Source organism: Gavia stellata, chromosome 2 (genome assembly GCF_030936135.1).
Source record: "Gavia stellata isolate bGavSte3 chromosome 2, bGavSte3.hap2, whole genome shotgun sequence".
Lineage (NCBI taxonomy): Eukaryota > Metazoa > Chordata > Aves > Gaviiformes > Gaviidae > Gavia > Gavia stellata.
In genome coordinates this window covers 50,230,648-50,302,736 of record NC_082595.1, presented here as the reverse complement: position 1 = coordinate 50,302,736, position 72,089 = coordinate 50,230,648, and the positions used below count along the sequence as shown (strand labels likewise).

Genomic DNA, 72,089 nt, shown 5'->3' with positions numbered 1-72,089 from the left:
GCAAGGCTGTTGTCACTCTCCCCCATCCACTTTCTCTAGCTGGAGCTGCAGGTGTATGGAGGGAGCAGGACCGAAGCCGTCCCAGGGTCTTAGCGTGCATCTGATTTTTACACATCTATTTTGGGTGGATCAGATACCAGGGCGGGTGAGCGGGTCAGCGTCCTCTCTGCTGCCTACAACACAGCTTGCTTCTGTCAGATCATGGTGTGGGCACTGGTAGCCCAACATACAGCCTGAGCTATAACCAGTTGCATAGATAGATGGTATTTAAGTTCACTTTTATGTATGTTCTTCATGCTGCATTATAGACTAGCCAGCGTTGGTTAGCTCTCTGCGAAGTGCCCTTGGACTGCCAGCAGTTCCAAGATGTCAGTCTGGCAGTCACCGGCCTGACTCAAATTAATTTCTGTGTAAAGTGAGTATATTGCTGCTCTGCAAAGCAGGTGGGCGAGATCCAAGTGACTGGCCTTTAAAAGATGAGCATTGATTCTCAGAGCGAGCATTCATTATACTTCCCTCTCCCTCTCTGTTCTTCCTCCCTACCAACCCCCACATTTTGACTAGTTTATACGGAATCTGTTGATCTGCTAAGTCATGGTACTTTTTGGTATATCTAGTCTTCTTGGATTTCAAAGAGAGAGAAAAGGAGTGCATGTATTTCTGTATTAAATAATGTAGTAATCAGAATTTGGCATTTCTGAATCTTCAGGAATGTCTTGGGATAGGGTAAATACTATTTTTGAATGAAAGAAGATAACCTAAGATTATACGTGCAAGTATTTTTACTTAATCCAATAGTTTCTTAGAGCCTTATCCTAAAATTGAACTGGATTTTGAGCCATAAAATGAGTGTTGGTTCTTCAAGTGCAGCACATGCAATCACAATGAGAAGGAGCTCTGTTTCTTTCTTTCTCCCTTGGTCTATTTTTTGCTCTGTCATATCACATTACAGCAGTACACAGGACAACCAATTCCTGCTTCTTTGACCTCTTGGATACTCCAAATATATTTTACCATTGGTGAGACTGAATAGTAAAAGTATTTGGTTCCACCTACTTTGCACTTCAAATCCAGTTGAATAGAGTCCTAGAAGAATGCAGACATAAAAAAATTTGTCCATTTAGATCCAAATGCCCTATTCTGAGATTTATAAATGAATCACTTTTTTCCTTAAATATTTTTAAGTGTAAGTTCTTGGCTAGATATTTCACAATCTGTTCAGATGCATTTTAAGTACCATCAGTCAGTCTATGTACTCGGTAAGCATTGAACTAACACCGTGCAGTTAGTATGCTGTGCTAGTATTTAACATGCCAAAAATCACCTCTTTGCCATCCTACTAGATCCTGATCAGCCATTAAGGGAAAAAAAACCCAAACATGTAGGAAACAAGAACAGAATGAACAAAAGAAATCCATATAAAAAGAGACCACATGCAATTAAGTAATTGCAGGTTTGCTTTCTGTTTTCTAACATCTGCATCTTCCACACATTACACACATGTGTGTTAAAACTGTTTTAATATTTCAAACTTGGTCTCCTCTTTTTCTGTTAAGATAGCCTTAGAGAGTGATTCTGTGCTTCAGCTCTCTCCACACACAGCTTAGTCTGAGCACCAGTCATCATGGTCCTCCTCTGGGAACAGAAGTCAGAGGATCCAGATGACAAGTAGGGAAAGAGACTCCTCCATAAGCAGCATCTGGCTCTTTGGCAGATTTGTCAAGCACTTCTGCTAATGGGTTTGGATTTGCCCAGAGGTCTTTTATGTGGTTACACTGCAGATGGTCTGTCTGTTCTATCTTCTCCTTTTGAATGCTTTTATTTAAAAAAAAAAAAAAAGAAGCAAAAAACTTTCATCTGATCCTCAGAATTTACACACTCCTTTCCAGCTGATAAGGTTCTTTATGGGTCTCATAAGGTGCCTGTGCAGGCTCCTTTCTGTTAGAAATCGCAAAGCTTTCCATATATCCAAACGTGTGTCTTGAGTTTTGTTGGCAATTCTGGACTTAGTTCTCCAGTTTAGCTGCCAAGTGATATAATTTACTGTGATCTGAGTCCATATTATTGTCAAATTTCTTTGGGAATTACTTTATGTCATTTGTAGAGCAGAGGTAACTTAACCTCCCCTTGAAGCATGAAATATACTTGCCTTCCACTAGCTGTCCACCTTTGAAAACCAAAGTTCAAATCTGGATTTGTTTAAATGTGAAAATTAGTGTGATGGTCTCAGTCTAATTCATAGGGGATTCTTGTCTGCCATTTAAGAGAGGCCCAGGACTGAAGCAGCAAGTCTGTGGGAAGGTATGTTTGGCAGGTCTATGGAGAAAGGCATGCACAGTGCCCAAAGAAATAAAGCAATTCCACGGATCGACTTTTTAGCAGAATTATTTATCGTGTGGCATGAGTGCAGAAGAGGGCAGAGAGGGAGAACATCCTGTTTGGTGAATTTCATTTTAGTTCTGTTTCAATTTACAACTGAATCTCTGTCACTTTAATTTTTAAGGGTTTGGGGAATTTTATTTGCTTTTCAGTGTAGAAGTAATTGGCAGGTGACTAGATATAAGATCATGTTGTATTCCTATGTTATTTCAGGCTTATGTCTTATTTTCCTTCTAATTATGTAGATTAAATTAAATAGAAAAAACCCACTGTGCTCTCAAAGATGCGGTGCTTTTCATTACTTTCTCAAAATAGTGCTAGAGAATGATATTCATCCCCCTTAGCGTTTCATCATCATACCGTGTTTCAGAACAGTAATATTTTAAAATTTGCTGAGAAACAAAAATAATTTAATTATAAAAAGCAATCATGTTATCATTAACATCTCCTACCATAGTGCCCTGTCTTGCAAACTAGATTCTTGAGCACTGGGGAACCTGTGCTAAATGCAGTAAAGTTACAGTCTTAAGTCTGCAATATAGATATGCGTGAACTTAAAAATCGACAACACTTCAGGGTTTGTTTGCTCCTGCCCTGCTTTTTCCTCAGGACTTTGACAGAAGTGGATACTTAATGATTTTTGAAGGCTAGGCAGTCTGTCAGAAGTCATAGCGAGGTCAAACCATCTGCTGTAAGCCAGGCTTTTAGCAGAGGGAGCTATAAAGGACAGTTTCCACCAGCGGGGCTGGTTTCCAGTGCTGCGGTGTGTGGCAGGGGGGGCAGCGAGGGGCTGGAGCTGTGCCTCTGCCCGTGCCCCGCTCCCGGGCCTCTGCCCGGGCAGGCAGGTATCCCCCCGCTGCGGCTGGGGTGTCGGCATGCAGGCTGAGCTGGAACTGGAAGTGTTACAGATTTGCAGCTGGTACCTGCCCCTTTTTGTGGCTCAAGGGGATAATTTGGGGAGGATTGTGCCCTAGAGTCCTCAGCGACACCTATTTATTGACTCTTAGAAAAATCACCTACTTCACCCCAAATTAAAAAGGTACATAAAAACTGTGTGTATGCTTTAAGTCTCAAATTATAAAATTACTTGGGGAAATCAAACAGTCAAGCAAAATGAAATGTAATCATTTGATATCAGTTGTAAAGGTCGGCCAGCATGAGTACATTTATCAGGGCATCATTCGCTCTCTTGCTCAGAATAATATAAATTGTTTTGAATGTATTTAGTTATTAAAAGTAAATGCAATAATCTCCCTGTTCTTTCAGGTGTACAGGTAATAAGGTGTCCTGGACAAAATGAAAAGGGATGTGTGCAACACATCTAACGTACCTTGCCATCCAGAATGGTTATGCCCAGTTACACCTTATTACTTAACAGGAATGATCAGATGCTGAAGCAGTTAAAGCATCAGGCAGTCAGAAGGGCGCATATATTTATTTTGTATTCTAAACCTAGCTCGTTGTTCTGACTGCGATTAGAGAACAGAAATAATTGCTTTTGACACAAACTGTTTTGGAGCCAAACATAATGTGCTCCACATGAGGTAAACTACAGAATATTTGTCTTGGGAGCCAAGGTAAAGATCAGGTTTAACTTTTAAGGGCAGCTTCACTGTTAAAAGCAAGATGCGTTAATGTTTCCCATGTTAAGACTGCTTGCCAATAAGTCTCTGTATTGTATATTAAAAAAAACCCCAAACCCACAGAAGATTCAGAATGTTTGCATTAAAACGTGAAATTTGAATGGAACATGAAAACTACAAGTTTTTGGCAACTCTTGTATTCTGCCCAGTCTGTCATCGTAACTCATCCTTTCTGGAGACGGATGAAGTTCTTGCAGGCCCCTGTACTGGTGGCTAAAGAAATTACATTGAAATGAGGTATGATCACTCTAATACAGCACACCTGAAAGAGCTTCTTTTCCCTTGGGTGATCCCTGACAAAGAAGAACCATGTTTCAGTAACTAGTTTGAAATTTAACAGACGTTTCAGTTCAGGGTAAGTCAGACACAACCCACCCTCTGCTCTCTTGTTATGAAAATGTGAATTCATACTTACATCATGCAGTCCAGGCTCCATTGAAGCCAACAGCAAAATTCCCAGCCTTTCATCCTTGATTTCCCAGTTTTCGATTTCCTTTAATATTGTCTTACATGAATGAAGTTGACGTTATTATATTGCAATTAATAACGTTATTACTATATTGAAATTAATAAATGCAGATATGGATCAGGCACCAATATCTGGACCCAGGTATCCCATCTCCACTGGTGGTAGTGTTTATGTGGCAGGTCAAGGGAATGAAGTACGTTCCCTCTTGCTGAAAGTGTACCCCCAGCTACTGCACAGACAAGCCCAGAATGAAGGGTACTTGAGAGGTACATCAGATCTAAATGGAAGAGCTATCTCATTGCAAAAACAGGTCTCCAGCACCCTAGGAAAGGGTATGAGGAATTACATCACTTTCTCTTTGAAAAAGGTAGTTGGAAGATAACATAGTGATGAAGTTATCTCTAGAAATTCCTCTTTCTCATGTGTGCGTACCAGGGATTTGGAGGACCTTCTGGACTTTGACGCTTCTTTCCTTCTCAGTCTGCCATTAACATGGTTTGGAAGAGGGCATTTCCGCTCATTAAACAGCGAAGGTGCTAGAGCACCCCCATACTCATTGTCTGTAGGAAACCAGGGCTTCAAACAGCCCTTTCCAAACTCCTCTCATTGTTCCACTTAAAATCAGAGCGTCATGCCATGAGGAACACTGCCTTGTAATTTCCCTGAAATGTTCTGAAATTCTCTGCAGTAAGCAGTGTGGCTTCGGAGGCTACGTCTTACAAAGGACAGATTAGCAACAGGCTAGTAATTGGCAGAGCTGATCATCTCCATGTTCCTCTGTATATATGAGAAATAGTCTTTGTTGCTCAAATTAGACTTCAAAACACCAAAGAAAGACTTAGTGAGATCCTACGGTCATGGGGTTTGTTGCCTGTTCCTTACCTCCGACCAGGTCACCTGTCAGAGATGCAGAAAGGACTCTGAAATTTCCAGCTGATTTTTCAGATGAGACTCTGAACAGTTATTCTGCAGAAGTCATGGTGTAGGAGGGAAGGCCGCAGGCTTGCTGTTTGCGTTTCAGCCATCTCCAAAGAAGTGTTTGTTATTTGTTTATGACACAGCTCATCATGTTGTAAGAACCATAGGATTTGCAAGTGCTGATCACATCTGGAAGTGATCAGAAGTGGAAACGGGAGCTGTTGGGTAAACTACTCTTTTGAAAATGTGGCCCTCTGATCCAAAGACTTGCATTTAGATCTTACATATCTGTAAACCGGTAGTCTGTATTTCATGTAAGTTGGATACTTGACAGCTCCCTGTGGAACTGCAGTGTCATTATCACTTTTGATTTATTTAAATGCTCACATAATGACTTCAAAACCTACTTTAGTCACCTTTTTTTAAGTAGCAGGTTAAACATAAGTTTAACCTCCTCTGTACCTTAGCATATTTTCTGTTCGCACCGGGACTAGCAACTGTATAATGCAGCCTGCGGACTGCGGGCTGCGTGGCTGAGCTTGTGGCGGTGTGTGAAACATGCCCCTGCCTGCGCCCGAGCTGTGGCAGGGGATCAGTCGTGGCTGCTTTTGGGCAGCGGGTTTGGTGCGTGTCAGCTGGCGCTCAGGCATGCTCCGGTACAGTCCGGGTTCAGGATGGACCAGCCTGTACATGGACTAAGAGAATTGAGCTCCTTATGGTTCTCTTTGCTATTCCATCAGTCCCTGGTCCTCACCGGTTATTAGCTTAGACGTTCTCTGTCTGGCTCCTGGAGTGGCTTTCTCCAACCAGCTGCCTTTTTCTTTGAGAAGACGGGAAAAATCTGCTCAGACACCACATTACCTCTTTCCAGATACTTCCTCCAGTGCCTGGAGCATAGACACTGAGCTAAAACCGTATCACATCAAACCTGTGGCTGTCACATTCGGGTAGCCCAAAAAAGAGATCTCAAAGGCTGGGATCCGGCTGTCCAGAACGTATTACTTCGCTACACTTTGCTTTTTGTGTAAAAATCAGTTTATTACACCAGAATATAATAGTTTCCCATATAAAACTATCATTTGCCTACAGCAAATCAAACCAATCCCAAACTGCAGGGTGGGGAGGTGAGGTGGAAGGGGAGCCATATGGGAAAAAAGGCTTCCCGTTATCTACCTTTTTAGTCACAGCCTGCCCGTTCCACTAGTGTAGACCTGTGTTTTGTAACTGAAGAAATCTCCTGAGCATAGAGAGGTTGAACTGGAAGTTTATGTTGAGGTAAATAATTTAGTAAGTTCCCTGCCCCTGACTTGTCTTGATTTTAATCTATTCATTTAAATACTTGTTGGCTTTGAACAAATGGACTACATGTGCAACAGGAGAAACCAGAAATGGTTCCTAGAAATTATTTTATGTTTTATCCACAAGTGTGGAAATCCAAATTAATTTTACATTGTCTTTTAATTGTGTCGGGAAAATGACATTCATTCCCAATAAAAGTCAGAAAGCAGTGAGAAAATAACTTAATGTGAATTTGAGGCCAGCTGAACTGCACTAGAATAGACAGTTTTTTGTGGTTTTCTGTAAACCACATTAAATGAATTAAACTGAAGTAAAATGTCTCAGTCAATCAGAAACCAGGGAAACCATACAGTTACTGACTTTTAAGCAAATAATAGTTTTCAGCAATTATACAGCATGACAATCCAAGCTTTCTGAATTTATTGCTGTGTTTAGTCATCAACAGAGCAAACCTAATCTTTTCACTTTCATTTTATTCCTCAGGCAGGAAAAGAAAGTGTCAGGTTTTCTGTTCTAACAAAAATAAACTTGAATTTATAAGCAATTATTTTTCACAGTATTTAGTCATAGTTTCTCACTAGGCCCACAAAGAAGAAATCCATATATCCCTTTCAGTAAAGCAATATCTGATTATTACTATAGCAAAAGCTGTATGCTAGATTAACAAAAGCTAGGCCTTTGGTGTTTGCTCATGCAGTGAGAAAAGAGGGAAGCATAGATTTAATTAAGACAAAAAATATCTTGACACCTAGTTGTCAGGAAGCACAAAGAATCTCAGGGCAGCACAGGGTCAAAAAGAGAGGGAGACAGCAAAAGTTTAACTGGGGCCGTGGGAAGGGGGGTTGGGGAAGAAGCTGCAGTTGTAAGAAACATCCTTTTTCTCTAGCTGTCAATGGCGTAAGGAGGCATGCAGCAGTGCTGGCCTTTCACTGAACCTGCTTGCCCACGTTCTCAGCTGAGCCCTCTGCACCGAGTGCATCCTGAGCACTGACACTGGCTGCCTGTCAGACAGCTCCTGTAAAGTAATACTGTCTGCATGAGGGTTTTTTCTTCTGGATTAGAGCTTGAATAGCCGAGAGAAAGACAATAGGCATGAAAGCAAAACTGAGATACAATCACAACCAGTGCTACTTTTTGTCTCAAAGGATCACCTAAGAGATCCCATCCTCTGAAAGATAAGCAGTATTGCTGAGATCTAAAAAGCTATTAAACAAAATCGGGCAGTTCTGAGTTTTCCTCAGATTATTTTTGCTTTGTACTGGAAGGATCCTCTCCACAGTGCGGTTATTGCAGTCCCTGCATAGAGGCTATTTCCCCGTGAGGTTAAACTCATGCACTGGGAAACTGCATGATAATATTCCGGCTTGTAATCAATCATCCATATTCATAAGGACTCTACTGCAGTCCTTACTGTACAGTTCTACAAAGGTGAACTTCATATTTTTATTATTTATCAACTCTCTGGTATTTATAAACATGGCAGAAAACTCTAATGTTGCAATTCTTCGTTTCAATAAGGTTTTCTCCCAGTGATACCCTCTATCTGACATTGGTTGTAGATTGACAGAGGAGAAGTATTTTTTTGGAATATCAATGTGGCATTAGTTTTGCTTCTTTCTCTTACTTTTTAATATGAACGTTGACACCCTTCTTATAAAACCATGATAAACAGAAATTATGTAGCTAGAATCCACCTTCTCATAAATGGTTGCAAGAAGTTTAGCACTTGTTTTCTAGATTGTTAAAAAAAAGCAATAAAATAAAACTCTGAAGAGCATTTGCTGGTTTTATCCCTATAACATGACATTTTTTACTGCTTCTTAGCACTGTATCAGATCACTTTACAAGTTAAGAAATGAGGCCTCAAGGAGAGTGGAAAGGAGGTCTTGCTAGTGTCCAGCAGTATTATTTGTTTTGAACTCTCTGGCAGGCTCCCAGAATTCTCATGATGGAGGGGGGTATGCGTTTGCGAGGTTGTGCCTAGAATAGCAAAAGATTTGCTATTTTGGCCATCTATTAAGCTTGAGAAGATACACAGCAGGGGTTGATGAGCCTGGGAAAACAAGAGAGGCAGTCATCTCAAAAGAGCAAATTTATCTCATCGGTTTTGCTGTTTCTTCATTATCTTTTACAGTGGCAAAAAAATTACAAAGCACCTGGGAAAGAAAACATTATTACCCTGTATTTTAGGGTTAGTATAATGATTGGAAATGTTACCCATTTGAGGAGTGTTCTTAGGCTGTATGTTGTGTTACACTATTTGTGGAAGTCTTTGGTGGAAAGATGTTGGAAAGTTTTTGATTTTGTATTTATACACTTATATATAAGTGTGTGTGGATATTTAGCACCAAAGAGTTATTAAAAGTTTGCACATAACTGTGTGTTAACGTACATGTAGTGTGTATTCCCTTGAAACCTGTCCGTCATCCAGAATCCCTCTCTCTCCACCTTCTTTCTTACTGCCCACTGTGGTCTTTGAGGACTGTTAAAGGGTTGGTGTAACTTCTTTTTAATAGCATTATTTACAGTTTGTGTAGGTGCAAGTAAACATGAAAAATCCCTGGCATAACTGTGAATGTAATGTGTAAAATACAGTTTTCTAAAAAAAAACTAGAAAAAAACCTCTATAAGTATGATGCATCTATTGTTATTGTTTTATACTTTGTTGCAGATTTTATGTAATTTTATTGGACTAATGACATTTGTGTATGTGCATCCATTCTGATTTTTTTGTCGGAGTGAAAGGCTTGTATGAGCTAGTTCAGACTGCATGTGGAAGAGAGGTGGGCTCAATAGTCATGTCCAGAACATGTCTGAAAGATCTGGCTAAAAAAATTTCTGTGGGAAATGGAAAAAAAAACCACCCCACTTTTCTTCAAAACTGTGTAGTCGGTCAGAGAGCTGAGCTGACAGTAGTAGAATTTATCTGAGTCTGAACAGATCTGTTACCCAATTTTCATATTGCTCTAAAAATTAATTTTAAATAAGGGGAAATTCCCAGTTTGTTTAATTTCAGAAGCTCCAAGGTAGCTGACATCTTAATTGGACAAGGCTCCAGGTTTCTGTGAGAAAGTTTGGGATATGTAAGAACAGGGGTTACAACAGAAGGGATGGAAGACAAGCAAGGGAAAACTAACTGACACCCCCCGCCCCCCCCAATGTGGATTTTTGCCACAGTGACGTTTAGTGAAGATTCTGCTAAAGAAAATTGGGTAGATAATTTCCTTTTAAAGGATTTTAAAAAGAAAAATCCGATTAAATACTTGTAAAGAATTTTGTTCTGATTAATTTATAAACTTCATGAAATTATTCAATTTTAAATAGCCTTCAGCTAATCCTTCTTTCAGTTCTCTTTTGTTTTGGATTTGCTGCAAATGCTGCACAATGAGGAATTAGTATTTGTAAAATGTTCTGTCTAGACTAGGATTTAAAGTACTTTGTTTTTGCATTAGAATATTTATTCTTCTATAAATCTTTGATAAATGATTTCATATTTTCAAACTTGTTAGTAAAACAGTTGGAAATATGGTAAAAGTAGATTAGGTAGCAAAAAGTTTACATTTTAAAACATGATCTCTTTAAAAAAGAGAATTTCCTGAATATGATCTAATTGTAGAATTCATTAAAAATCAATGGAGTTTTGAGTTGTAGAAGGACCCAGCTCTTAGTCCACTTTTATAATATTTTAATTGGAAATACAAATGGATAACAGAGTTACAACAAGTCAGAGTTTCTGGAAATAGATTTTAATTATGCCGAAGAAAAGCAGCGCACAAATGGATGTATGATTCTAATGAGAGAAAAAAAAATACAGGAATTTAAAAAACACAACCCTAGAAGCAAGGCTTGAACTTTTTACTTTTAAAATAGTACAAATGAAAGCTATATAGAAATACAATGATGCAGTTGTCAAATTGGGCAACCATAACTAGCCATACTTAAATATTCCTACGCAAACTTGGGTTATGATGTTGGGCTGTGCACTCCGGTGATCTGGGGTGCATCACAAGTTCTGTTTGGCTGCCGTAGTAAAGACAGGGGAGAAAATTTCTCTCTTTGGATGCTGCTCCTTAAGCCATTTCTGAACATAGGTTAACCCTTGAAAAGATGTCACTTCAAGCCAGGGAACAAAATGTGAAAGGCCCAGGATTCACGCACAGCCATCTTTTTGATACAAACCTGTTTCAATTTGTTGGGGTTGTCCACGTCCGGGTTGGAGTTGAAGCCTACGGGGATCTGGGAGGCTGTTCTGTGCAAATGGGATGTTTTAGAGGCTTTTCCAGTAAGCCTCTAAAATGATCCACTAAGCATGTGCAAATACCAATTTGCAAAGACTTAAAGCGTAGCCAAAGCAGAATAAAAGGCAAATCCATCTTGCCAGTTTTCAGATTTTCACTCAGGAGCTTGGAATCACGCTAACGTTCTTCAAACAAACAGTCAAGAGAAAAGTAAAACATCTTCTTACCAAGTAATCTGTTTCCTCTCAAAATTTATCTTTTGATACAGTTTAACATTTTTCTTAATTACTCTGAAAAGTAGTCTGAGACAATGCAAGAGGGGGAAAAGTAAAGCTCAAACATTTACGTGCCTGGCAAGGAAATAAAAAATGGAAAATAAAATTGTATTATGTAGTTTTTTAAGCAGCTTTAACAATAGACTTTATTCTGTCTAAATTGAAACACACTGCATTTACTAGAAAACAGTCTTTAGTAACTGCATAAACTTAGAAGTATTAATTGGTCCTTCGGAGGTCACTCTTTTTTACTTTCTTTAGTGCAGGAAAACACATACTGAACCCGGACCTGCTTCTGATTAAGTCAGTGAAAGCAGGACTCTGATAAACATTTAGTTTGACAAAATGAATTCAAGATGTTGGAATTATTTCATCCATTTTTTTAAGCATTTTTCCTGAATCCTCCATTCACTGAAACTGTAAGATTTTAGTAGGTCTGTTACATCTTCCTGAGAATTTTTTAGGCTAAAGGTAAACTAATGCATCCAGAAAGGTGAATTGAATGACATCTGTTACACAGAAGGTAACATGTGCACTTGAATAAATAAATTACATAGGGATATATTAAAATAATCCCCTTACTTGTTCACACAGGATAGAGCACCCAGGATAAGTATAATGTATACACATGGTTTTGTGAAACTTTTCACTGGTTTGGCTATCCTTTTTACCCTTAATAGACTACCAATAAGTGCAAGATGTCTTTTACTCATGCAGAGAAAATGTCTATTTATAAATGTTCTACTTTTAAAAGAATTAGTTAATTAACTTGCCATGTCTGTGGACTGGGGTGCCATTTACTATAGAAAACAAATATAAGGTGAATAAAATACTTTACTGCACAAAAGGTTTCATACTGGTATGGAACAAAAACTATTCCTTTTACAAAGTCCGATTGTTTATATACTTTACCAAGCAAATGAAAATCAGTGGTCTTAGTTTTCTGATTAGGAAAATCTGGTTCTATGAAGAAAATCTGATTCATTTGAGTGTGAAAAGTGCTTAACATGGATACTTCTTAAATACACTAGCTAGGTAAATCAATGATTTTGCTTACGAAATATTGCTGAAGCATTTGCATCTCTGGCCATGATATATGCCTGTCTAAAAATAAATTATTGTAATTTTCATGCTAAACAAGAAAAAAGCACGTGTGAACTTTCTAGTCTAGAACTGCCCATTAGGGATCTCTGGGCTGATCATACTGGAACAGGAAATCGTGACACTTAAACTGCTAAGTGAACACGTGGGGTGTATTACACTGTATATGCAATGAAACACACATTGTTTATTCTGTGTAGTATTCTCCTGCTCCCTTAAATATGTACAAGATGGAAACTCACAGACTTTTTTTAACCTTTAGCTGCTATCCTTGTACAGAAACTGCTAAACAAAAACTGACAGACTGGTAAACCACTTGAGTTCATTTTATTTCATCTAACACTGATCACATTTCCAGTAGAAAATAAATACAATGCGCCGCTGACAGATCTGTAGACATGTATTTACAATTAGATTAAGAAATCTGGGTCAAGGCAATTCAAATCTCAGTTTATATCTTTGCATTTCCTTGAATATGGATATAAAATTCTTACCTCCTGATGCATGGCCTCCTGCAATATCAGTTTTCCCCTGCTCATCCAGACTGCTGCTGGGGAGGCTGCCCTGCCAGTGGAGTATTGGCGCATCTCAGGCTTAATTCGAGCATTTACTGCAGTAAAAGAGATTCTTTGCCTGGGCTTCATGTGCCTTTGGGTAAGGCCTTGGTGCATTTTCCCAGTTGAGATGTAGTATTTCCTACATTTCCTGGAAGATACTCAAGACAGGAGAGCTCTAAATCTGTGTCTTGGGTCAAACAAATGCAATGAGAGGCAAGCTAAAGCATCCAGGAGATCAATGGAATTAGGAGCACAAAATGGGAGACAATTTCATTCTGTGGGGTTTTTTCTTTTCCTTATCTTGGAGAAAAAAAATAGATTCAGATAGGAAACCCATATTTGATGGAAAGATGGTGGGGTTTTGTTTGTTTTTGTTTTTCCCTAGAGGAGGAGATGTGGAGCAGAAAGGATAGACAATTTCAAAGTGAAACTTGCAATAAATACTTAAGATGCTGGGTGCTGCCGTAACAATTTGCCACTGCTCTTCCTGCCCAGAATATCAATACAGGAGCAGTTATTCTTACTGAACTATCATCTCAAGTGTTCATCTCTTTCCTAGCCATTTCAGCCTTCTACAATGCAGTTGGGCTTTTACGGCTCTGTAAGACAATCTTTCTGTTGGCCTTTGTAGTATTCATATGGTAAATGGTTCTCCGGTCACAGATGGGCTGGCAACTTTGCTTATACATAGCAAAAATGTTTCTTTTGGGAAAAAAATCTGTGTAATTAGTTTATAAATGAAGCAAGGAAAAAGCGAGCACACACTGCAAATTGGATTGCAATTACCGGTCTAACAAGAAATGCTCCTTGTCTGCTTTGTCTGCTTTGTCTGAGAAAGGCAGATCTGTTGTCACTGAATGAAAGCCATCCACAGTCCCCCAGTATAACTGTGACACTGAAGTCCATTTTGATCTAAATCCACCTGAAACTTTACAAGTTTCCTAGAAATGACTCAGGAAAAAAAAAAAAATCAAGTGAGCTAGTAAGAATATATGCATTTGTAAGAGTGAAGAATCTTCCAGATGTATGTGAAAGTTCTGTTCATTCACCTGAATGGTCTGTTCCTATGATGTAGTGTGGATGCAATGACTGCTGGGGGTTGGAATACAGATAATGGGAGGCAGAAGTTCCTATTCTGTCTTTTTGTGTAATGACTGAATTTTCACCTAATCTCTCTGTTTTGTTCTAAGAAATACCTATATACATGCATTTATCCATTTATCCCTCCATCTGTCCATCCATATATATGCACTCCTTCATGCACATCTTTTATAAGCTCTTTGAGCAGTTTCATAAGCCTGTGTCATTTACTTCATAATACCTAAAGGAAAAGTGAAAAATACTGGCCTTGTTGCTGTTCACTTCAAATTATTAGCTACTTTCTTCGATTTGGTAGAAAGCAAGCAAGACCTTAAAGGAACCTGTATTGATTTGTTAATTTGGCTGCATTACAAACTCTCCATGTAAAAAACATTGTTATAGAAAAAGCAGATTATTATAGGTAGTATCACAATGCAATTAAATACTGTCACCTTCTTCTTTAACAGGTCTATGGAAATGCAGGATCTAGCCAGTCCTCATAATCTTGTTGGAACTAGTGACGCACCGGGTAGTTCCAAACTGGATAAACCTAATCTCAGTAGCACATCAGTTACAACAAATGGAACAGGAGGTAAGTATAAGACACTGCTGGTACATAGAAAGTTTTGGCTAGTTTTTTAGTCATATGCATTTTTAGCATAATTTCAAGGATGAGCATAAACCCATTTATAAACTCAGCAAGAATTATGAAAAAATGGCAGTCATACCAGTGTAAATGTAATTCAAACAGCACTTCTTTAATTTGCACCAGTTGAAGTAAGAGGCAGAACTGTGCAAAGGTGAAACAAGGAAAATCTTGGAGCGGTTGATTTGAACAAAGTGTTAAAGGTTTGGTTATACCTGTTGGTATCTTGAAATTGGTTGCATTTTCTGCGTCATACTTCATTGCTGAGTGATAATTTACTCTTATACCCTGAGCTACACACATTTAAGTTAATTTAAAATCTCTGTCAAAAGAAGTGCATCAAAATTAGGCTTAGGTAATTTTTTTACATGATGAACATGCTAATTCCATTTCTTGGCAGGTAATGAAAGTTTGTCATAAAGAGATTTTTAGATTTTCCTCAAAAGTAACTGGTTATTACAACTGTATCTATTACTGTAGGGACAGCACTACCATGCAGCTACAACACGGATGTTCCAATGTTTTCAGATAATGGATTCTGCCATAGGTGAATTGGAGCAGTGGGAGGCAGGGTACCACATTCTGAGGTGGAGTCCTGTTTCCATTAGTATCCATGAGAGTGACACCATGGATATGAGTCAAGCTAGAATTTCAGCCCTCTTTTTTGGAGTTTATATGTTGCTGCTATTTTAATAGTTGGCACAAAGAAATTTTTTTTAGTTTGTTCTTTCTGGCCACAATGTAAAGTATTTTATTCACTTATGCCTATTTAAAAAAAAAAAATCTGTCAATGTCAATAAAAATGTATGTGCATGTGAGGGTAACAGAGCTGTGCAAAGAAGGGCTCAACCGTTACGGTTCAACCTATTTATATTTTTAAATAGAATCCTTATTTTGGTGTAAAGAGAAGGGAAAACTTCAAGCATACCATTAAAGAACACTAATAACTAGATGCCTCTATATTATACTTGCATAAATAAACCAGTAAAAATAATACTGATAAAAGCAATGCAGTGCAGTTAAAAGACTTGGCTCAAAGTGCGAAACCACTTACTTGCCTTGAAGACTGTTCACGTACCCTGAACAGACATTGAGACAATGAACCGTTATACCATTCCTGTTCTCAGGAGACAACATGACTGTGTTAAATACTGCAGACTGGTTGCTGAGTTGCAGTACTCCCTCTTCTGCAACAAGTATGAGAGACCCTGGTACAGTGCATGTGTGTGGTGGTGTGTCTCTGTGACTGCTGTGTAATATCTCTCTTCGTTTGCTCTGTTCTTTTGTTATGCGGTTTGAACATTTTCATTGGGTTTCCTCCCCACCCCTTTCTTTCCACTCCTTCTCAGACTGAGAGGTCTTTCCCACAGCCAGAAAACTGACAGGAAGTTGCAATAAACAGTTATCTTACCATGCTTTGAAAGTCGTTTGATGAGCAAGGACAATTTAACCCACTTAAAATTAGCTTAACTCTCTACATGCTCTGAGAGACTGGGAGAGCCCTGTGGTGATCAACATTGCTGGGAACTGTCAGTAGTTAGCATTGCTGGAAGTCAGACCAATGGATTTTCCACAGAATGCCCATTTGTTTTTCTTTTATTTTTAGGTGCAACATTGCATGATTACCTGAGCACAAATCAAGGTTGACATTATTGTTACTACTCCTACTACTACTTTGATTATTAATTAAAGCTTAAATCTAGTGTGCTACTGCATGTAACTTGCCACTTTACAAACATTTGGCCAAATTTTCCAAGGTGTTGTTTTCATTTATGAGTTTCCTCTCATGTATTATTGTTACAAGCTACAATGATTATTAATAATTATATTATATTATTGTGCATACCCCAACCCTGGAAGTGTTCAAGGCCAGGTTGGATGGGGCTTTGAGCAACCTGGTGTAGTGGAAGATGTCCCTGGCCATGGCAGGGGGGTTGGAACTAGATGATCTTTAAGGTCTCTTCCAACCCAGACCATTCTATGATTCTGTGATTCTATGATATATGTGACACTGTTGCAGTACATATGGGATTAATCATAGGTGTAAACATGCATCATCATGACTCTCTACAAGCCATTACACAGGTACTTAATCTGTGCAGGTTTGGACTAAAGTTATGAAGATCTCAAAAAGTTTCCTTTTAAAAAAAGGAATTAGAATTAGCTTGCCATTTATTAGCCACATATCCAGAGAGAATTTGCTCAAAAAAAAGTTCAGACCTGAGCACAGAAGATCGTTTGAACTGAAATAACTGATTCCATGTGAATGCTCCTGCCTAGGTACAAGAGTTTAGGTTTAAGGAAGGACTGAGCTAACGTAGTCTGTCACCTCAGTTAACTGTTCAGCACTGTTCAGCATTTTCAGATAAATGTGGAAGGTAATAATTACTGGTAGTGAGGAAATGTAATGTGAAGGTCCTTGCATTACTTGCATTAAATCTGATTTAACGTAGGCAGTAGAATGTATAGATGTGTGCTTCTAGTTGAATATATTCCTAGGGAAACCCTTAAAAGCTAAAAGAAAGAGGAAAATCATTCCTACCACAAGCTGTGTGCTTTATTGTTTTATGTAAGCTTTTAGTCAGACTTGTTTGCTCTAGTAGCTATTGCACTTGCTTGTCCTGCTTCCTGCGTAGTAGTAGCATCTCTTGCCCCTAAAACTCTGTGTTCATTTTCAGTCCTTAACATAGAGAGGTTCTTTAGGAAAAAAAAGAGGTTGGCAGAGTAGTAGTCATGTTGGTCTGCTAAGTCCTTTCATCAAGTGAAGAACTTACGTTGTAGAAGCTGTTGCCTGTTGGGAGCTATATTCTGAGTTTGTCTTAGAATAATTAAGTTTGGAACGGATCCCTGAAGGTCAGCTGGGCCAACCACTGCTCAGAGCAGGGCCAACTTTGCTGTCAGATCACGTTGCTCAAGGCAGTGTGTTAGTTGAGTGTTGAATACCTCCAAGGTAGAGGTGCCACAGCCTTTCTGAGCACCTGGGTCCCAGGGCCTGACTACTCTCATGGCGAAGAATTTTCCTCTTACATCTAATTGGATTTTTCCCGTGCTGCAGCTTGTGTCTGTTGCCTCCTGTCATTTCACAGGGCACCTTTTGAGAAGAGCGTGCCTTTGTTCTTTGTCATCGTTGCACCTTCCCATTAGATAGCTGCAGGCAGCAATTAGCTCTCCCCTCAGCCTTCTCTTCCAGAACAAGCCCAGCTGCTTCTGTCTGTCCTTGTACATCATATGCCCCAGCCCCTGACCATCGTGGTAGCTCTACTCTGTTAGCATGTGCAGTCTTCACTGATAGCAACACTTAACTGTATTTCCAGCTTGAGATTGCTTTTCATTTTATTTTTATTCTTCTCAATACATAAAAAAACCCATTAAAATTAATCCACACTTTAAAAAATAGAATGTTAAATGTATAGTCTTTAAAGTATTCATCCAAAATGCTGGCTCAAACTCAGTCTTTGCATTACGTCCAGAGCAGTTGCCATAGTAGTATCAGAACCACGTTTTATCTTGCATGTGGGAAACATAGGGATGATTCTTTGTCTTTAATTGGTGTCAGCTTTTATTTTGACTTCAGCATTAAATGTTTCTGGGTTTTTGATCTGATGTTAGAATTCTTTTTTTTTTAGTTAGCTTTGTGCTTTTTCCCCTCTTGGTTTAATGGCATGCAACATAAAGAAAGGTAATAGTCCGAATGTCTAGCTACACTGAGGAAAGACCTTGATGAATTCCTTACTGTGATAAAATCTGAATGTAACATGGTAGAACTGTTTAAAGTCAAGCACATATAAAAGTACTTTCTACATGTATTTTTCAACAAAACACAGTGCCAATATGATGTTTTTCCTCAAATTAAGTACATGAGAGAGTTTCGTTTGGTTTAGATCCTTTTCTGCTTGACAGGGAGAGAAAAAGATGGTGACTATTGGTGCTGCTGAAGTGCACTGCAGCTGGCATTAACCAGAACTAGACACAACTCTAAAGTAAACATTTCAATTAATTACTGAAGTTTTTGTTAAATAAGGCAGTTAGGCACATACTGGAGTGTCTTTCTGGATGCAATACTGAACATAGGTTTGTAGCTCGATACGGGCTTCTTGAATAGAAATAGATAAAGGTACTAGAAAGTAGGGGTTTTCGCGTAGGTAAACATCCATACTCTGCAGAGAAAAGAGACATGCATCTTATAAAGTAAAATATGACCAAAGATCTTCAGAGGGGAGAATCAGGTCTTTCCAACTTAGTATGATTTTTCATTCTCCTACTGAAGTACATGCAGACATCTGTATATAGTAATCAGAAAACAAATTAATTTAGTTACTTTTCATGCTTCAGGCAACAATACATGTTCCACATGACTGAGAGGCCTGAGGTTCAGTGGAGGCAATTGTTTTGTGACAAATGACCCTTAAGCTTTTTCTTGATGTATATTTTATTGATCTGATGAAAATAAAATCACATCTTTCTCATCTAAATAGAGAAATGGGAATGGTTGATTGCTCTTATGAATGACTTTGTTCATCTTGTGTAATTTTTGTCACAGCCTTTTTTTTTTAAATCAGAAGATAATAGCCTGCAAAATGGCAAGGAGTGCACAGCAGCTTGAAAAAATGTGGCTAAAATTCTTCCATGATGATTTCATATTGAATTAATATCCTGCTGCTTGCAGGGAGAATATATGGGTGGGGCAATTTTATTAAAAGGAAATTATAATGAAAAGAAGTCGACATTTAAAAGACACACATTCAAATATTTTTCCGTCTCGCACAGGAAATGGAAAGATACAACTGTATAACTTGTGTAAGAAAGTGGTACTTGGTTTCCTTAACACTGGGGCACCGGCTGCACTGCAGGGTGCTCTCCCTGTCACAGAGACATATACATCCCAATTTCTCAAATGTTCCCAACTTGACAGGTGTCCCTTTGAATTCAGTGTAGGCCAGTTGTGCAATTGTAGACATCTGCAGCATCCTGTAGTACTTAACGGAAGTAAAATCCCTTAGGCAGTGTGACTGGAAATCAGGTGTGATATCATAGGAGAGGTAACTCACGCAGGGCCCGTCACAGGTGGGTGTATTGATAGCTGTGCAGTTCCCGGCGAGCTCCTCGTTGTGCTCGCAGACACAGGGAGGAATAGCAGCATGGTTCTGTAGGTGTTGTTTTCCCATGAGAAAACCAAATCCTTTATGATGTAGCTCATCCACTACCTTTCCGTCTACAGACTGTAAGAGGGATGGTGAACTCAAGGGCAGCTCAGGCTGTGTGTTTGGACTGAATCGTCCTCTGGAAGTACCTCTCTTTCTCAGCTGGACATAAAGGGAGATTAGTATGCACTTAATTTGTATGCTTAAGTTAGGTGACTTGAATCTGAGCCATAGTTTGTAAGTACATTGCCAGCTTAGAACATGAAACTCCCCTCCTCCCCTTTCTATTGCCAGTCAAATCAAACATCGATGCAGTGATGTTGACAGACAAGAACTTTGGTCAGCTTAGCTGATGTCCCTCAGAGGCGTCAGGTAACTAGCTGGCAGAAAATGCCTTTGCTTTGCATATGTTGGACCTTCTGGGGGGGTCTCTGCCAGCCCGGCTGTTACAGCAAAGGCTTCTCCACAAATCCTGGACTGTGTCCTTGGAATTTCCATACCTGGCATTCGACCATGGTAGTGGCCCATGCAGGTTCTCATTCCCACTTTGCCCTGCGCCCCCAGGCAGCGAGTGGTCCTGTGGTATCTAGAAGCAAGTTGCTGATATATATGTGATAAATGCTCACACACACCCCCTAACTGACCTTCACAAAGTAATTGTGATAATACGGTGATGGTTTCCACATTTGCCCATCAAACATCTAATAAAAGCTGCAGAGTATTCTGTACTGCTGTTTCTTACCACATCAATTAGAAGGGTGATTCCCAAACTCCATTACACAAGTCCATGCCAGATGGTCTGTTTAGGTAACATACTAAACTATAACATCTAGATTGCCTCTGTGGTGCTTTCAGTTATAGCTTGGATGGTAGGAGCGCATGATGATCCATAAGAAATAATTTGAGTTTAGAGTGGACCCAAATGTTTGGTAACCTGAGTTAGAAGCTGACTTGTTGTGGCTGTCGTTTGTGTCCTACTCTAGTTCTTTGCTTTTTTTTCTTTTAAACGTCTCTCTTCATTTATGGAAAATTGCTTGCTGGTGACCTAGCTCAAAAAGCCCCCCACAGGCTCTGTAAAAGGGGAAGGGGAAAGGCAGAATGCTGGCACTGTGAAAGTAATTTGCTTCTATATGAGCATGAAACCATATTATTATTATTGTTTCACTTGTCAGGCAGAACTGTTTTTGTTACGTGCTACATCCCTTGACAGCTAATGTTTCCTTCCTCTCTGCTACTCCTAGGGAATTGTTAGAATCAATGAGATTTAGGTTGAAATCTCCCCAGAAGATATTCCAGTTGCTAAACCCAATAGATAGACGAATGCACGGAAAAAAACCTATGTAGATGCATGGCCATTCCAGACGGAGCAAGTGTAGATTGTCTCAATACGGTGGTAGAGCGAAGGTCGAAGCTGTTGCACCGCATGCTTGTTCTAGCTGGACTACCGCTAATGGGACTGACATGAAGACTCCGATATAAGTTTAGAAGTAAAATCTCATGTCTACTTATTCTTCTATGTAGTGTCTCTTCTTGCAGTCAAAACAGAGCCCATGAACAGCAGCGAAACAACAACAACGACTGGAGATGGATCACTTGACACTTTTACTGGGTCAGGTAAAGCCATAATAAGATCACATATCATTAGATGTACATTAATATAGCATATAATATCCTTCACTAATGAACATTTCACTGCATGGACGCAATCTTCAAAAAACTACAATGAAGTAACATTTTAACACTAAATATTAACAATAATAATGATAGCTTTTTCATTTTGCAAATGAAAATCTACAGTTTTCATGACCTATGATCTTAAGGTTTAATGACGCCTAAGATGATTATTGTATGCAAAAATCTTATAGTAATAATGTTATTATTGTACTGTAGATTTTTCTCAATGTTAGTCTTGTATGATCTTAGGAAGACAAAGATGGGTTGTATTTGTAACAGCCATTCTAATTTGTAAAATTTAAAATCTCAAGGGTTATATTTCAGTGCTAATATTTTTATTCCAGTGAGCAGTGTGTTAGTTTAAACACTGACCAGATTGCCATAAGCTACTTTCTTTCCATGAAAATATAGTCTATATTTTACTTTAAATAATCTTAAGTTTCAGTTAAAGTTCTTCTTAAAAAATTCAAACAAACAGGAATTTTAAAGTAGATTCCTATAAATTATTAAAAGGTGATGAACTGTGGAAAAGTACAGATAATCTGCCTTCTAATCATTAAGCTGAATCCTGCTAGTAATAATATGAGCAATGAGAGGGGGGAGAATAAATTTTGCATCTGAAAATAGCAGTTCAGTGATGGCCTGACTGAAATGTCACTGAAGCCAGGTATCGCCACTCCACACTGATACTACTATTACTTTGCTAGACTTAGGCCCTATTTGCTAAATGCAAGCCCTATTTAAAATATTTTGGAAATCACAATGTTTCTGTGTAGTGAAAATGTTTTAAAAATAGAGTTTATGTTTCTGGAATTGTTTCTTAAGCATCAGTAAATGCAGATGTACTCCGAAGTTGATTATTCAGAAAAGTTTTTATAACAAATTTAGTGCCTGAAAAAAAGGTTTTTTTGTGAGATGTAAAGCAAACATATACTATTTCTGATTAGAAAAAATGAAAACATTGTCCTCATTATAATTATACTGAAAGGAACCCCATCAACAGGTCTTACAAGTTGCATAAAAAAATTAATAGTCTTGGCTAAAAATTAGCTTTCTTTTTTCACTCTGTTGTTACTGTGTCTTAAAATTGTATTAGTAATGATTACAGATTGTAAAATGTCCAACCATATATATAATTTTGTCATTGTTGGTGAAATTTTATCAGGTTCTGTCATGTATTTAAGACATCTGAGTTGGATTCCATGTGTAAAACACAGCTAAGGCAACATTTTCGTGAAGGGGTGCCAAAAATTGCAGCCTCCAGTTCAGGTTTAGATAGCTAAGTAACGACTTGATTTCCCCAGGTGCCACTCACCTGTTAGCTTCCACTGACTTCAAAAGAAGTGTTGAGATCTCTACACTTCAGAGATTTGGAAACAATCGGTGCCTCCAAAAAAAGGCAGGAATTCGAGCCTTACACAGTATTTTTTGTCTGTTAGCCACCTGCATACTCAAAAGAAATACGAACCTGATTCTCAGGTTCTTTAGGCTGATTCTTTAGGCTACAAACTCACGTATTAAAAGAGTATGGTCATTCACAGTGGGAAATCAATAGTCTGCCTGTCTGGGTGATGTGCAGTCTTCATCATCAGAGTGAGACGCAGAGCTGCCTTGATAACACACGGAGCCTTTCATACAGAGTAAATCCATTACTTTCACGCTTGCCTTTTACTGGTACTTGCAAATTTGACAATTTGGTTGGCTCAGTTTTGTGGAAGAAATGCTAAAGAACAATAAAAACTCACAAAAAAAGTATTTCTCTGACTTTTTAACGTAACTGGTTATTTGGGAAGTCTAATGGATTGCCAAAGGCAATAAATACTGACTAGCAGAAAGACGTCATTTCAGACAAAGCAGCTGCAATTGAAAATAATGCATAACAAAGCCCAACACTGAACAATTTGTTTTTCCCTAATAACCAGTTACATAGGTGTGTTATTCCCAACTGTGACAAGGTGATAATGCTAGTACTTTCGTGCAGCTTTCAGAGCACCTGTGAGGTCGTTTTTTGAGGATGCCTAGACATATAGGCCACTAACAGAGATATCACCTACTCTGTCTTATACAAGCATAGGTCAGAAGGACTCAAGCATCCTTTGTTGAGTAGGGAAGGATTTAGGTATGTTATTAAATATTTTATGAAATGAGACATGGGTGAAAAGAGAAGTCCTTGTGCTGAGACCCATTTGAGAGTCTGCCATGCAGAAATCCTCTCCTTCAAATATTCTACCCATTAAAATTGATTTCCGTGCTCCAAGGGCAATCAAAACCCGTAACGTGTCCTGGAGCCTAGCAGAAGGCTGAACGAGCCCTGTGGGGTGTAAAGTAGCCAGCTCTGTCCCTAATGACCGGCTGTTACAGAAAGTGATGGTCAAACAGAATGTGCGAGGTATAGGGCAGGAGTGAGAGATTAGGCTTCACAAGTAACTGTTATGAACCCAAAGTTTTGATTGAAAAGTTGAAAAATAAATCACATGGATCTCTTGAATTTAGAGTGACCGTTGCCACAGTGGCTTTGCCCAGGCCATTGGGCAAGCTCCTGCTCAGCGCTGCAGCTCATGTGTGGCAGCTCACACTCAGGGCTCCGGTTCCTCCGTCCTGCAGAGATGACTGACCCTGGGAGAAACTGTGCCTCTGAGCAAGGGTTAGCCAGGTGGAGAGTCACGTTGCACACCCCTTTTCCTCTTCCTTTTTCTTCAAAGAATGACAGTTGGTAATTAATATCGGTATACTCGATTTGAAGCTCTGTGGTCCTGCAGCAGACTCCCATTGGGGTGGGTATTCACAGGATGTGGAGAGCTGAACAGCCTTGAACTGAGCATTTTCAGACTGTCAATTTGCTGCAGCTGCTGTCCTGTGAGTGCATGCATTCTTTTGTTTATATTGCTTACAATACTGGATTAATTTGAGAACTGTTTATCATTTTAATGGAGCAAAGAGAGAGACATTTGAAGTTCTCATCATCCTTTTTACTTAGTATTTATTACACACTAAAAGGATATAGAAAACAATTTCCTAAGGCTATAAAGGTGAAGTTAGGAAACGCCACTGCTGTATAACCTACGTTTGATCCCCTTGTGTGTAGACATTGTGATTTGTTATTTAAATAAGTTCCTTTTAACCTAACCTCTTTGCACAGAATTTTCCAGATGCGTAATGAAGAAATACACAATTCCAGCCTGTGTTAATATGTTAAACCTAACACATGCTATCAGAACGGTTTATGGTCGTTTAAATTTCTTTACTGAGAGAGTGGTCAAACATTGGAACAGGCTGTGCAGAGAGGTGGTGGAGTCACCATCACTGGAGGTGTTAAAAAAAACCTGTAGAGGTGGCACTTTGGGACATGGTTTAGTGGGCATGGTGGTGTTGGTTGATGGTGGGACTTGGTGATCTTACAGGTCTTTTCCAACCTTAATGATTCTGTGATTCTGTGAAATTCTCCACAGCCACCTTGGCCAGTTGAGCTAACAGGGTAACTGGTAAGAGCTGGCTGTCAGCTTCTTGTCCCTTCTGTGAATTAATGTTAGTGGGGACTGGAATATGCCCTCAGTGCTGTAGTGAGACTTGAGAAATCAAGGGTCTTACACCTGCCCTGAAGAGCATTCATCTCGTAAATTCAAGTAGTGAAGTCTTAGAAATATTTGAGTTTTTCAGAGAAGGAACAGTTTTGATTTTGTTTTTAATATAAGCAGCATAAACCAGCGTTTAGCCCCATTCATATAAATGGCTATATAAAGTGGCACAGTTATAAAAACCACAACAACCTGCCTCCACCATCTCCTCCACTGCCAACAGTCCTCAGAAGTAGGGTTAGGAGGCTATCCAGCAGTGAAAGTTGTTTGATAACCCTTAGAATTACCAATCTGATCTGTGAGATACAGGCATAGTCCACAGGCTCTACTCAGTCATAATGTTGTCTTATGGTAGGTCTTACACCCTGTGTTTCTCAAACATCTCACAGTCTAAAATGTAGTGCACAAATCAGTGGGACAAGCTACCAGAGAAAGAGTGAAAGGAACAGACTTTTTCGTTTAAAAGGTACACAATTTACTTTGGGGGCACTTGCCTCTTTTTTTCTCTCCCCTGCAACTGGTAGTATCGTCAGGGAAATTAGGGGAAAAAAAAGGGAAATTTAAAACCAGACACATTCCAAAAGTATTTTATTTTCTTGTCTGAATTTATAAAATAAGGTATATACAGAAATAATAAAAAAGCAAGCAGGGCAGTTTTTGCTGAAAAATATTAGGTTTTGATAGCTCAAGTGATTTAAATGAACAGTCATTCATTTTTTGTAGTTTACATCAGGTGTGGTGAAATGGTAAATGTGCTTTAACTAAACTGATTAATCAAGTGAGCTGTCATCCAGCAAATGATCAGACAAAAAGTGGAGTAGTACAGGCAAAAAAGATCCGATAAGCCGATAACGGATCACAAAAGTTCCTTGCCCTGAGAATCATCAAGGTCACTCTGTTAGCTATTGCTTGTCTTTAGAAAGGTCATAGGGATACAGTGGGGAAGACTAATTACTCTTCAAGCCTTAAATAACTGAGAACATCCTTTAGAGTTCTGTGGACTGATTATGTTGATATATACAGCTATAGGTTCATCTAACTCTGGGAATAGCTGTTTGCACACCTAGTGGATCACTCTACAGATTGAGCATAAACCATGGAAAGGCATTCTCAAAAAAAAAAAAAAGAATATCCCCACAAAATTAAATTCAGCAGACTTCTATCACAGGCAAACCCTCAATATCTTTTCAATCAGCAACTCTTCTATGAAATTTGGTAGCACATGTTCCAGCAATTATTATTCAATTCTTCTTTATTTTCAAGCCATACTCAACTGCACATTTATAAAAGAAGCTAATTGTTTTTCTTCTACTGTATTTTCCTTTTAAGTCCTACATGTTCTAAATGCATTTAAACTAGCTTTAAAAATATGAAGTTCTGCATATGTTCAAAGCAATAGATCTCAAAGATGTTAATTAGTCCTGGATGTAGAAATACATCATGCTTCATAAAATAGTTAGGAACCTAAACCTATTTGTCACTTATATAATTCTGAAAGTTCGTTTCTACTACCATTACGAACAACTCAGGAAGAGGGTACACTTTGAAGTACAACTATGATTGATTAGACTAAAGAAATTCCAGTGCTTCATTGTGTACTACTTTAATCTTTTGAAAAGTGAATGAACAGCAGATGGCCTAATAAAGACACTCTGTATGTTTGCCCAGTATGGATTTGCTCTGAAGGGATTGGTTCAACACTTTAGAGTACATATATTTGGAATACATCTGTCTTAGTCAAGACAGATGGCTAAAGGAAAGAGAAACTTCCAAACACTTGGAATTAATCCAGTGTGAGCACCGCTTCTGAATGAAATTTTAATGGGATATGACTATTGTTCCGTTAGCTTTCTTGGAAGAATGCAGCTGTGAATAGTATAGACATACACAATTTCAATGACTACTGCACAGGACTGTTTATGCTTACTTTTGAAATAAAAATATTGTTGTTAGTGGATATATTCTAATTGGCCTGTTGAAAAGGAATGGTATTTGTTTTCTAGTAGACAGTCCAGTATATTCCATCACCTAAGCTGACTAAAGTTAACCACACTCATATAAAACATGTTTTTCCTATCCAGTATTAAAATTAAACTTGTTAATGTGAGACTTTAAAAGTACATGTCTGTTATTTCAATCCCGTGCAATACCATGTGTTAAATCACAAGATTCTTTTTAACTACCAATTTTAATACAACTTGCAAATTTCAAGGATCTATGGTGTGTGGATCACAGATGATGTATGAAATACATGCCTCTGTAATATACTTTGAAACACGTCAGTCAAGCTGAAAATGCACAATGCACCCATGCCAACTAAGGAGTTCTGTACAACGATGAATGATTTAGGAGTTTTTTAGTTTTTATATTAAGATGTGGTGGTTCAGGTGACATCTACTTTGTTAAAAAGCTGTCCATTTCAATAAGCTTCTCTGCTAATGTTGCTGCATTAGTATTCAGACTGTTTGGCTGTATCGGTCTCATGATGTTTCTAACTGCTGTACTCTTGTTTTCTGTTTTGCAGTAATAACAAGTAGTGGCTACAGCCCAAGATCAGCGCACCAGTACTCTCCACAGATATATCCCTCCAAGTTAGTGTCTGCACCTCTTCTAGTCTTTTGTAGGGAATTGGCCTTGGCTGTAGGCAGTTCTGTGGTTTGCTGCAAACAAGCGTTCATCAGCAGAAGAAACAGAAAGAAAGGAAAATACTTAAGCCTCATTACTGACTCCAATATAGCTCTCCCTCCAACTTTTTTTCCCTCACGTGGCTGCAGAGTAAGATCCTGCTCTGTGCAGTATTGCTGCACAAGAAATACCCTTGAATATCTGCACACAACAGAAATTGGACTACTACATTCTCAGACATCAGCATCTTAACAGTGATGGCAATGTATACAGACCTGTTTTGAAGAACACAGTTTATATTTAGAAATCACAATTGCATGTGCGAGATGCGTACTGAAAGGGTAACCCTGTCACAGACCCTCCCAGTGCCAGCATTGCCAAACGCTTCCTAACATTCCACAGTCATGAACCACCCTTTCCTCCTCCTTCTCCAATATCATAAGATTTAAAAATCAAATAAATTGGATTAGCTTTTAATCTCATATTTTTATTTTTAAGCCAATGGGAGTTGTTAGGCATAGAAAAATTCTTTCCTTTTTTTTGAGGAAAACAGACTCTTGGACAATAACATGAATCCAGGAGTGGGAACTTTAGAAAAAAGCACCGAAGATGTTATATGAAACTGCTGCAGTTGGCAATCTATTAGTTTGCTTGTCCTGCAACCAGTGTTATGCACAAGGGAGCTTGATTCCAGTATGCCATCTATTTGTTTCTGTATATTTGATACAGCTACCTGTGTGACTTTGATACAGAGAAAACATTGAAACTGTAGCTGATTAGGCTTTTTCAATTTTCTTTAACAAAATTGCATTCATATCATGGTAGCCAATATTTATTGATACAGAAAATAGGTGCTTGAAATAAGAACAGCCCTCATTCCACTTAAAACAGGTTTTGGCAAACTATATCAGATACTTTTGGCCAAATACATTACAGGATTTAATAGAATTTTTAATCTACAGTTATAATGTATTGGCATCTAAATTAATGAATAATCCTTTTCTGATAGTAACTGCTGCCAACTGTACTGAACTAATTAGAAAGAAAAAATTAAAAAAAATTGGAATCTGAAATTTAGTCATGGCTTTTAATGGCCAGGTTTCAGTTAGCGTAATACTGCCGAGTGTGTTTATTCAACTCTTGGTCCATAAAGTCTTACTTGACTTACAAAACAATCCAAGACAAATGTTTCTCTGTATGCTTTTGCAACTCTGGCGGGCAAAAATTTTAAACTTGGTTTTATTCAATCTCTCTATAAAACCCCAGTATTCATAAATAAAAGACCATTTTTATTTCCATTCTATTTCCCTAGCCCGTATTTTCCAAACGTTTAAAGCCCATCTGGTTACTAAAGTATTGCTGTCAATATTTTTCATGCTGCTCTCAATGGGCACAATCCATCTCCCGTTGAAGCCAGAGGCTAGATGTCTGTTGAAGCAGAACCGTACACAGAGGACATAATGTAGTAGCTGTAATGTTCACCTCTGTATTTCCTTCATTCTTCTAGTCCAAGTTTCCCTCCATTGGATTAAAAAAGCAGGGGGGGTGTTCTGATTTAAGCATGCTGATCTTGTCTGAAAGGGGTCAAATCCATATAAAGCCGTATAGCAGTGGCACAGTCCACCTAGAGCTGGGCACAGTAGCTTCAGAATTAAATTGTAGTGATGGGACAGCACAAAATATTCACCGTGCCCTGGGGAATGTGAGCCAGGGTGGTTTTCAGCTTATTTCAGTGGGGAATGGAATAAATCCCAGAAGAGGAACAGTTGGCAGGGTAATGAACTGCCTTTGGACATCTTTAAACCTTTTTCTTTACTTTATTGCTTGAATCAACATACAAAGTATTTGTTGCCACAGTAATGCTATTTTTCCTGATATTTAGGCCCTATCCACACATTCTTTCTACACCAGCAGCTCAAACAATGTCTGCCTATGCCGGACAAACCCAGTATTCCGGAATGCAGCAACCAGCGGTCTATACAGCCTACTCACAGACAGGACAGCCGTACAGCTTACCCACTTACGGTATTTGACCTCTTATTACTTCACGTTACATAGAAGTAAGAGCAATGCCGACGTGAATGTGTTTTGCTTTCTTTTTTATTTTATTTTTCCAACTGTAAGAAAGTATTTTAAAGAATCAGTTGAAAATTAATTTCTTATACAGATTTGGGTGTAATGTTGCCAGGCATCAAGACGGAAAGTGGGCTCTCGCAGACCCAATCACCACTGCAGAGCGGGTGCCTCAGTTACAGCCCAGGGTTTTCCACCCCACAGCCAGGCCAAACACCCTACTCTTACCAGATGCCAGGTGAGTAGCCACCACCACCAGGGTCCATCCCATCCCGCTGCTGCCAACGGCCCCCTCTTCCCTCATATTTATGACATATTTTCCATTCATTTTCGTGAACTCCAGCAAGTATGCTTATCATTGGCAGCTACTTTTACCTCTAAAATTTAAAGCTAAGTATATTTTTCCAGTACTAATATGCATACATGTATTCATTTTGGTCATCTGTTAATTTAGATGCAATGTATGCAGTGCAGTCCCTATTTGCACCTTCATTTTTTGGGGGGGGTGAAATCACATGGCAGGACTGGAAGCATTTGTTGTATTTATTAGTGTACATAAGTCACTTTTCCTTGTATCCATGTTTCTGAATATGAAATCATTTGATACTTGTTTCTTTTTGGATTAACGTAATTCGTTAGAATTTCTCCTTGATCCATATTTATTCTTTCATTTATCATTCAATTATTAATTCACTTATTACCCTTTGATCATTCATAACCTGTTTTATTTAGGTAATTTTTAAGCTTCTTATACAACAGTTAATCTTTTAAAGATTACAAATGACAATATGAATCATCTGAATTGGATTGAAGACAAGGACATGCCTCATTACAGATCGATTAAAAACACCTGGATCATTAAAATATTCTTTGGAAAGTTTTTTACTTCATAAGTGAACATATGCTAAAGTGTTAGAACTTAGAAATGAAGGCAAAAGAGAAAAACAATATTTGATGAGAAGTGAGACACTGCAATAAATTGAAAAAAGCTTTCTCGATCAGTGTAATGACTTACTGCCAATACCTTCTTTGCATGGTATGAAAAGCAATGTTTGCCCGTATGCGTGGAAGTAGCATTTCATTTCTTTTGAAGTTTCATTACAATATTTTATTGTTTAAACAGAAAATAAAAGTTGTCTGTTCTTCTGATTCATCTATATCTTAACATGGAATATTGTATTTAGAATTGTATTTTGATTCACAAGCAAGTTCTTAATTGTATTTTTTAATTTTAGGTTCTAGTTTTACACCATCGCCCACTATTTATGCAAACAATTCTGTTTCAAATTCTACAAACTTCAGTAGTTCACAACAGGTATGATAATTGTTTGTCAATTGCAAAAGGATTTATATAACTCCAATGATAGCATGTTATTTCAATTTAGATCGGTTACGTTGAATTAGAGTCACTGTGGTTCAATGTTGTTTTCTGTGGAAAGCGATGAAAGTCCCAGTGGAAGCCTAGTTGCCTCTTCTGGCACTTAAATACTTCAGCAACCTCCCTGTAGTATTTTAGTAAATATCCTTAAATTAAAAAATGTTAAATATCCTTAAATTTAAAAAAAATCTAAACTAAACCTCCCAAACTCTTGCAAAAGTTATATGATTGCACACCTAGAAATACTTAATGGAAAAATCACTCGTTACTCTACTTAATTAAGTACTCTGCTGCATTTGCTGTTTTAGGATTATCCATCATACACAGCTTTTGGCCAAAATCAATATGCACAGTATTACTCAGCATCAACATATGGTGCATATATGACCTCAAACAACACAGCTGATGGCACTTCATCATCATCATCAACCTACCAGTTACAGGACTCTCTCCCTGGCCTGACTAGTCAACCAGGTACAGATCTACATTCAGGTGAAAACAATTTTTGTATTTTATTCTGTGCTTGTATAAAGACAAGATTTCCATATCCACCTTGTTTGAATATTGACATTTTAAGTTCATGCCTTTCAGAAAACTTTATTATGCAAACCAGCTACAATCAGCTTTTTTTTTTTTTTAGTTAGGAAACATGTCTAGTTTGTTTGTTAGTTAAATAAAGCTCTTTGCAGACTGAGATGGTCGTCTGTGGAAGGAGAAGGCCTGGAAAAAGTTACAACAGTCTGGTGGGGATCTGTTAGTACCGAAAACAACCGTACAGTAACAAACCTTTAGTAAATTTTGAAATAAAAATTCAATGAGCTTTCCTGTTACTGACAGTGGAACATTCCTGTATCCACCTACATGTTCTGAAGTATTGCTCTAAAGAATTTAAAAGAAGATATTGTTGTTCATTTAATTATGCCCCAATCATGCTAGCAAGAGTACCCAGGCTTTGTTCAAATTTATACAAGCTGTGCTTGCTATTTCACTAATTTAGGTAACTAAGAACAGAGTGATCAGTTATTAGCACAAGTCTCTTTAAAAAAATAGTATTGAAGTAGTTGAAGTTGCAAAAAGAATGTTCTCAGGAGACAGCAGGAGACTCAGTTTTCCGGCCCAACTCTGCCCCCTTCTGCACATCCACTCCAAAACAGTATTTTGTTGCACAGTTCTATTCTTAGGGTACGGCTGCTGGACAATGGCAGCTCTTCATTTTTTCTCATTATCGTTACAACCCAGTTCACAGTCATTTACCTGCTTCCTTCTATGTGTTCCACAAACACAATTGTTAATATGGATTTCTTTCTATTTTTTTTTCCTGCTAGATTTCTTGAACATCTCACCAATTTCTTTTCCCCTATTTAATATAAATGGGACTAAAGTATAGAAAAGTTAAAACTATGTATTTGAAATTATGCATAGTATAGTGCAGAGCTATGATGGTCTTGGTAGGCTAGTTTAGGAATTCACAGCCACTGTCAGACAAGTGTGGTATCCTTCGTGGGTGAACACAGCCTGCTTTTTCATGCTCACTTTCCTGTGTTGTTTCTATTATATAGGCAATTTTTAAAGATCTAGCTCAGTATTATGTCATAAATTCATAACGTAAGTAGCCTACTAAGGCTGTGCGTGGCATCTGTGGGAGAGATTATCAATTGCCAGCTGCCTGGCTCAGCGTTGCTAGACCGATCTCTTCCAGGGACACTGGCTTCACTCATGCAGCGTGGGTAGTGTCTGCCTTACCCACAGACTGTGAGATTGTATAAAAAGACTAGCAAACTGGGTTTTGGATCAGGCTCTGAATAGGGCGGGAATGGGCTTTAATCACAAAATCAACTCATTGCATAAGTCTTCCTGATTCTCATCCTAACAACTGCAACATCTCACTGAAAAGTTTAGTAGAAAAACTAATGTATTACAGTAATGAATTTCTACAAAGGAAGGGTAATACTGTATAGAAAAGTATAAGCAAGGCCTCATACTTCATAGAAGCTGCTTAAATTTACTAAAAACGTTGGAATTTTAATTGCATGAGTTGAAATTTTTTCTTGCCAGCTGTTTTCCTCAGGCTGATTTTTGAAGAGTGTGTGTGTGTGTGCACGGTATATTATAGTATAGTGGTATAGTATGGTATGGTATGGAATGGATATGGGGAGATACACATTCCCTTGATTTTTGATGAAAGTGTAAAACGTTATTCAGTAGTGTCAGAATGCAAATTTAGGAAGAAAAAGCTTAGAGGTAACTTGAAATCAAGTGAAATGTCAACAGTTGCAGGACATCCATAACTGACACAAATCGTATGTAAAGTATTTTTAAAAGAGTGTGAAGAGTAGTCACAGCTGATGTTTTGATAATTGTGCATGTCCTGTGTACTTCTCTTTGTTCCTTTGTTATTTCTCCATATTTTTATTTGAGAAAATCAGTGTTTCCCATATTGTCTCTCCCTTGTGTATCTGTGTTTCCTAGAAATGCTGTATAAATTTATCCTGTATTACAAACTCCCTTAGTATTGAATAGCATTGACAAAAGAAAGGAATCTCACATAGCTTGAACAGGTTGAAAAAATACTGAAGGCTTCACATCTATAAAACAGTGCGGATTTTTCTTGTTTGTGGGTTGTTTAAGCATATGAACTTGTTTTCCTGTTAAGTAGGTTGTACATTTGAACTTATAAATCTTCCCACACACTCCTTATTTCTGTGAAGTGTTGCACTGATCATGCGACTCTCTGCTGAGAGTGCAACACCCACTTTGCGAATACATGACATGCCTGTGCCCATCTGTGTCATTGTAAAAATAAATTTCCATCAGTGAGGTGCAGTGTCTTGGAGATCACTTCAGATACAGTAGATCATACTGCGGAGCTTCTGTGCTCACTGTGTTCACTTGCTGTCTAACAGGCCTTTATTGCTCAGTCCTTAAGACTTACTCCAACTAAAACCTAGGATTAAACATAGCAAGGCATTTCACTCTTCTGTCACCTCTGCTAGCTATTAATTCAAATAACTAATCAAAGCCTCTAATACTCTCCACACATAGAGGATTTCTTGTTTTCATAATAAAGCCCCATCAGATCAAGAGTTAATATCAGTTACATTTTTATTTATTCACTGAGTAAGGAAAATGAGATTAAAATTGAAATAGACTTTACTCTTTCTGCTACTCATAACAAGCAATAACACATCACAAGCCAGGAAAAAAGAGGTTTGTAATGCTGAAGCCATCTTCTAGCTGCTCTTTCTGCTAAGAATATGTAAAAAAAGTCAATCCATAAGGAGAGTATGACGGGGCTCAGAAGTTCATCCATCCCACATCTGTGTAAGTCTCATGAACTTCTTTTCTGTGCCTGTATTGTGCCTGCCCTACATTAAGATTTTTCAAAATGCAGTCGTTACCACAGAGACAAATAGGTATCTCCAGGGCACTTCATCTCATATTGGGATAAGTCAGGAGAATCCTTAAGGGATTCTGCCTCGGCAGATGAGTACATTTGAGTATATTTGATGAGTACATAAGTACATTTAATCTTGGGTGGATAAAATTCTAGCAGAGGAAATAGGTCTGTAGGGAGCCTGGGTAAAAGCTTCATGTTTAGGCATCTCACTTTCATATATCCAGAGTTAGGCGAGGTGGTATCGTAGGGAATTAGCGCCAGTTCGGTTCTTGAGATGCAGCAGAGCTTGGTCTCTCTTAATTTGGTACCCACAGTGAAGTCACCCTTTGCAGCTTCTCCAGGAGCTGGCATTATGAAAAACAGCACAAAGGTCTATATGCAGACTGTGCCCATGCCTCTTTTCTCCTGGTTAAGTGGAACAACCGTGTTTTAGCAGGGGGGAGTGGATGTTCACATCAAACTACATGTGGGAAACAATGTTCTGGATATGAAACACCACCTCCTTTTGTGACAGTGGTGCTGTAGCTCCCTGTCTAGCTGGAGCTGCTGCAAGGTCTCCATGGCATGGAAGGCTTCATGCTGGACATGAGCCAATGTATGAGTATGTGTATGAACATCTGTGATAAAGTGGTCATTCCATGTTCTGGTTTTAACATTTTCCTCTTACTTTATTGGATCTCTGATGCTGCTTATAGTTCCAGTGGGAGAAGGCTATGAAGTATATTTGTCAGGCATGTGTTGAATATTGGAAAAGTTAAAAAATTTCCAACATTGCAATAAAAATTACTGTCTAATATGAGCTGCAGTAAGAACTTTTCATGAAGGTAAGGTTTTCAGTACTCTCTGGTACTAGAATTTCTCATGTTCTTTAGGTTATAGCTGAATTTTTAGTAAGTTTTCCTTTTATCAGCTTTTGTCCAGAGAAGGGCGACAAAGCTGGTGAGGGGTCTGGAGCACAAGTCTTATGAGGAGCGGCTGAGAGAACTGGGGTTGTTTAGTCTGGAGAAGAGGAGGCTCAGGGGAGACCTTATCGCTCTCTACAACTACTTGAAAGGAGGTTGTGGAGAGGTGGTGCTGGTCTCTTCTGCCAAGTGACAAGCGATAGGACAAGAGGAAATGGCTGCAATTTCCCCTCCAAAGAGGGGAGGTTTAGACTGGGTATTAGGAAGAATTTCTTCACTGAAAGGGTTGTCAGACGCTGGAACAGGCTGCCCAGGGAGGTGGTTGAGTCACTGTCCCTGGAGGTTTTTAAAAGACATGTGGATGCGGCGCTTATGGACATCGTTTAGTGGTGGACTTAGCAGGGTTAGGTTTATGGTTGGACTTGATAATCTTAAAGGTCTTCTCCAACCTAAATGTTTCTATGATCTCATTTCTAAAGCAAATGGAGGATAAGAAAATGCAGTTGCTCCTTTAGCCTGCTGTTGGTAAAAAGCAAATCAAGCAATTAAGCCTACAGTTGTTCAAAAAAACATGCACTACTGACTTCTGCAGTTCTAAAATAGATGCATACCTTGCGTTCAAGTAAGAGACAGCTGCTCATTCTGATTTAGAGATTAGCGTAATGAAATAAAGTTGGCTTTAAATATCTAGAACTTACAAGGTACAGTGATTAGTTACAGTACTGATTAATGGATAATTATGCAATCATGTACAGCGTTGACCCAAGCAGAAGCCTGGGGCAGCTGGTAATGGCTAATGCTAAATGAAAATTGAAGATATTTACTTCAGTTGTTAGATACTTTCAGAGAAGATTTAGAACAGAGGGTTTTTTTATATTTTATTTTTGGTAGATTAAAGTAAACACAATCATTGAGAACAGATGTTTTAATACATTACTGTAGAAATGAGCCTTGATTTTGTTGTAAAATGTTGAAATGTTATAAATACGAAGATTTTTCTGGTAAGAATGTAAACATTCATCTTCACTTATTTAATTTTTGCCTTTTCATTTCTGGGGTTTTGTTTTGGGATATTTTTTCCACTGTCAGAAAAATCTAGGAAATTATATTATCATACAGAACCCTTGCATACTCAGAACTTCTTCTGAAGTCTGTGTAGGTTTTTGCTGCACAAGGATTCTGATTATGAAGCATCTTTTTGTACATTTGTACATTTACCAAAGTATATTTTGCTGTTCTTCTTATGGAGAAAGAACTACGATAATGTGACCTTATTGATCGCTCCACTGCTTGCAGTGTCCTTACTGACATCAACACCATGCTGGGAATAGAAATGATTAGTCAACAAGAACTCTCCCTCTGCTTTGTAGGATCAAAGTAAAACCAGCATGGGAACATTATTCATTAGATATTATTATTGCTGCTCATTTCTTGGCAAATAAGAGTATTGGCTGAAAAGAAACTACTACAGAATGCATATGATCCTTATCCAAATCAGGACAGACCTACCTGAAACGATATCTGGAATAAATTCTCAAATTGCAGTTTTGAAAATCTTCTTAGCTGCTGCCTGAAAGTTTGTCTCTGTTCTGCACAAGCAGAGAAGCACATTGGTTTTGCGACATTGAACTAGTCATCACCTAGTTCAAGAAAAAAGTAGTAGCATCTTCTTCCAGGCAGTAGCAGAGTAATTTGAGTACTTTACCAGGAAGTGAGAGAGACAGATTTGTTTTATTCCTGTTTCATGGAGGATTCATCACCTTTGACTTGAGGGTTCAGGGATGTGGATTCTTGGTCATGAAAATACGTCTTTATACTTCATATACATCAGTCATTCAGTTAAATAAACCAGTGTGCCCTGGAGAAGGCAGTGGAACCTAGGTATGTCATTCTCCAGGTAAATGTCCTAACCAATAGGCTTGGGAAATAACTTTCTTCTTCTTCTCCCCTTTCCTTGAATCTTGAATTCTTTCCTCACAATGTCTAGAGCTCCCATTCAGGAATGTGACATTATGGGCTTAAATCTTATTCTTCCAAGAAATACAACAATATTTTTCCAGTCAAGATATATAAATATATCTTCCCAGTGTATTTATTTTAATAATCTTCTATATGTGGTTCACTGTAAGGTATAAATAAATTATGGAAGAGATTGAGAATTTAACTATTGTGTTACATTATGCACAGACTCTTAATTGAGACTGCAGGCTATTATTAATTCTTAGAGCCTGCTAGACTAGAATTGTTTTTTTCTTTGTTGAGGAGAGAGAATGAGGTGAGTTACTCAGGGAAGATTGCAGAAACATTCAATCATTGATGTTGGAAGGGACCCCTGAGGGTCTTTTGGTCCAACCCGCTCATGGATGAGCCAACTTAGATCACGTTGCTCGGGGCTGTGTCCAATTGAGTTTTGAGTATCTCCAAGGATGGAGAATGCACAGTCTCTCTGGGCACATGTCCCAGGGCCTGACCACTCTCACAGTGAAGGATTTTTTCCTTGTATCTAACAGGAATATTCCTTGCTGTGATTTCTGTCTCTTGCCTCTTGTCCTTTCTCTGCATACCTCTGTGAAGAGTCACTCAGCCTTTCCTCCTATGTGCTCAGCCCCTTAACTGTCTTGGTGGCCCTCACCTGGACTAACTCCAGTTTGTCAATATCTCACTTCTACTTGGGGACCCAAGACTAGACATTCTTCCCGACGTGGTATTGTACGTTCAGAACAGAGCAGAAAAATCACTCTTCTTGATCTGCTGACCATTTAGTGATGCTCTTTAGTAAAAATGAAAAACATTCAGATTCCAGGTCAAAATCAGGTGCATCATAGATGATTCTTGGGAAATGTTTGTACCAAGTGTTAATTTATTCTGCAGATGTGCCATCATGAGCACTTTTAACAAATACTACCGAAGTGGCCCAGAAACACACAATTACATGCAGCACAAGGACTCCCTTGAATTAAACTCTGTAGTAGATGTCAGATCAAAGCTGTACCTTTTCTTTCTTTAATGGAGAAAAATCAAATCGTTAACAGGATAGATGATGAAGGAGGATTTATATCATTTAGCACTCGGGAACCCAGCCAAACTGCATTTATTGCTAGCAGATTCTTGGAGATACCTTCTTCAGTCTCTCTGTCTTACATGGCTACTGCTCTGTGATCACCTCTAAAACCCTTTGTTACCAGCAGAGGCAAAGTAGATTAAATGGGTAAGTCAGGGACAGGCCTGAGTGTTAAGAGCAACTATGCTGTGCCAGATCAAAGGTCCTTCCAGCACATCTTCTCTCTGACAGACAATAGCTGATCCTTAGAGAAAGATGATCAGAATACAAGTATGACGTCACCCTCTTTCTGGTAGTAGCCGGAATATTGCATTTAGTACTATGACTTTCTTCTGCCAATTTATGGGCAGAGTTAAGGTGAAAAAAAAAGTGAACTCTAGTAAAGAGCAGGTGACATGGGAGGAGTAGATGAAGGAGGAAGCTGACTGGCTGTTCTGGTGTGTGGACGAGTGCCAAAGGGTGTTCTGGTAAAAGTAACACAGGTCTTGGATATAAGTCTAGCTGAACTCCAAACATGGGAAATGAAATGCTTCAACTAAAAAGCACTTCATGTTTTGAGAAGTCATTAGTGTGACTTCTAAAAAATATCTTCCTCGGATATATCAGTATTTTGCATGGGCTCGTGTGTATTTGTATATATGTCTGCACATGCATATGTGTCATTCTAATCTTTCTCTTATTCTGCTAAGGTTTATAATGTTTCCTTGGTAAAGTCAAAACTGTATGTGGCATCTGCAGATCCCATCTGCATAAGGGAAACCATGTTATCACTCATTTTACACAACTTTTTTAGGTGTATCTTGTGTTTGAGTTTGCATAAAGACATGTCTAGCTTTGAGAAAAAAAGTTTATTATTTAAAAATCCATCACTAATTTTGCCATGAATGGTTGACTTTACAGGGGAGTTTGACACAGTGCAGAGCCCTTCCACGCCAATCAAAGACCTCGATGAGAGAACATGTAGGAGTTCTGGGTCAAAGTCTCGGGGTAGAGGGCGGAAGAATAATCCATCACCCCCTCCGGACAGTGACTTGGAGGTATGCCTGCAGTAATTGATGAATGGTAATGTGGAGGTTTCTTCTGATGAAAAGTAAATTCCGAAAACTACAGCTGTGGAAATAGCCTGACGCATTTTAGAAAACATCATGGACTTGGTCTCACTAACTGAATATAACAGATATTAGTTGTTGTTTTAACATACATGTACAATGAGACGTTACTGTTCTGTATGACAAAGTTAGGGAGAAAAGTAAATGTGATTTAGCCTTGCACTTTTTAGCGCTAAGATTGCGTGTCTTTCAGTATCTCATGCAATGGAACCACAAAATTGTGAGACTTCTGTATTCAAAATGGTCACATTTTCTTCTAGTTTTTTCAATAGGAAATCTCAAATGTATTGCTCAGCTTAATTACATGTATTTATGAATGCAGTGTAAAGGGTTATCTGGCCATAGCCTTTCAAATACTTAGGCACAAGTTTGTCCTTCTGCTTGTAAGTAATGTCAGTGGATCTCAATGAGACAGCTTACATGAGTGAAGTTATGGCTGTACTTAAGTATGTGCAAGATCAGTGCCTTAGTGAAGAAATATATCCACCTAATATATGGGGTGACAATTTAAAACACAGGTGACTTCTTAGCAACAGAGTAATTATCGTCGTATTACTCCTGCGTTAGCAGTGCGCTGCCTTACAGTGACAGAAGGATGAGGAAGCAGAGTGTCTGTGCATGTGTGTGAAACACTCCAGCTCTGGCATCAGGGGAACATGCTGCCCACCGGTGCGGCGTGTCCCCTCCTGCCACCAGATGCGCACTGGGAGCCAGCAGCCCTGGCCAGCCCCACTCTTCTGCCTTCACTGACCAGCTCTGGGTACAGCAAAAGACATGACTGTTTCTGGGACTTGGCTGGCCACACAGCCACTCCTGGGGTGGCAGGGTGGGCTGCAGTGCTAGGCGCTGAATGTGAATGACAATGCTTTTATACAGAACTTAGAATGTTTCTGCTCTTCAAAGGATTTAACTTTTCCAGTGAAAAGACTCTGACTTCTTACATTTCAGTTTTCCTGTCTCTTTTATAGTTTACCGGTGAAAATGAATGCCTTATGAATATAAGGAGTTTCTTTCCTTTTTTTTTTTTTTTTTGAGTTAGAATAATCTGTTTTATCCTACAATATTATTTAAATTCTGTATTACATTACATGTGGCATATAGCACTTTTACCCAAGATTTAATTTTAACTGTGCAGGAAAAATAAAGAAGAACCTTGAATCAGTAAGACTTGCAGAGAAGTATCTGAGAGTACTGTTTATCCTTAAGTTAACAATTATGTTTGACCCCCATTACGTTTCTGAAATCTGTGTTATACAGCTTTTTTGAAAAGCTTTTTAGGGGACAAATAAGAAATGGTTGAAGAGTTCAAAAGTTACTCTCCAGACTTTTTACCATGCATGATACACTATCCTTGCTGATTTTCAGAAAAACCTGCTCAGATAAGTGATTGGTTAAACTTTAGGACTCAGCTGGCTTTTAGCCCTCCTAGGTGGGATAGTGGTGGGACTTTGATGTTATTTGTTTAATAATATTATCCCCACTTCTGTTTTCAGCGTGTATTTGTTTGGGATTTGGATGAAACAATTATAGTTTTTCATTCGCTGCTTACAGGATCCTACGCACAGAAGTATGGCAAGGTATGTGAGCTGTGAATTCTGTGTCGATTCACTGTAACATCAGAGCTATCTGGCCTGCACATGTGCATGTTTTTCACTGTTCGTGTTCATCATGGCTTGGGTGAAGTTAGAGGGAAAGTGTACAGTAAACCCCATTTTCAGAGGGTTAATGTGAAAAAGGCAAGGAGAGAAATGAGACACAGACCCTAAGCACAATATGTGAGGCAGGGCTGAAGCAGATACTGCAAATAAGGGAAGTTTATAGAGGAACAAGGATGAGGTTCCTGAGGTGTGTTGGAAGAGACGTTGCAGGGAGATAATAGATGTAGTGGGCAAATGGAAATAACTGACAGTATCTGGATGGATAGAGGAAGAAATAAGAAATAAACTGGAGCGACGGGTGAATTTATGGGGAAATTGATGAATCAGGATGAGTAAGTAAGAGAATGACCTGTTTCAAGGCCAGCTGCAGATGTTATTCTTTGACTTCCCAGCTTTTCCATTGAATCTTTGGTTCCCTTGGCTGGCTCTGGGGTGAGTACTGCCAGGGAGTGAAGCCCCCTCCCAGGCAGACAGTTGTACGCATCCTTTTCCCTCCAATGAGATCCAAAAGGAGTTCGGGTCACGGAACAGTGAGCAGGAGAGCAGGAAGAAGAGGAAGGGAGGCAGAGAGAGGCAGTCACAGCCTGCAGGAGCAGAAGCTCCCCTGCTGAGTCAGCAGGAGCCCCGCTGGGCTGGTGGTGGGAGCCCAGGGAATGGTGCTCGGGCAAGGGGGGAAGGGACTGGTGGGAAGACCAGTGCGTAGCAGCAGGAGTGGACTGCTGGGTGGGGTAGAGCCTGGATAAAACAAAAAATTAGGGTAAATGTATGGAAGGGAGATAATGGAGAGAGGGAATGTTGGTATATACATACGTGGATGTAGGTTTTCTAGATGTTGTGCCATTCAAGTGTTAATTAATACGAAGGTATTTCTTTTTAAGAACATAACCATGTCCATACTATGTCAGACGAAGGCCTTGTTTAGCATAAGTTTTCTGCCTCTTTATCTGAGCCAGAATCAGATGCTCAAGAAAAGGATGTGAGAAACAGTACATTAGAGAAATCCTTTCCACACCCACCTCCCCAGTCAGTGCATTAGAAATGTCCAAAGCCAGAACCTGTGGATTATAACCACAGATGGGCCAGCCCTCCAAGTTTTGAGACAGCTGTTTCTGGTTATTAAAAGAGAAAGCTAAAAGGAAAACTCACAGGCCCAGACAAAAATCTGAATTTTTGGAATGCTAAGATAAGGGTAGTTATTCATGTCTTGTAAAAAACAGCCTTGCTTGTTTTGCAGCTTCACAATGCCAAATCAGTGCTCATTTCAGTACTGTCAAAAACTCCTCTTCTGCTGTTTTTCAAACACTGTAACAACAGTGACTTTGTCCGAAACATTTTTAACTTAATAGTTATCAAAACAAGAGAGAAACCTAGCTGAACATGAACATTTATATCACTTTTGAGTGTACCCCATAGACTGCCACAGAACTTGCTGAATTGCCCCAGCGAGGCAGTCATTCCTTTCATCCTTTTTTGATTGTGCCCTTGGGATGTTTACATATCCTGTGCCATCTCACATAATATATGACTGAAGTTGAAGTCAACTTTAATACAAAGTTTTAAAAATCAGAGAACATTTTGTAGCTCACAAACTTCTATGGATAACTTGAAAACTGTCTTAGAGACAGAAACAGAAATTAATTCCTCTTGGTTTCTCACTTTCTTATGAGTAAGGATATTTTAAAAAATCCCAGTACCACTGTTCTTTAAGAATCCATGCAGAGTCCTTAGAAACAGTAATGGCATATTAACAGCCAGTAGTACTGACAGCAGGTAAAGTTGACTTGTATAAATGAACGGTATCTCAAGGGCAAGTGAAATTAATGTAGTTATGCTGCTGAGATCTGCATCAGTAAACAAATGTCATGAACAACCATGAAGCAAAAAGAGAAGAATTCTTAAGTATAATCCTTTTTCTTTTGTACTCGTAGGTGGCATCCATACAAGTAGGGAAATGTGTTCATTTCCAGAGACTGTGAAATAAAAGTAGTAGACTTTTTCCTTCCTGCAGTGACTACCTTTGCCATATTTATAGAGAACTCATTGGGAAGGTAATTGCCAATGAAACTCAAGTATATATATTGTTGAATGCAAGGAGGCTAGAGTGGTAGGAAAGGGAATATAGGGAGAGCTTATCATGAGTAGGCTTTAACTTTTGCATGTTATTGAAGTGTTGCCTAAACTTAAGATGGGATGTGTCTGAGCCTAAGTGCCTAAGAGGATAGACATCGGAGAAGGGAAAGATAGCACAGCTGGACCTCAGTCAGTCTCTGGTGAATGACCTCTTTAGCAGATGTGGCCCTTATCTTTTCTGCATATGATTTCCATCTGTAAACAAGGTCTTAATCCAGACTGAAGTCTGGATTGTTATGAGAATTGGGTTGCTATGAAAGTCAATACTCCATGAATTGTGAGGTTCTCAGGGGAAGTCTTGTGAGCACAGAGGTCTTTCAAAAGTGTTGAGAGAGCTGTTTATCCTGGAAAGGTGGTATAAAATTGTTAGTTCACAATGAAAAAATTTTCAGGGTAGTGTAAAATAATGGTTATACTAAATTATTTCATTACAGTGATTTGCTGTCTGATTTTAAAAAAGTAAAGGTGTGTAATGTTACACAGATGCTCAGCTGTGCATACTATGTTCTTCCATATGTATTTTGTGACCCCATTTTTTATAACAACCAGGTAACTCCCAAAAAAGAAACCACACAAAAAAAATATTGACAGGAAAAGCAGAGTTCTCCCCTTCCCCCATATTTAAATATTCTAAATGAGATTAGTGAGTCTTCAGTGTGAACATTGCTTTAAGGGAAAGCATCTTCTTATACCAAGTGTGCTCACTTTGTACTTTCAAGGGGTGATGCTGGGTTTAGAGCTAGTGTGAATATACAGACAGGCAAGGATATTCACCTCCAGTTCTTTCCCATCTACTCCTTGACATGTAAACTTTCATTCCCCTTTTCCACTAGCTCTTGACCCTATTTCTTGCAGTAACAGGGCGAAAACAAAACATTCAGAAATTAGTCTTTTAATGTCTCTGCTCTGCTGCAATTCAGGCTGTGCAGGGAATACAGTAAGGGGAGGTGCAGCATGTGGAGGTGGCCATTACACTGTTATGGACAGGCAGAGGGACCAACGTATGAGTGCAGGAGTGCTTGAGATGAACCAGGAGACAAACAGTTTCTCTTTCAAAAGATTTCTAAGTTTAACAAGTGGTTGGAGTAGAAGAGAAAAAGGAAAAGCAAACCAACATTCCCATAGGCAATGGGGGCATTTGTTGGCAGAGATTATGTGGGAGGGCCTGGATCCAGTAGGCAAGTTTGAGGTCATGTATTTGTCAAGAGAACAACAGATTTCTGACTTATGCCTGAGGATTTCTGAAGTTGAGAATGGACAGCCTCCTTGGTATATACTTGTCCAGCACTTTGCATGGTGTTACAATTATTTGATTTCAGAATTATATAGGGCTGTTATAATAACCATGTTAAAAACAAAACTTGCTAAAAGATGTAACTGGATGCAGCTCTAAGCATCTTATTTAAAACAAAGGGCAAATTGCTGCTTCTTATCTGGGCACCAGTCGAATATAGTTTTAAACTCCGCTGAAGTGGGAGAGATTTGGCCAGAGGTTGGTCAATGCATCACTTTGATATCTAAAATATAAAACTTAACTTACCCAGGGGAATATTCTGTGGCTTGCTGTTTTCTACCTGTGGATGTTTCTGTCTGACTTTTGGTGTAGTGATTATTTTACTGGGCTGGTCAGAGCTAACATAAAAAGAGAATAAAAACTGCACTCCACCTCTCTTAGGTTTCGGGGAAACCATGCTGCTTCCCAGCAGTACGAGTATCTCTCATTGTTCAGCTTGTTTGTCCATCTGCTTCATACGTCATAAAACTAGTACATTTCTATTTTTAATTATTTACTGCAGTAGCAAATTATGAACATTGGCATTTGAGCTGTTATATTATGACTTGTGCGGCTGATGATGGTTTTTGCAGCTGAGCACCAGTTGGCAGATACAGCTTTCTACAATGCTGAGCATTTAAGTGAGGATTTGTTGATGTGACAGGACATGTGTTAGGAGATGTCATCATCTGTTAAAAGTCTGTGAGGTACATTCTTATTCCCTGTGAACAGTGTGTATTCTTTGTTCCATTGCATTCCAGCTATTCCTGCTCATCTAAGGCTGATTAAGCTGGAGTTTTGTCTACCTCCGAGTATTTATATTTCATTAATTTCTCCCAGGTCAATCCAGAGGGCAAGGATGCCCAGATAAATGCTGTGACTCAAGGTGCAACTGGTTAAAAAAGCATGAAAGTCCCTTGTGACCTTAGAAGGGGGAGAATGTGATTTCCAAGTGCAAAAATCAAAACAAATTCACACTTCACGTTCACATTTGGACATTTTTGATAGCATTGTCCATGACAGAAAGTTGTCAGGGAGGCCACATTAACCTTGTACACTTCCCTGGAAAGATCTCAGAAGCTTTCTACTGCTCACTCTCTGCTTGCCCAGTCATTAAACAGAAAAACTGTCACCATTGGCACCCATGATGACATTACCAAAGTCACTCATAAATGTGCTTTTGCCCGCCTATGTTAATAGTGTATCATCTCTCATGACCTCCAGTTGTCCTCTCCATTCACTCTCTCATTGTCTGAGACCTCTGAGTCCATTTTCCTACCTCCTTCTAGAGAGTGTGGAACAGGAACTTCCTATGGAGTATGTGAGTTTTCCTTCATCAGCCTCCAGATATAGTTATTAAGAAGAGATGTATTCTCTTCCTCCATTGCCACCCACATGAAGCTCTCCTGGGAACAATTGTTCCCTACGAGAGAGTGAGAGCTGAACTTCAGTCTGAGATTCCTACATAATGTAGGGAAGTGTCTTTAAGCTAAAAATACTGGTACTTAACTTAAGCATATCCACTTTTTCCAGAGGTCGATTTTGTTGTAAGTCTGTTCAAGACAGCCACCCGTTAAAAATCTATTCTTGCAATATTATTCATATATTTTGCTTTTTTTCTTGCTTATTTTTAAACCTTCATGCATACAAGTTCCTATCACAATGAATATACCTGACAGGCTCTTTATCTACTTGTTTACTGAGGCTTTATAAAAACCAGTTTTGAGTGTTTGTATTTTTTTTCCAAGAAATTAAATGATTTTTAACATCTTGTGCTGAAACCTGACCTTCCAAGGCAATATTAAATAGGTTTCTTCCACTAATGGACACTGAGCTTTTGGGGCTTTATTCCAGCGACTTTCCTCTTGGTCAAAACATTTAAATATTAGTCCTCCCAGGATATTTTTACCTAGCCTCCCAGGAGGCATTCCAGTGGATGGACCAGTCTAGTACAGAAGTCCACAGACAGACAGTCTGGCTCCAGTTTAGTGCCTTCATACTAACGTAACTAAAGTCATTTGTATTTTGGTATACAGAAGTGCTGTAGCTGGTCTTGATTCTTTTGCACGCTAATGATATCTGGCTAAAATCATGCCTCTGAGGGCCAAAGAGTTGTTCTTTATTCTGCAAATTATCTGGGGAAAACTTCCAGATTTTTTTTTATTATTGTTTCCTCTTTTGTGTATGCTTGTGCAGAGTAGCACAAAATACCATTTTGGCAGAAGTTCAGTCTGCCTCTTAGTCAGTTTCTCAATTTGCTCTGCTCAAATCTGTATCAGCTGCACATGTTTCTTGCTTTCTTTTCAACACTCAGTTCTTTGTGCCACTTGAGTCAGTCTGCAACTTCTGCTTCAAGTCAAAAGACAGTAAAACGATGATTGGGATGTTCCTCCACATTGTGCAAACATTGTAAAACCACAAGACCCTGACAAATCTGCTTTCTCTGTCTATTTTTGTATGTGAAGGAATGAACTTTACATGGCAAGAACTGGAACATGATGTTTAATTCTTGTTAAACAGTTGCAGTGCAAGTTTTGGCCAATTTATTAAAGGAAGAATTGTTCATGTCTTGAGAATTCAATTCCAGTGACTCTTCTTAGCAGAAGTTGTTACTTGGAGATCCCAGACTGATTTCATGCTAAGCTGAAATGAATTCTCTTTGCTTTATTTTATTTTATGTGTAGTACCCAGCAATATCCTACGCATGCCTTTGTCAAAACAGGAACATAGGAAATCTCATTTTAGCAGTAATAAAGTCAGGCATAGTTGGTTACAAAAATACCACTAATAAGAAGAGCATAAAAGCTTTGTCACATTTACGTCTTTCAACTATACTAGGCAAGGCAGGAAATTGTGATACATAGTTGGTAGTTTCTGTAAAAATAAATTGGATTATAATGGAATATGTTATAGCAAATTTCCGCATTTAAGTCTACTTCTATCCAGGAAGGGGAAAAAAAAGGCTGAGAATCAAAAGTCTGAGATTCCCGTCTTGGAAGCACTCCAGAAAATAACTTAACTCACATAAATAATAATGAGTTACCACCTGTGCATAAAGTTATGCACATGCCTTAGTGTTTGTAGGATTGAGGCAAAGAAGCATATTGCAAATACTCTTTGTTATATTGTATCCAGGAAGAAAAATGTATAATTTACTATGCACAGAAAAAAACATAAGAAAAAGGAGAGAGAAACACATGTTTATATCTGATGACATTTTGATAAAAGCATTATGGCTTGATGAGGAATCTCATGAGCCCAGAGTATTTTGATGATTTGTGTTCTAAGTATCTTACCTGAGTTTTTGCAAATCTGTTAACGTGTGTTCCTTAATCTTCCCTTTGGAAAACTGACCTTTGCACTTGCTGCTGCCTTCAGCCATGTGACTTTCAGATCCAGTGAACATGACTGCAGAAGATGTAGGGGATGAAGTTATGTTACTAGGCACTGCGTTTGGTTTTTACTTCTGAAAGGTAGTCTACACCAGTTCAAGGGTCAACATAAAAATATTTCCTTTCACTGCCACAGAATTGGGTCTAACTTTGGATCATTACAATTTCTTGTACACTATTCTGCCTTTCAAGTCTGACTTTTTCATGAGCGAGGGTCAAAATATGTCTATGTTTCAGATTTTACCATTAGTTTTTAAGTGCTTGAGGACAGAAGCCATCTTTTATTCTGTTGTTCCAAAACCCTGGAGTAGCAGACGTCTGATCCTGATTGGGAAGCCTTTGATCCTAATGCTAACAAATGATCATGTGAGGTTTTGTGTGATTTTGTTGCCAGATGCTGGTAAACTTTTAGACTTTTAATCTCAAGGTATTTAAGAAAGGATTTCTGAAAACTTGCTAGTGTCAATCAGAGTTTAAATGGTGAAATATAGATTTTTTTTTTTCTTATTTTAATGAGAAGAGGATTACATCTATTTTAAAAGTCCATTGCAGTACCTTAAGCATAAAAAAGTTAACTGAACCCCACAAGCTCAGACAGATGATTAGGGAAATGATAAAACTAGTTACCAGGCGTCAGCTAGGCATCAGGAACTGTCCGTGTGCGTTCTTATTCTAAAACAAATGTAATGTAATGCAAATTGGCTTAACTTCTTTCCTAACAAGCCTAGCAAAGTTAAATTAATTGTCTCGCATTTACTGTACACTAAATGCTCTCAGACAAACTGTTATTGCAGATAAGTAGATTTGTGGGATCTTGCTGTAGATAGGTAGAGTGATTTGATAGTGTGAAAGCTGACCTACAAACAAATGCAACGTTTTGAAGGAACCTTATCCAGGGACAGGAATCCTGTATTTCATCAGAAATGAAGGGGTGATATGTAGCAAACAAACAAACTTATATATGGTTTCCCATTCCTGTGGACCACCTAAAGAATTGTGCTATAGATTGTAGGCACACTGAAGAACACTTAGAAGAACACTTACAGGCACTTTGTTGAATCAATACCTGCAATAAAATCATAAAGGAGAGCCTGGAAATTCATCAGTGAGTGCCTGCATGGAAGAAGGGTAATTACCGAGACAGAGAAAGACCAAGTGCAGGGTTTGAAGATACTTATTGGAGTGGCAGAAAGCGTGGGAAAGAAGTGATTGATATAGGCATAAGCATAGGCAAGGCAGTAATGATTTGTCCAAAGTGAAACTCAGTTTGGGGAAATGGGCATAGGTTCAGGCTACCTTTTGTATTTTTATGAAGCAGAGACATTAGAAATTGAAAAGGCCTCTTAAATCACACCTTTTTATCACAGGGTGGGATAATTGCTTGCAAAGTAATCATTTGATAAAGATGACAACCTTTCCTAGTCCAGTTTAGCATGACCTTGGTGAGGACTTTTGTGTGCCCAAAAATCGGGAAGAAAAGCCAAGAGATCAAAGGAATTGTGCAGTGGACTGGGTGTCACACGGAGTAACTTTGTTCCTACCTCTGCTGCTGACACAGTGCATTGGATCAGAAAAATTACTTACTGCTCCATGACTCAGCTTTTTTCTGCCCACAAATTGACAGGCAAGATACTTATATATTTTGATAAAAGGCTCAGGGATGAAAAATGTAGCATATTCTTACAATAATAAATATTGGTTTTCTTACATATGTCTTCTGTGAGAAGTGCCTTCCCTGTTTACGGCATTCTTTATGCAGGTTTACATATGGCCACCAGGTTTTCCCCTGTCAGTTTAGCCAGGTTACAAATGGCTTGACTTTCAAAAAACTTGATGTTTCAACATCTCCAGCTCCCCAGATGTTCTCACACAGGTTCAGCAGTCTCTTCTGGTAGCGTTATATTAAAGTAGCTTAATACTGAAAGGATTTTAGAGACATTTCTTGCAGTGTTAATTTTCCAAAACACTTTGTATACAGCAGTTTTTAAAGTAATTCCAATAAAACAGTAGTTAACCTTGCTTTCTGTTTTTTAAGGATCCACCAATGGCGGTGACCCTTGGACTGCGAATGGAAGAAATGATTTTTAATCTTGCTGACACACATTTATTTTTTAATGATTTAGAGGTAAGAATCAAAGGAACATAAACACTGTTATGCCTGGTTTTTTAACATAGTGGTTTTGCTGTGCCTTAGTGTTTGTTGTGTGTGACATTTTCTGCCTTTCCAGACTTTGAGTTTGTCATACTGTAATCAGAAAGAGGTGAGCCAGGTGGCAGTGACTTCCCGTGGCACCTTCCATGAAATTGGGTGAGAGAGGGAATCTGCAAAGTACCCTTTCTTCTTTTTGTCCTATGGCCATCTTTTTCAGTTTCCATAGATTTAGAGCTGTCTGCAGTCATTTCCAGGAGGGGGACATATGTGCCTCCCATTCTTTCTCTTGAAGTTCTCTACATTTGCTTTCAGTGGGTGCCATCACCTGACCACAAGAGAAAGCGTTCTTCTCTTCACACATCTGAGTAGCCTTTTGGCCTCGTGCCCCCCTTTCTTGCTCGAAGGTAGAATATTCTTCATTTACCTCAAAGACTGTAGTGTCAGAGAGCTGGGTCTATGATAGATGTACTCGTCAGTGATGTCTCTTCCCAAGGTAACCAGGCGACTGCATGTTTTGTCACGATGTGCCGAGGGCGTGCAATTTCACATCCGGCCAGAAAAGGGCGAGACCACTTCCTAGGGAGTGACTGCTGTGGACTGCTCACCTGTCAGAAGCGCACAGATGGACTGCTACAGGGACAGCAGTCTGGGAAGCAGGCCCATCAGCTGGGCTTCACAGACTTCTCATTTCACTCCAGGAGTCCAAATCTGTTAACGTGGAAAGGGACAGTCTTATAACCACGTGTGTCAACAGACAGGGGGTGAAAAACAGTTCTCAAATTGAACTACGGGCTTTTCAGACCTTTCCCTGGTCTAAATCAGTTGTCTTCTTATTCGGAGTGGATGCCAGAGTTCCCTCTATGGACAGATATTTCGTCACTAATGGAAGTTGGAAGACTTTGAGGTTTTGTTTAAAATGCCAGAGAAAGGTCTCTGGTGAGTGGATAGAAAAAATGAGGATAAGTGAGCTTTTTCCATTGACTGGGACATTGATTTTTCTAGTATGCACTTATTTTGTTCCTTTGTCAGCTGTAGGCAAGAAGAAAAGCAGAAGGTACCAGGCGGTTGTCTTTGCTGTCCCTTGCAGATCTCATTTATTCTTAGCTCTTTTTAAGTCAAGAAACTGGGATCTACTTCACCCTATACCTGAGCTGCATTTCCTTCCTCCAGCAGCAAAAATGTAAGAGAGTAAAGCCCTGGACATGCCTTTGCTGGTCGCTGTTTTACTGCAGTCCTAGTGAGTCATCACTAGACAATGCAAATGCATTCGGTGAATGTTCTCCTTCTGGTGTCCCGTAGCAGGGGTAGATTCCAAATCAATTTTTCAAAGCATTGCTTAAATTTCTTTTTAGCAGACCTTTGCCCCACGTGTTCAGATTTCATGTGGCACCCAATGAACTTTAAGCCATTCGGTAGCATATGCCCAGAGTTCTTCAATCTTGTGCTGAGTTCAAGTGGAAAAGTTTAGCAAAATGGAGCTTTGCCCTCTCTCCATACCTCTTTATTCTTGCTTATGGCCATTGAAGCTTCATTCCTTTCTCTTGTTATTTATTTTCTTTGTAGATCTCAGGTTCAGCTGTCATAGGTGGATCATCACATTTTGTATATTCTTCATAGGGTGGTTTTAATATCCTGTCCAAAAATTCATACTCCATCTCATTCCAGAGCTTCAACATTATCCAGACAGTTTTCAGTTTTAGATAAATCAAAAAATACTACTTGGGGACTCTCTTGGAGAATCTCATAACTCGATCAATTTGTTTTGATTAAAACCAATTTCTGTATGCAATTAAGTATTTTCTAGCCCAGAATTCATCTTCGTTTCAAAACCAACTCTCTTATAAGATTACCAAAATTCCAAACTTCTTGTTCTGACATGAGCTGTATGCACACATTCTGGCGTATGCAAGAAGACGGACCATTTTCTTGCATGGCATCCTGTGCCAAAGTACGTAGAGGCATCCTTTAATATGCAAATGAATAAATATGTCTGTTCAAATGTGTTTGCAGAGCCCATGGCCATTACTGAATATTACAGTGCATCTGCGTGATGAATGTGTAATGAATTCTGAGAATTCCCCAATTCTGACTTGGGGTGTCTCTCTCATCTCTCCCCCTCTCTCCATCTCTCTTTCTCTGACTTCTTCTCTCCATCCTCCCCCAGGAGAGGGGAGGTGAGTGCTGAGCTGTTGATGGTCATGGCCATCAAGACACAAGACCTTCAGTTCTTACTGGAGCAAGTGAGAGAGGCCTTTATTCACTAGACAGATTACTTACCCTTTCATCATCTCACCTTTTTAATGCTGAGCCATCAGGTCCCATAACTTCTGTCTTACTTTCATCTTCATCCCACAACGAACCTTGTGGCTCCAGACATGGCAACTGTAATATACTAATGAACCTATATTCCTGTAATATTGACTCCAGTCACTACGTCCTCTAAGCTCTCTTTTTTCCCTGTCTTTCTTGGTTGCAAACACCGCATACCAGGGTCTAGTAATAATAACGAAGTTATTGAAAGTTATCACATACAAAAATAAATTTTTCCTTCCTCTATGCAAATCTGTCTCACTACAGTGACTGCTGATGCAGAAATTCCTATCTGCTGAGACATTCCCCGCTGACCCAGTAACCCATGTTCTAATCAGCCAAGCTGCACTTTTATTTCAGGCTAGGCTGTTCTCCAGCTATTTCATTCTCAGTGTATAAATTTTAGTTAGCTTGAGAAGTATTGCTTAGGAGGGCAGTTGGTGTTTTGCCATGAAAATAGAAAGTTCATGTGCCTAAGCAATGCTTAGAGATGGGCTTAGTTCTGTAATAATATCCAGACTAATGCATTCTGTTCTCAACCAGGTAAGGAATAAAATGAAGTTTTTCTCCCAGCTCAGTTTTAATTTTAAGAGAGCTTTTAGAAATGTTGGTAGGGCTTACTATGCATGCAAAACCCCACAATTTCTACAAATCGCAAGCAGGAATTTGGACATGAATCTTCCAACTCCATTATTCCCCTCCACTCTCAGGATGATGAAGAAAAAAGAGTATTTGTTTCAAGTAAATTGAATTATATTTCCATTTTTATGATAAACCTACCGTATTTTAAATAAATCCTACCATATTTTAAATAAGATTTTATCATAATTTTTTTCCTCATTAGAAATAGAAATGAGAAATAAAAAGTAGGATTTAGGTAAGTCTCAGAATTTGGGAGGCTCGTCAAACTAGTTTTAACAGAGGCTGAAGCATATACATAGAAAGGGGTGTTCTGTATCGCCTGAGAAAGCGTAGTGCTGAATATCCCCTCAGTAATAACACTATTCTGTTCACTGTGGTGAGTCAGTGTTTTTACTGGATAATGAAATTACTGTCCATTCCAGGAGGATAATTTTTATGGATGATTTGTTGATTCTATACTCTCAAATTTTCAGGCTTTAAAAGATTCTGCAAAGAATTGACTGCACTCGGACATAATTTAAATTAGTATTTCTTCAAGCAAAAGCCAGTTATTGTACCTAGATTCCTTTCTTGTACTCTCAGTAATAAGAAATATATTTTATTTTTCTTAGTTTTGACCTTGTACTGACAGTGATCCACTGTGACTTGAGTTTAGCCAGTACTGTAGCTGATGTGAAAAGTGTTTTACCTTAACATTTAAAATGACAGAGAGCTTTCTTTCTTTCCTTCCTCCCCACAACTGTTTGGTATCTTTTACAAGGAAACTCAGGTATCTTGTTGTGCCACCTGTTTCCTGTTTCTTTTGGGAAAAGTAGAGAACTATCTCAAATCTGCTCAAACCGCCTGCTTTTTCTTTTTTTCCAGAAAGTTTTTTCACACCATAGAAGTGAATTTGTAAAATGTAAACATTTTAGTTGAAGTAGATAAGTAAATGACAAAACAAAGTAAAATGAAGCAAGGGATGGTGGACACATGAGTTTGTTGTTGGTCAGCAAACGTGTATTGCCAGTATGTTGAGGAGGTGAGCCATAGACCCAAGAGGAGAAGAGGATTGGGGGAAAAGGAGGAAGCTGGAGAGTGCTGTTGGGTTTGATCCTCATACTAACTTAACAACCTTCTTGCGGGGACAAGGGGCAAGTAATCAGAAAACTGCGTGTTCCCCTTACCTCCTGTTCCTGGAGTCAATGAACAAACTGTGAAATAAAAACAAAAGTAAACTGCTGAGCCTTTGCCACCCACTCATGTTTAACTTAATAATGAAATTATCAGCAGAACAGTTACCAGGAATTTTCAAGGCTGCAACAAAGTAGCTGAACGGCTTAACAAAACCCAAACAGCAGCAGACACTCGTTATCCATCAGGGCTTCTGTGTGCCCTCCATTTAATTAGTATACCTTCAAATCCACAGGACTGATTTTTAAACTTTTAAAATTATCTTGTGCTTTGACCAGTTCCAGGGAAATCTGTGAACATGATTAGGAAGCCAGATATTGCCCAGATACTGCAAAATATCGTGTTAGAATTTGTCCCTGTGGGGCTTTTTGTCTGACTTTTGAGTTCCTATTCTACACTGGGTGGAGTATAGTTGCATTTTTTTTTCTGGAGTGCAAATTATAAATAAGGATAAAGCTGCCATTTCCCCTTTTCTTTCTCTTTTCATATGCTTTTTACATCCAAAAGCAGCAGCTTTAAGATATACTACAGCTCAAGATAATCTCCTCAGAAATAACCGAAAAATTTTATTTCTCCAGTGGGGAGAAGAATGCTTCATTTCTGTTCCTTGAACACAGCTCTTTCATGCCTGTCTTAATGGATTAAGCCAGAGAGCAGAATTTGGCCACTCATTCGTTTAGTCTTGATGCAAAATTTTAAATGATGATTGCTTGTATGATGCAATGACATTATGTATTTGAAAATAAAATTATATGTATTTATTTTATACAAAAATTGCTAATTTATTTTTTTTAACAACTTCATGTGGGTTAAGAGTCTGTTAAGTTTTCATTCCGTGCAAAGCAAACAAAACAGAAAGAAGAAATGGTAATTCCCCACATACACACTCTAGGAACTTGTGGCATACACATTTGGAAATCATTCCTCTGTTCAGATTTATCCTTTATCTGGAAAATTTAGCACTGGTGTGAGACTGAGATTGGAGACTTAGAACTGCATACTCCTGCATGTCACAGAGAGTCTAAATTAAGTGCTGCTCGTCAGCAACTTTATTTGACATAGATGACTCAGGTGACTCTTTATTTGAGGCACAGAACTAGGCATTTTGAAAGCTCAGCCTCATTTTGTCTTAGTGATGAGATTGAATTATCAGAAAACATTAATTGGGGAGTAATTTTTAAATACGTCCTTGAACGTTTTCGTAAATTATATTAGGATTATGTTAACAACAGGAATTTTAAATATTAAAAAAATACATAGAGGAAAGTAAAATCTCCAGACACTGAATTTCAGATGCGTCTTTGGATTAAGTTGTTAATTCTAGCAACTACAGAAAACAGTAATACAATGCCTGTTCTTATTTACTGTTGCATGATGGTTTGACTTATTTATTTGTGCTTCCCCCACATTTTCCTATCTTTCTACCATAACCACTGTGCAGAAAAGGATTTTTGGTAGTTATTCAATTATAAAGCCAGCTTGGAGGGGAGTTCAGTTTTCCAATGTACCTCAGTTCCCTAGAGTTACTTCCATCCCTTCCAAACCCAGGAAATAATTAAGTTCTCCAGGAGTGCTTGATTAGCTGTGATTTTCCAGCCAAAGGCATTTTGATAAATCAATAAAAGAATCTGATAAGCATTCAAACTCCTAGAGACTTAACGGAAGTTACATGCCTGTTGAGGTGCATCATCACTAGCTTTTAAGAAGGGGGGAAATAAGGTTTAGGTGATTTTGGAATATTGGTATGCTAGAGAGACTATAAATGAGACTTGCAATTGTTGGGTTTTTTCCAATTAAAATAATTCTAATCTAAAGTCACACTAAAATTACATGTAGCTTTCCTAAAGGCCTATTTTAACTAATAATGTACACAGTGTAGGAATTGAAGATTGTAGTATTTTAAAGAAATTGATGGTGATAGGAAGCTGTAGGTGTACATACGCTGCCATCTTCTGGTGCAGTTAGTGGCCTGCACCAATCATTTCTTCAACATCTGTACTAAGCATATGGTGAGCATACTCTCTTATAATTTATCGATAATTCGGGCTTTTTTTCAACAGGAGTGTGATCAAGTTCATATAGATGATGTTTCTTCTGATGATAATGGACAAGACCTAAGGTGAGACACAGCATTTGTTTCATTTTTTTTCTTCAAAGATTAAATAATTGAGCATTTACAGGAATACATTGTATTTATTTTTACTGTATTTTGGGTGTTTGCAGTACCTACAGTTTTGCAACTGATGGCTTCCATGCAGCTGCAAGTAGTGCAAACCTTTGTCTGCCAACAGGTGTAAGAGGAGGGGTTGACTGGATGAGGAAGCTGGCTTTCCGTTACAGAAGAGTAAAAGAGTTGTATAATACTTACAAGAACAACATAGGAGGTGAGTTTAATTATCAAAACCAATTTAGAATGCTGATTAGGTCAAACTGCATGGCAATGAACTCCCGCCAAGGGAATGTGCCTTGGAAGCCACAGAGTGAATGGAAAGTGGTGTGACTGGACCTTGGGCTATTGAAAGCTAGTGACTGTAATGGCAGAGCCAAACTGTGCTGTTGTACAGAAGGACCAGAGATGGGGAAACCGAGCAGGCTTCCATTTAGCTTCCACAGAGCCCATTCTTCTCCTTCAGACCCAGCTCAGCTATACTTACCTTGCTGATTGGTTGAGCCACTTATTCTACCTCAAATATGCTGTTATTCTAGGAAAAAGGTTGTATAGTTTCCGCAGCACAATTTGGTTGTAGCTGGCCTTTTCCATTCTACATTTTCATGATCTGGTTGGTAACAACACACTGTCTGCTAAACTCTCTGCTAGGTACCTGCTAGTCTGTTTTCACCAGTGGATGCAAGAAAACTGTAGCACTGCCATGCCACTAGCCCCTTTTGTTGACTCTGTAGCTTACACAGTTAATTGTGTTAGCAAGAAATCCAAGTCTCATTTGGGCCAAGATCTTTCCTGTTTCTGTTTTCATTTATGGACTCACTCATGTCGGCGCCAGCAGGCTTGTAGGAAATCAAGCAGCAGAACGGAAAGAATCTGTTCTGGAGAGTCCTGTGTGACTTGCAGAGACAGCCAGCCCTCTTCTGAGGAGGGGAATATGTCAGCTAGGTCCCTCAAGAAGAGACTGTGAGAACAGGGAATACTTACAAGTCTTCAAGTATTGCTACAGCCACAGTCGAGGATAAGATGAGGCCAACCCAACCAGGAAGGAGTCCAGGTGAACACTCTCCCATTCTACAGCATAGGCTCTTTCAAGTCATCTGAAATTTATTTCAAAGGAACCTGAAACTCAAAGTAAAGCTCACCTTCAGCAAAACCAAACAGTTTGGTGTTCTTTTAGCACTTCCTGCAGTCTCTCAGAAATGGGAAACAGTACAACTAATATGGACAGTGAATTAGTCGTTACCTTAATCATTTTCTAAATTATGTAAATCTGGAATATATATTTTCATTCTTAGTAGTTCAGAGTCTTTACTTGCCACAGGAAGAAGCAATAGGACCAAAGGGTGATAGTAGATGGTTGGCTTTCACTTGCCCTGCCTTGCCCTTCATTGGTGTCATGAATAGAGATTTTATATATTAATAATGCCTGAAACAGTATTATCCAAAAGGTTACTGGGTTTTCTTATGTCTCCTAATGCATCTAAGGTTCTAAAGCATTTCATAAAACCTTTAACATTAGTAAGAGCTTAAGTCCAAGAGCACAGCATAGGGAAACATGCTAAGAGGAAGAATCATTGCAAAGGCAGAGTACAGATATGTGGTGCATTTATTAAGGTTTTTATTCTCTCCCACAAATCCTGCTTCTGAAATATATTCCATCCTTAGTGGGCAAGTTCCTTCATTCATCCTCTGCTCCATAGCTTTTTTAATAATCTTTTTATCACATATGTATCTTTTTATTTCAAAGTAGCTGTTAGAAGGCAACAGAAAGCTAGGTCAAACTAGGTATTTTTAGGTTGCTTCGTTTCAGATTTTTGAAGACAGTCATCACTACTTCTTGGGAACGTAGGATGTGGAAGAGAAGAGGGATGCTAAAGGTCATAAAGCCTGCTTCCCTACTCTTCCAAGACCAAATCTAAATTTAAAATAGCTTGGTTCCAAAGAACTCATGTCTCAACATTCATTTTTTAAAATCTGACCGTTCATACCCGAAAGGAGATTTTAAGGTGCTTTTAAGGACTAACTGAGATATGATAACGTAAGATGTACAGCTGTTTCAGGGCTGTAAATGCTATAAAAGGAGCTATCATTACTAACTACAACAGGACATGAAGAGCAAGCCATCAGCAAACAAATGTATTTCCATATGTGTAACCTGAGGTTCACCTATATCCAGAGTTGTAAGCTGGGCAGTTTTAAACATATGCAGATACTGCAGAGGCAAGTTTATTCTAAAGTCTCTTCTTTTGTGAGTGTCTCTGCCTATGACCCCAATGGCATGGATCTCCTTCTCATTGCCTCTGATAATTAGAGAGTAAAATGTATGTGAGGAGTTGGTTTAAAAATGCGCATTTCTGAAAGGTATACTTTGAAAGTAAAGTAGCCTGAATAGATGAAAAAAAATGAGACAACTAATTATTACTATCTGCAATGCTCTCTGACATTGCTTTATATAGTGGAGTGCAAATAAAAACAGAGAGCAATTTACTGAGCCTTGAAGACAATATATTTTCTCTTTGATGTTTTTTCAAGTTCTAGTGGAATTTAAAATAGAAACAATGGATGAGCATAAAATCTATACATTCCAGCTAATACAGAATTTAATTTGCTTTTTTTCTTTTCTTGCTTTTTCACATAAAAGGACTCCTGGGTCCTGCTAAAAGAGATGCATGGTTGCAATTAAGAGCAGAGATTGAAGCTCTGACAGACTCCTGGCTAACAAATGCACTTAAATCATTATCAATTATCAGCACAAGGTATGTATTTGAGTCTACTGTAAAAAAGTTTTTAGTTTTGGACTTGTAATGGCTATTTTTTGACATACTATTTTACAATAAATTAGTGCCTTTAAAGAACAGAACAGGTCTAATAGGACTTTTGAAGAGGACATGGGAAAAATTCCATGGAAGGTGATTTAATTTTCAGTGATTCCAGCATTTACTGAAGATAGTATGAAGTGTCTTCTAAAATGTGATAAATATCCCTGTGTACATTGAAAGGGTATTGCAGAATTCTGAGCCAGCCTTTAATTTATTATTTTCTGGGCAGCATCCTCTGAACTCCATGTGTCTCTGTTCTGTCCTTCAATGTTTGTGCGTATTCACAGTGCTGCCTAAATACTGTATAGATCCCAGAACACAAAAACATTTTCCTTCCAGAAAAATCAGTATGCTTAAGCATATATCTAAGTTTTCAGAAGAGCAAAAATCTGGTTTAATGGAATTAAAAGTCTGGGTTCCCAGTAATGAGACGTAAAATGTATTGTTCCTTTGAAATAATAAAACTGAACACTGCTGCTGCTTAGTCAGCCATGCAATGTGTACCTTATCAGAAATCCTCAAAAATTCTGGTTTTAAACCATAAAAAAGAAAAATGTTAAACCATCTTGCCTTCTGAACATGTCTGGGAAAAGACTCGGCATCAAGTGGAAAGAACAAACTTGGAAAGATTTGGAAAACTTATTTGAAACATAACAACTTTTGCAATATGTTTATCTCTTAATTGTTGTTTATTTAACAGTGTCTTAGGCACTTCAAGAGAAAACAAGTAAAAAATTTGTCTAAGCCATTATGTTTAGCTCTGCATTTCTTTCCAAATTGTTAGTCTTCAAAAAGTCATTTGGTAATGAAGGCCAGTTGAGCATTGGTTTATGAGTCTGCAAAACTGTTATCAGTTACTCAGGACTGTTAAATAATAGTCTTTTGTCTTGTCTTCTTATAACTGAACAGCTATAAATCTTCAGAAGCTACCCGTGAGGCAGCTAAACATTACCTATATGTTACTGAAAGGAAATTGAGATACATTAAGGCAGAAATAGTAGCCTAAGGTCTTCCTTGGAATTTGTGGAAGAACCAGGAGGAAAAATAACAACTATTTGCTCTCAGCTCCATGTTCACACTATGGTCACACTCATGCTCCAGCCTGTCAGTGCCTAAAGTTTTCTGTTGTGTAACTGCTAGCACAACTTCTCCATTCAAGTTTTCATCCTCACCATTCAATGCTAGCTTATTAACATGATTATTCTTATCTCTCCCTCTTGCCAGAAATATTCTTACTCTTGAAACATGAAAAAAGTGATGTCATTGTGCAGAAATGTGTATTGGCTGTTTATTTCCCCTCAAGACAGGAGTAACAAATTATGTTTTTGTGTTCTCCTAGCTCTTTTATTTGGTTGGTAGCTACTGCTAATTAATTGCCAGCATGAAAACGATGCTTTCAAAGCATTCAAATGCCTGTTTTTGGAGGTAGTTGGTGATCTTAAATGTCTGTGTTTTAGTGGACCCATCTTCAAGGACTCATTTTTTATAAACCAGTGTGGAATATTTCCTACAAATCAGGCCTGCATTTTTTTTAAAGGATTTCGCCAGAAGTTTTATGTACATTTTTCTCGAAGTGATGGTGCTGAGCAGCACTGCTGCGTGAGTGAAAGTAAATGTTGAGGAATCCTTAATATGCTCTCTGCAGCTGGTTTACCTCATCAGCATTTGCGTAATGGTTTTAAACTACTTACTTAAACTATTTCTCTCATTTTAGGAGTAACTGTGTAAACGTGTTGGTAACAACAACCCAGCTTATCCCAGCACTTGCAAAAGTTCTACTCTACAGCTTAGGAGGAGCTTTTCCTATTGAAAATATTTACAGTGCAACCAAAATAGGTAAGAAAATTATTCTTTCATCCATACTGACTACCCTGCATTACCAATATTTTGTTGCCAGTAATGGACGGATTCCAAGACACTTTCCTGACACTTACAATGTTAGTTATAAGATTTAGGCATTGCATATTTTCAGATGTGTTTATGTTGATAAATTCCAAATTCACCTTATTTTCAGTGATGCCTGAAGGAATAAAGGTCCCCATACTGATTAAAAGCCTCAGAAACTCCTAAGAGTGGTGCAGAAAACAGAAAATGTGCAGAAAAGAATGAAGAAAAGTGTTTTGTGAATTCAAATCTAAGCAGAACTTCTGTTAAAATAGTCTCTGCTCTGACCTTCAGCTCTATGTAAGCTAGGCTAACCACTTCACAAGCTTTTTCTGGAAGCATAGTACCTCAGTGACGGTAATGACAACTGTTACCAACAGAAGCTGTGTTGATGGATGCCACAAGGGCACTTCCCTGTTCTGTTGATAACTGTGTACCTCTTGCATATTGCAGTCTGGAAATTTATGGTTTTTGGAAATTACATCCAAAATTTTCTTGTAAACCAAGAAAAGTTATCATTCCTGTGAAAAGTGACACAGCTTACTATGACTGATAGTGTCATTTTGGCAGATTTGGTGGTTTACCAATTATTAATCCAGGAATGCTTAATTTCCATACCTACGACACCTTATATAACATGGCGTGTGACACTTCATTGACAAAAGCATTACAAGATATTTCCTAATTTATTTTCACAAGTGAAAAAACAATGCATATTCTAACAGTGTCAGGAAAAACTATTACCTCAGTCATCCTTTAATTAGCTGTAGCTGTCCTCTAGACAGAAATGCCTCAAATACTTTAAAAACTTAAGTCAAGGCACAAAGCATCCCAAATACCACATGGTACTGAGCAGCCTCTGGAATGAATGTCATCTGTCGTACAGCCTGTACATGTTGGATTCAGTCACTGAGATTGCATTCGGACCAAAGGAAGGAGCATTAAGAAATAGTGCCGACAGCGCAGAAGGGGGTGGTGAAGTGAATCGCAGTCTCTGGAGGCTCTGTCGAAGTAATTCTGCACCAGGAATTCCTTCTGGGAACAGTGTGGCCGCTGTTACACCCCTGTCAGGAGCACAGCAAACTCTGGGGTACAAGATCTCTCTCTCTTTTTCATCTCAGTGATCTCTGCACCGTGCTGAGCACAGGGCTATAATTGCAGCTGTTGCTTGCACACACTGAAATCTGGTCCTCACTCAACAGTTAATACACACAATGCTTTTCCTAATCATAAGCCTTTTTTTGTGGGCCAGATGAAAAAATGCAAGAGGAGAGCAGTAAGAATCGGAGATCTAGAAATCATGAGCTTGTGAGAAGAGACTAAAAACCTGGGGCAGGGATAGACATAATAACAAACAAGGTAAAAAGCTATTGCAGAGAGGAAAGAAATAATCATTCTCTATATTGATGGGAGGTATGACAATAGGTGATGATTTCTTTGCAATAGGGCATGTGTAGGTTGTATGTCAAAGAGAAACTTCCTAGTGGAAAGGGTTAATTAACTATGGAGACCACCTGTGGAAACAGTGAAATCATCATATTAGGACAGTTTTAGGATCGATAGCACAAGCATTTGTTGGTAAAACTGAATCTGCAGTACAATGAGAAGATCGGTAGATGACTTTGCTTGGTCCCATTCAATGCTGTTTATTGTTGTTACTGGCTTAACCTGCTTGCTTCCACATTTCTCCAAAAGAGCCAAATGCTTCATGGAAGTTCTCCCAGGAACCTGTTGTCTAATTCTAGTTCTCTGAACACTTTTTCCATTGCTACATCAGTCATTGTTGCAGATTAATTAGAATTAAAATTGCTGCTTTCCTTGAAAAACAGTATTATTACAATAATAGGGAAATGTTTAAATTCAATTACTAATTCACTGACCTATTCATTTTTGCAGCACCGCTAATTCCTTTATCTTAGTGGCTTTCCTGTAACTCTTAAGAAAGAGACTTAGTTTTACCTGGAGCATCTTAATGTCACTAAGAGGATGAATTGCTTCTCACCAGTTTTAGCTCTAAATCCCAAAGCTGGGAACTTCTTTAAAAACGTAGTAGTAACAATGTCTTACCACTGCAATTATGCTTTGTAGGGCTTCACCATAACTCACTTGATAGCTTGAATAAGTAGTGCATTGTTTTTCAGGCAAAGAAAGCTGTTTTGAGCGTATAGTGTCCAGATTTGGCACTAACATAACTTATGTTGTGATTGGAGATGGCCGAGATGAGGAACATGCAGCTAATCAGGTAACTTCACTCTGAACTCTTATCTCATTTATCTTCCAGGAAAAGAAAGTTGCTTTGAACGAATAATGCAAAGGTTTGGCAGAAAAGTAGTATATGTTGTAATTGGGGATGGTGTAGAAGAAGAACAGGCAGCAAAAAAGGTAACCCGTCTCCTGAAATGTTGGTGTGATACATAGCTACTAATGCAAGCCTTTCTGTTTGCATTTCTGTCAGTGTTGCACAATGGCAGAGTGACAAATAATTTCAGTCCGCAGATGCAAGGCAACAAGAGCATGATGAGATCAAAACTTAGAGTAAAATGAACCATTTGGATTCTAGCATTTGCTTCACTTCAGTTTGGAAAGAAAAAAATGTGAAATTATTTTAAAAATAAATGAAAAATGATTGCAGCAAAAATGTCTGACTAGCTTCAAGCAAATTAAAGATAAACAGAAGAGATAGAAAGGGCTATGACATGATGGCTGGGTGGCGGTTTTCTTTAAATGGTGAAATCAGGGAGATTTCAAGAGAAGTGTTACAGAGAATGTGGAAAAACATCTAAAGAATTGTGCAGGTTTTTTGCTAACATAGATGAAGACCTGTACTTTACTGGAGCAAATATCATGAACATATAATTTGCTTCAAGAAAGACATATCTGCAAAAGGGAAAAAACCACAACATAGAGATTGTACACCAAATCTGTGTTTCTAAAAGAGAACTGTTTCTTTAGAAATACTCAGTTATCTCATGATAATAATTCAAGTCTAAATTTCACCAGATAAGTTTTCAATGTTCAGAAACAGATCAAACAGTATAACCTTCAAAGTGTGCAGAAGCTGAAAATTTTTGCCTCACTATGTCTGCACAGGACAAGTGATGTAAATATCGTTGTGCTGGGAGTACCAAAATAAAGTGCCCTTTTAGTGTTGTAGCTGGAATGGAAACAAAATTAAAATAATCAAAATGCTCATTCCAAATGGTTCCTTAATATAGGTACAGTACTGGTGATGGGTCTTTTATAGTTTGTGCTAAACAAAGGTGGTTGGATTGTGTACTTTCCAGTTTGGCATGCTTTTTTCTTAACGTTGGCTATATTGCATGGATAGATACGGAATTCAGAGAGATGGATGAATATAGCACATTACAAATAGATCTGAACACAACATGAAAGTATGGGGTTTTTTCTATTCTGTTGAATTGCTGAAGGAGAATAGTGCATACATCTGCATCTCTCACAGACACTGATGCTTTCTGTGATACAAATTACCTTTTTTTAAACCAGAAATGTGTTATTTTCTTATCCAAAGAGATTTATTTTTTCCCCCTAGATGGAGAAAAATGTAATTCAACTCTGTTTCAAAGTGTTGTGTGTGAAGCCTCTTTTAATGAAAGTCTTACAGCCCATTAAATGATTATTCGGTATTTTGAAAAGTCTAACAAGTGGAGCAGAAAGGAATTTCCTATTAATGCTCCTTCGTATGGGTTTGCATGCTAACAATAAGCAAATAGCCCTTACTAAATAACGGGCTTTTTCCAAAGAAACTATTAAGGAAGACTATGTAAGTATTTTAACTTCAGTTGAACTATTAAGCTCAGATCTATTTTGGTCTGATTTTTGTCAGTACTTTACTAGCAAAAATCAATCCAGAAACACAGTGGTGTAAAATCCGTGGTGGTAATCTGACTAGCCTCGTGTGTCATATACCACCCTGTGTCACAGTATTCATCTTTCCTGACCTTTTCCCCCCTCTAACAAACACAGCACAACATGCCTTTCTGGAGGATATCCAGTCATTCGGACCTCTTGGCTCTCCATCAAGCACTGGAACTAGAGTATTTGTAACTGTGTTCTAAAGTTGGCGATCCTTTTTTTTTATGTATATATTTCAAGTACACTGAATTTTTATGTGTGATTCAATGCCTCCGGCTTTACACATATGAATTGTCTTAAGAAAGGAAGAAATATTTGGAATTAAAAATTCCAAATTGAAGAATTCAGATTGCTGAATGGAGTTAAAACGTTAGTGCTACGTAAGGAAGCTCTATGGTCTTATATATGCAACATTTTTAAATGAATTAAAACTGTGGAGGTTGCTGGTACACACCAAGTGAGCCCTGACAGGAGTGAACAAAGGACTCAAACTGGCAAAGCACCAACACGCATTTTCCAGCCGACAAGGTGGTGTTCAACAACATTCCTCAAAATGGGATATATTCTCAGCACTGAGGTTTGAACCAGACTTTAGCCTACCTAACCCAGAAAATCTGAATTGGAATGCACTCAGACTGTATAATGACAATCCTGTCTAGACCTGTAATTTGTGTAAATTATTGATGAAAATAATTTACTGTGACTTTATTAGCAGCTGATTTTGGAAGTGGATGCAATTTTTCTTTCTTTTGGGGGGGCAGGGGAGGGAGAGGGTTATATAATATTGTCTCTTTTATAAGTTTGGCAAACAGAATGTGCATAATGATGTGTTGTGCCTTAAAGAGAAGACTGTGTTCGTGTGTTATGATGTAATTTTGGTTAAAATCTATGTAGATAAACAAAAAAACCTTTGTGATAATTTTTGACATGACCAAATTTGAAATTCAAAGAAATCAAAGAGCAGGGCTGCACCAAAGCATTTAAGTATTTGTTGCAGTGAGAAAAATAATAAAGGAAAGATTGTGTTTTTATTTGGATTCTCAATAATTCCACTGATTGTTTGAGGAAAGTTAAGAGTACATTGGGAGGTTGATACTGGGGACCGCTACCTTAAAAGCTAAAAAAAATTGTTTAACACCTTCAACATCATTTCTTGATTCTCCGACAAGAGAACTAAGAGCCATATTCATGAATTACTGAGTCCACTGAAAGCCATACAGTGAGTGCATCTGTTATGTATAAAAGAACAAATACCCACGCAGCAGACAAAGTGTGCAAGTGGCATTACTGGAAGGTGAAAATGTGGACTTAAGCCCAGATGGGGAATAAAACACAAGTTCGTTAGGAACAAAAAATTACTAGAGAATGTCTTACCAGTCAGATGCCCAAATGATGCTGCATTTAGCATATTCAGGATCAACACAAGCTGCTGAAATTGGTGGCATGATGACATTGGCCATTTCAGGAGCACAGTCCACTTTGGTAAATATAACAGCATTTTGGTAGCTTTTCCATTCTGTTCCACATTTTTGTGTCTCCTGTTTTGGGTCAACATGATTTTCCTCACCCATTTTTGATTGCACAACACTATTACACAGGAGCAACACTAAATGTTTTTGATTCAGAAATTTCAATAGCTTGTCAGGCATCTGAGGAGAGGATAAGGAGGGGATTTTTATGAAGAAATATTGAGAAATATATTACCTTAATTTTCATCATTTCTGTTAATAATTATGGTCTTTGGAAAATGAGCAAGGTCCATATTGCGCACAGGGTCCTTAGTGCTCCACATGCAGCTTGAGCACTCTGAAACAACAGCAAGTGGTTTGTCTCTCATGGCAGAAGATGGAAACTGCTTTTTGATTTTTAACACTGTACGTGGAGACACCTGAGGCTGCCAGTGCTTTGACTGCATGAAGAGGTGTGTGCAAGAGAAGGTGTTCAATGTAAACTCCAGGATGCCTACACAGCACGGTAGTCAGCACTGAGGTGAAGATGTTCCCTCTCTGTGCTGTGAAGCCACCATATGTCTAGTTACCAGGTAGTAACTTTGTTGATTTAAACTTTGTAGGTTATATTAAAGTTAGTTGGTAGGTGAAAGCCTGGAGCCCCTAAAAGTCCAAGGCAAAACTCCTCTATAAATTCATAAAAATGGGTTTTCTTTGCTGTGTTGGAATGGGATATACAAGTCACCACACAACAAACTAATGATAATTTGTTATCACTGGGCATTTTAAAGCCATCACACGAGACTTACCACATATGAAATCATTATACACTAGCTATTTGGGTGATAGATTTGTGTGTCCAAAAGGTAAAAATGATGCATACCTTTTTTATATTTACGGTACCTGTCTAGTCAGATTTGGACTAGAAGTACATTTCTCATAAGAAGCTGTAGTACCAGCTTTTTGTAGTTTTTCAGGTGGGAAAAAAGTGGTTCTACTGGAATAGGAAAAAGTTCAAACAAAGCCCTTCTCAAGTTCCAGCATCATAACATTGCATGCAAATCTCAATGTAAAAGCCTTTATAAAATGAAAAATTGGTATGGTGAACTAGCTTTTTTCTTTGGGTTTTTTTTTGGACAACTCATAGGGTTATTTAAATGCATGAAGCAATATTATTTCTCAAGTTATGTGTTCAGCTTTTCAGTGTTCTTTTCCTGATCCGATGTAAGAACAAACAATAGCCCAGCAACAACTGTTGGTTCTTACAAAAGGTTTGCAGTGCCTTCATTGGAGTTGTGCTTAGCTCTTGGTGGCAGGTATAGCTCAATTAAAATCCAGGACTTCTAGAGAGGAGATGGAGCAAAAGGAGGGAAGTTTTACAGAGCATGACAAAGTTCTGATTTTAACTTGGATTCTGTGTGCTACCGTAGCAGAAGTTATTTATAAAAATAAACAATCCACAAAAACGAACATCCAAAGAAAATTCAAGGACTTAGCTCAAAAGCCTTCACAATACTAAAATTCTAAAACAAAATTGCAGAGCACAAATACTCTCTTGCTAAGCAAAAATTGTTATATATCTTTAAATGAAAGTATGTAGTACACACCTGCCTTTTAGAGAGAAATTACTCTGATACATTTTCCTGCCTGAACAATACAGAGGAGAAAATAACCAGGGCAGAGACATAGTCACTCCAGACTGTTCCAGATGGGCCTAAGCAGATTAAACTGAAGGCTGGTCATTTTGACATTGAGTGTGTCTTAATTCAACAGCACATTAATCAGAAACTGCCTTCCCTTCAGCCTCTCCTCAACAACCAAGATTGAGCACAATGTCATGTTTGCAAGTATTTGGGGCAAATGAAATATAGAATATAATGCCTTTTGCTGATACTCTAGGAGTTTTCGGTCAGTACAGAACTTGAACATTCATTATGCATTTGAATAGTCAGCTTGCAGAATACAAATACAGTGTGATCGCAGTCACAAGGTAGTATCTTAAATAGATGTAACTCCGTGCAGTTCAGTATATCAGTAAAAGAGAACAGGAAAAACTAAAAATTATGCTTCATTTTGGATGCCTATGGAGATTGTGCATGAAGATATAGGTGGCAGCCAGCTCCCAGATCTGTTTTCATTAGAAACCTCTTTGAGCAGCAGTGTTTGCATCTAAAGCAGATGTGGAGTATGTTCCAGTGTAAGCACTGACAAGGGAGATGAGGCCAAATCAAAATCCTGTATACAAGTACACTTCATCTCAGGGCAGGTGAAATCCTGCAGCCAATCAGAATTGCAGAGTTTATGGAGAATACGGTCTTGGCCCACAATAGGAAGACTAGATTTTAGCTGTGAGGCTCTATCCAGATCTAGGGGTTTGGTTCAAAACTCATCTCTACTTTACAGAGTTGATAACAGGCATATAGTCTAAAAGAATATGGTACTTAGTATCTCTGAAGAGGAGCTGAAGTGACATGAGCCAAAATCCCAGCAATAGCAGCATTTTGAAGATATAATTGAAGCCAAGGGTCTCTGTCATGTATTAGGAGATTAGAGTTTATTAGGGCCTACATAATTTAAGAAAATGTAAATTAAAATTAAAAGCTTGTAAAATTATGTACATCCTTACTATTTCTCAATAAATACACTTGGAAATGTCATTTTCTGCACTATACCATGTTGTAAGATGTTTGGTTTGTGGTTGAAACCCTCTGTACACAATGTCTTTTACGGGAACTGAGCGTGACCTTGGTCTCTTTTTAAGTATGTCCGCACTGCCTTTGTGGTTCATTCCTGGAGCAACACTGTGCCCATGTGGTCTGGTAGAGACTGGCTCACCTTCCTACCGTTTGCAGGGTGGAGCAGCTAGAGGGAACATCCCTCTGTTCCTCACCGAGAACACCAGGTGCCTTGCTCCAGATGCAGCCTGAGAGACAACACCTTTGTTGCTGTGTCCTTTGGGCAAAATACAGAACAAACCAATTTGATGGTCTAGACACATAGTGTATTCATTTAAATTCCCTTACTAATTCACTTAGTAATGTTATGCTAATATTCTTCTTATGGACATGGGTTGTTCAGGAGACAGACTGGGCTACTGAAGGGAAGCAGCCATTCCAGTCGAAGCCGAGCCTCATGAAACTTTGTAAATGTCTTAGTTGTGCTTCCTGTCTTAGTGAGGTGCTGACCTTGGTTTGGAGGAAACAGTCCCCCCACAGTCTGCTTGCACAGGCCTTAGGGCAAAAGTGGGACCACAGGACTATCAGCACACATAGCCGTAACATTATGATCTTGGGAACAACATAGCAAGTGGCAGAGCCTTGGTAACCACAGCTCTTCAACCACAGGAGACAGCTTGTAAATAGATTTTTTTTCCCAGGAGTTAGATTAAAGCACATCTGTTACAAAGATTGTAGAATCATTTAGATTGGAAAAGACCTTTAAGATCCAACTGAGTCTAACTGTTAACCTAACGCTGCCAAGTCCACCACTAAGCCATGTCCCTAAGCGCCACATCTACATGTCTTTTAAAAACCTCCAGGGATGGTGACTCAACCACTTCCCTGGGCAGCCTGTTCCAATGCTTGATAATGCTTGGAAGTGAAGAAATTTTTCCTAATATCCAATCTAAACTTCCCCTGGCGCAACTTGAGGCCATTTCCTCTTGTCCTGTCACTTGTTACTTGGGAAAAGAGATCAACACCCACCTCACTACAACCCCCTTTCAGGTAGTTGTAGCGAGTGATAAGGTCTCCCCTCAGCCTCCTCTTCTCCAGACTAAACAGCCCCAGTTCCCTCAACCGCTCCTCATAAGACTTTTGCTCCAAACCCTTCATCAGCTTCGTTGCCCTCTGGACACGCTCCAGCACCTCAATGTCCTTCTTGTAGTGAGGGGCCCAAAACCGAACACAGTACTTGAGGTGCGGCCCCACCGGTGCCCAGTACAGGGGCACCATTACCTCCCTACTCCTGCTGGCCACACCATTTCTGATACAGGCCAGGATGCCGTTGGCCTTCTTGGCCACCTGGGCACACTGCTGGCTCATCTTCAGCCAGATGTCGACCAACACCCCCAGGTCCTTTTCTGCGGGGGAGCTTTCCAGCCACTCGTCCCCAAGCCTGTAGCGTTGCATGGGGTTGTTGTGGCCAAAGTGCAGGACCCGGCACTTGGCCTTGTTGAGTCTCATACAGATAACTGTTCTGTACGTACATTTGCCTTCTACTCCGATTTTAGGGATGAAAAGGAAGATATATCAAAATAGGGCGCACAAAATACAAAGAGGGCCCATCTACTCAGCAGACTGACCCATAGAAAACTGTAGTTTTAATATTGTGTTTCCCAGATGGGTTTGCACGTGATCCTAGAGAAGAGGAACCAATATTCAGTAGCATTTCAGGAGAGTGAGCTAAAAGGTAGTCAGAAAATGGTTTTCCTCCCCATTAAAATTGTGGGAGATTTCAGAAATTTACCCTTTTCACATCAGGATAAAAATTAGATATTGCAGGCTTTTACTTAAAAGCTTTTGTCTGGATTTTAGCATGGCATTAGCTTCATTTCTCATTGCTGAGAAACTCAATGCTATAAATGGCTGTACAGGACAATTCACAGCACTGAACTAAAGTAAAAACTTTATACTGAGAGCATCTATGGGTGGAGAAATAACTCTTCCTCATTTGGGTGCAAAAATACCTCTTCCTCATTATCCATTACCTATAGTGAATCCCCAAGGAAAACCAAGCAGAAATTTGGAATGGAATTATTTGTTATGTGTCTTGTCCATTGTTTGCCAATGTATTATTATCTCCAGGGCATCTGTGCATCAGTTAGGGTTGACTTGTTTGATCCATTTTCTTTTTCCCAAACAAATAATGGATTCAGAAACATTTTGCAACTGTTTATAAATCTAGGGGAATTGTTTCAGTTGCCAAAAGCCCAGGCAGTAGGAGGACTGCTGCGAAAGTCAAAACTTCTCAATTGTTTGTTTTTGCATGTTAGTTTCTCTACCAATTTCAAGGCTAGATTTTCCAAGAACTGAATCTCTGACTTGAAACCACTAATGAAAAATGAAGAAGGAATTATTTTTTTTCTGGTTGGGAAGAAAAGGGAGAAAACACCAGAAAGTTTCACAAATTGATTTTTTAAGTGGACAAGCAAAGAAAATCCTTTGTTGCACAAAGCACCATTTCTCAATTTGCCAGATGAATTAGTCATCAAATATCCATCTAAACATGGGTTATTAGAAATTCACATATGCACTTCAATAAACATGAAGTAAGAGAGCAGAGAAGCATAAAAGAACAGGATTTAAATGAACTATATCATATCAAGGAGTCAGGCTGAGAATGGAGGTTAATTAGACTTGATTTTTCTACTGTGCTCTCAGTGTCTGGGAAAATGAAGTGCTGCAGAGGAGGGGCAAATGGGAAGTGATTCATGTTTCCTAGGCTACTATACAACCTACTGTGCCCTTCACCAGGAATCACACACTTTTTCTACAAAAAAACCCCAACAACAGGAGCTATTTGGAAAATTTTAGAAATTGTTGACTCACTGAGACCAAAATGTGGTTTGGGACTGCACACACCAATGTCGATGAATGGAACATTTCTAGTCCTGTTTAGAGAAAGAGT

At 38.7% G+C, this 72,089-nt stretch overlaps 1 protein-coding gene across 3 annotated transcripts; it reads left to right on the top strand.

Moving 5' to 3' along the window:
* Positions 1-14,430: 14,430 nt before the first annotated feature.
* EYA4 (EYA transcriptional coactivator and phosphatase 4) lies at positions 14,431-65,205 on the top strand. 3 transcript variants are annotated; one of them, XM_009808138.1, is made up of 16 exons: positions 14,431-14,551; positions 21,283-21,360; positions 27,520-27,586; positions 29,503-29,645; positions 29,809-29,931; positions 30,929-31,008; positions 31,380-31,563; positions 39,332-39,468; positions 41,034-41,117; positions 50,029-50,118; positions 56,331-56,389; positions 56,494-56,654; positions 59,079-59,193; positions 60,971-61,092; positions 63,422-63,522; positions 65,125-65,205. In XM_009808138.1, the coding sequence occupies exons 1-16, from the start codon at positions 14,431-14,433 to the stop codon at positions 65,203-65,205; spliced, it is 1,746 nt and encodes a 581-aa protein (XP_009806440.1). The 3 variants fall into 3 exon arrangements, with proteins under 3 accessions (XP_009806440.1, XP_009806438.1, XP_009806439.2); XM_009808136.1 differs by having other exon boundaries at positions 29,500-29,645; positions 29,788-29,931; XM_009808137.2 differs by lacking the exon at positions 14,431-14,551 and having other exon boundaries at positions 21,288-21,360; positions 29,500-29,645.
* Positions 65,206-72,089: the final 6,884 nt, after the last annotated feature.

Coding starts and splice junctions, on each gene's coding strand:
- EYA4 (XM_009808136.1), top strand. CDS start 14,431: ATGGAAATGCAGGATCTAGCCAGTCCTCATAATCTTGTTGGAACTAGT. Junction 27,587..29,499: donor CCACAGATATATCCCTCCAA/GTTAGTGTCTGC, acceptor TTTCCTGATATT/TAGGCCCTATCCACACATTC. Junction 50,119..56,330: donor TATTTTTTAATGATTTAGAG/GTAAGAATCAAA, acceptor TTTTTTCAACAG/GAGTGTGATCAAGTTCATAT.